Below are 71,690 nucleotides of genomic sequence, written 5' to 3'. Positions count from 1 at the left end.
GAAAGTGACTCCCTCGTTATCTTATTACTCTTCTTAATCTTCTTCTCCTTCTCTTCTTCCTCCTCCTTTTTATTCCATTAGGATGTCAGCTGGAGTTACATTAAATTTGCTGATTTGTGTAGGAAGCCACCTATTTTAGGTCATGTTACCTTTTACCAAGGCAACAAGTTCCTAAAACTAAACCACGAGTAGCCTTAATATCTGATAAACAGACAATTTGTGACTTTGCTAATTGTTCCACTCTTACAGACAAGAGCAAATACCTCTCACCTTAACTTATATATACTACTTAGTCATTTCCCTTGTGTGCAAGCCACCAAGACCAAGGTGGGCCAAATTCCTCTGGGTCACGTGAGCACAACTGCATGAAACCTGTGGACAGAGGATCCAGAAAAGCATAGGTGATCCTCAGAACCACCACTAATTGTTCTCAAGTGTAGTCCATCCTCTTTAGAATCTCCCCATTCTGACACATAGTTCAGCGTAAATCATGGGGAAAATGCACCCCATTAGGATGCTGGAATTTCCAGGTGGGAAGAGTCCTGCAGAACTCCCCACGCTCCTTGCTTGGAGACAAGATTACATTTGAGGCACAAGGAACATACATTCTCTGACTTCCTTCAGTAGTTACTTCCAATAGGTATCAACCCTTACCATCTGTGTCTAAAGCAAAACTTTTGTTTTCAACACATTTCCTCCTAGCCTTTCCTTGAAACGACAGTAGTAAACTCTTGCAAAACTAGAACTACTTGTTCAAAGCCAGCCCTGAGCACGGTGCTTTCATCAGGGTAGGCGATTGCAATTATGTTGTTTATCCACTTAGACGCACTGAATCTCAGCCACCTCAGGGACTTCCTTTTAATTTGTTTGTCTCTTTTTGTTAATTGGATAAGATCAGTGAAATGAAGCGTCTCTTATGGAAGTGCCTGCAAAAAGGAAGTCACTGCAAATGCACCAGTGTGGGATTCTCTGGGATTTGCCAATAATAAAGGGATATAGAGAAGAATCTACACTTCCCGTCTGCCTATGGCACTGGTGAAAGCTCGGCTGCTACTCTATGTCAGGAAAGAATCCGTTTCTTTTAAGGGCTTGCAAGGTGCTCTGACTTCCCGGTGTTTTAATCTATCCCATGGTTTTCAACCTACAGTAATGGTCAACCAACAGCATGGTTTTCAAGTAGGACATTTATTCAGTCATCTATGCTTTCATTCAAACCTTGGGTTGAATTGAGCACAGACTTTGGGTTGGAAATTAGATAGTCCTTGACGTTCAGGTTATTTATGATTGGTTAGAAACTATAGTTTGGACATTAAGAATGAAGGCTCTGAAGTGAAGCCAGGGATGGAGCCAGGCTTTGTGAGGACTACAGCAAACATATTTTGGGGGCCCTCTTTAAGAAAAAGAACACACAATTATGAACACAAAATTAGGCACAGGGCCTTACAAGGGGCCGGTAAGTGAAACATCAGCTCGTGAGTTTCTCAAAAGCCCCTTTTGAGCCAGGCACATTTAGGTTTAAACCCCAGCTGTGTGATCTTGGGTAAGTGACTAAACTGCTCTCTGCCCGCGTCCTCATTTGCAAAATGAGAAAAATGATGAGATGATAAAATACACTCCATGGTAGTGTGGGGAGGGCTCCAAAGATGGGGGCAAAAAGCGCCTAGCCCAGTGTCTGACCCGTGAGGGGTGTACAATAAATGTTAGCTATTATTAAGAGTGTCATTATCAATACGAGCTTTCACCCCAATAGGATTTCATACCCACAAAACCTAGCTTCCTGAACAGAATTTAGGAAAGAGAAAGAGAATGAAGTCCAAGTTCATATATTCTTGCTAATCCAGCTTGTAAACTGTTTGACCGTGAAGCTCAGCCCCACTGGCTACAACCACACCACACGCAGCGGACAGCAGGCATTCCTGCCTCTGGGTTCATGTCTCCTTGCATCGAGAGCTGATTCATTCTGAGGTCATAAAATGTTTATCTTCAAAAACAGTGTATTAATATCCGATTGTGCAATTTAACAGGACCTGTCTAGTTTTGCTTTCCTTGAGTGAGATATGTTCATTCAGCAGAAGTGAGAAGGATAAATACAAACAAGTCTTTTTTTTTTAATTTTTTTATTTCAATGCACAAGAAAGACCATTTGGAAACTATTAAATTACATCCTTTGTATTTGCACAGCACATTCCTCTGATTTTGATGCCGCGATGTCCCTATAAAGTAGGTGAATATATGCTTCCATATTGCCAGTTTACAGATTTTAACTTGGCGTTCTAACCACATTTTTCTTTTATTTTTCTTTTCAAGTTCCAAAACTACCCTTCCCCTCCCCCACCTCCCCACAAAAAAAGACTTAAGTATTCTCTGTCTCGAAGCCTGTCGTGGACATCAGCCCTGAGAGTCAGGTTCTCACCAATGCCTCCCTCCAAGAGAAGCAGCCAGGACAATTGGAAAATAAGTCGATAAGTTATCAGAGAAGACCACTGCTGCTTCCTCCCTTTGAAATTTTGTTTTTGAAATCTTAGTGGATTTGGGGGACTTCCCTGGTGGCGCAGTGGTTAAGAATCCACCTGCCAATGCAGGGGACACGGGTTTGAGCCCTGGTCCGGGAAGATCCCACGTGCCGCGGAGCAACTAAGCCCGTGCGCCACAACTACTGAGCCCACGTGCCTAGAGCCTGTGCTCCGTAACGAGAGAAGCCACTGCAATGAGAAGCCCGTGCACTGCAACGAAGAGTAGCCCCTGCTCGCCGCAGCTAGAGAAAGCCAGCGCGTAGCAACGAAGACCCAATGCAGCCAAAAACAAACAAAAAATAAAAATATATTTATTTAAAAAAAAAAGAAATCTTAGCGGATTTTGAAGACTGAGATAAATGAAAGTCTTATAAACAAAATACAATTATGCTTCAGTTAACTAGGATCAATGGGAGTTCCAAGAGGTGGCTGGGAGGAGGCAATGATTTAATTATCCCATAATTTTTTTGATAGCCACCTCTAGCCATGCCAAATAGTCATACAATCTGAGCAGAAACAGCATGCTTGCTGTGTGAACATGATTTCAGGACAAGCTTCCAGCCTCCCTTCCAACAGATTGCTGGCCCTTAAGCCTCTCCTGTGTAGAAGCTATGACTAGAAAAGCAGATGAGAATGTTTTAGTAATCGAAGTTAACTGAGTTATCTAACAGTAACCAGAAAAACTTATTTGCTTCAGTCTCTGTAGTAGAAACCCACGCTTATGATGTGTTCATTCAGTTCTTGCTTTAGTAGTTAGAATGGCCCTAATGTACATGTTCGTGAAATGGGGCCAAGTCTTATAGCTCAGCCCAATGGCTGGGTGCAGAGAAGGCATTCAACAAATGTTTGAGAATAGAATTACTAATAAGTCAGGGAGAGGAACAAAGACAGAGTTTAACTAGTTCACCAATTTTCCCTAGTCTTGTCTTTAATTACATAACTGACATGAAGCATAAATTACTTGAATGTGATAAAAATACATAATTTTTTTAAAAGTCCCATTGCTTGGACTCTATAAGCTTTCAAAGCATTCCTTATTATTTAGGTTCATTTAAAGTCATTCTTTTGGAAGAGACATTTTTTGTAGAAATATTTACATTCAAGTAACCTCCAAAGATGTCTCAGAGGTTTAAAAAAGACAATACATGTGAGTTAGAAAAAGAAGCGGGTGAACGATCTAATTCATCCAGTCATCAAATATTCCTTGAGCATCTGCTGTGTGCCAACCTCAGAGGGTTCATTGGTGAGCAGAACAAACACCGCCCCTGCCCCAGAGAGCTACAAATGAACATAATATAAACATAATTACAACTTAAAATTAGCTTCTAGTAGGGACATCAGTGGGGTGAGGGGGTGTTAATTTAGTTTAGGTGGATTGGAAAGTTCTCTTTAAAGAATGACATTTAAGTGAGATGACATAAGAACAGGAATTAGTTAGGCAACAAATATCAAATATCGTGGAGACTATTCCCCACAAAGGGATCAGCCTATGAGAAGATCATGAGGGAGAAAGAAATTTAGTACGTCCTGGGAACTTTACAAAGTGCAGAGAGCAAGAGCAAGGTAAGGCAGCTCATGCAGGCCTTGTGGGCCACTTGTAGGGGACTGTTCGTTGCCTCTGACGCTTCCAATCCCCTCTCTTCCTCCCCAACACGACCTTGGGCGTGCTCCCTGGAGCCTCAGGTGGAGCTGCCGTCCTCTACACTGCCAGGAACTTCAGGGGATGCTGATCCCACCCCCAACGTAAGGAGTGGCTCCTGATTGGTCCAAGCCAATCAGTAAAGGGCATTTCTCTAGTGAGTCTTACTGGGTTAGGGGTGTGCACATGATCTAAAGTGGCCCAATCAGATTGCAGAGAGAAGGTGAGATTCCACGACTAAGGGAGATAGGGAAAACCTTCACCATCTCTCTTCTGCCCTTCCAGTTGCTCAGCCAAGGGAGGAGTCCACGCTTACTTAGATGAATCCAGTGCCACGTGCAGCAGAGCAGAGAAGTGGACAGAACATGGATTCTAAATAACGTTATTGAGCTGCTGAATCAACCAACCCCAAATCCAGCCTGAAATCACCCATATTTCCTTGTTGGTTAAGATCCTTGAATTTATCAATTATTTCATATTTTTGCCAAACACCGTAACTTTTCTGTATTTGAGGATCTTTTATTATTTTATAATGAACTTATTTATTTATTTATTTATGGCTGCATTGGGTCTGTTGCTGCACATGGGCTTTCTCTAGCTGCTGCGAGCATGGGCTACTCTTTGTCGCGGTGTGCAGGCTTATCATTGTGGTGGCTTCTCTTGTTGCGGAGCGTGGGCTCTAGGCATGCGGGCTTCAGTAGTTGTGGCACGTGGGCTCAGTAGTTGTGGCTCGCAGGCTCAGTAGTTGTGGTTCAGGGGCTCTAGAGCGCAGGCTCCGTAGTTGTGGCTCATGGGCTTAGTTGCTCCACGGCATGTGGGATCTCCCCAGACCAGGGCTCAAACCTGTGTCCCCTGCATTCGCAGGCGGATTCTTAACCACTGTGCCACCAGCGAAGCCCTCTTTTATTATTTTGTAAAACTATTCTAATGTATCTCACACCTTGCCTAAAATCTAATTGGTTTAAGAGCATTTAATTGAGAATGATTGTAAGGTCAGTTTGACACGTGTTTTGTCAAGGTGTTCTTATTTTTCAAAATTGCATTGGCAATTCTTGAAACTTTTAATTAAAATTAAAATTTGAATCAGAAAGTAAATTTCCATCAAAAAAAATTCTTGAATTTACTCTTCTCTTGGATTCTTTGGACGCTACCATCCTAGCTCCCCTGACTCTCTGGTAAATCCTTCTATCTCTTTGCCTTCTATCTCTATCTTCTTAAACCTTCCAATCTCTAAATGTGGTTGTTCTGCAAGTTTCCTCTGACCTTCTCTCCACACCTTCTCTCTGGGAGATCTCACTACTCCCATGGATTCCTTCTCTACTTAAGGGTCTGCTCACCAAGTGTTGGCATTTCCTTATGACAGCTCCACATGATGGTGCATTTTGAATACCTCCAGGAAACTCACTGGCAATGCAAATAAGTTCCACGTTGACGTAGTTTCACTTTAGCATCAGCAGCCCCTCCTGGTTTCCCGACTTCAGAACTAGTTGCTTAAAATGTATATGAAGAAGCCAGAGGGTGTCTCACAGAGCCCAGGAACAGGAAGTACACGCAGAACATTGACAGCCTTCAGGGATCCAGGCAGCATCTCCCAGGCACTTTCTTGGAAGCCATATCTGCCTCTGAGACATTCTTCTCCATATTGCAGACTGGCTTCCTGTGCTCCTCGGTCCATGTAGAACAAGGCCAGTAGCAGGTCACAGACTTGCCTATCCTATCTTCAACCTCCCAGAGAGAGACAGACATCACTTTCTCAGTTCTAGTGCCAAGCTGAGGAAGGGTTCTGATAGTTCCATTTCAGGTCAGGTGCCCGTAGACAGGGCTTGTGTGTTAGCACAGTGGCCTCCACAATAACCATGGAGGGATGGTGGGGAGTGGGCAGTTCCCAGAGGAGGGAAGGGTCCATCCCCGGAAATGGGAGGAGTGCTAGGCTGCCAAAACAATGGGACTCCAGGACAAGGACCCTTCCCTGTGAGTGAGGGGACAGTTCTCAGAGAAGGGGTTAAGGATGTGGGACAGATACTCCAAAATTTTAACCAGGTCAGAGGCTGTGGGGTCATTTTTGACTCCTCCCTCTGCCACCACCCACCCACTTCCCTAATGTCTAATGAGACACTCCTATTACTTCTTTCGAAACACTTCCTAGTTGCCTCCCTCTTTCCTTTTTGACTCTAATTTCCTGGTTTCCTCATTGTCTAACCTCCTGCACTCTCTACTGACCCCACTGGTTTGCCAGGCTTTCCCCTCCTCCTAACCATTCTACAGTCAGACTAACCTTCCTAAAATGCCACTTGGAAGAGGTTACATCTCAGCTCTGAAAAACTCCAGTGTCACCTGACTGCCTATAGAATAAAGTCCAATCCCTTTGGCTGGCTACTGAAGACCGTCCCCAGCTGTAATAGGTATCCTTAATTGCCTTCTCAGCACCTGTGACCACCAAAGTCTTTCCAGTGAGTCTCCCAGCGTTGTACCCAGGGTATGATTTCACCTACCCCCAGCCTCAGGAGCAGGGTTTGAATGGCTTAAGCCCCCCAGCAATGCCCTATCACCCCAGTCCTAGTGACTGGTTCAGGAAAAGCTGTGGAGATAGGTCCACACCAGCCAGCATATTTTCCAGGCCAATGTCATTGGCTCAGGGAATGGTCTTTGAGCCCAGATGACCCACCAGAGTGAACCACGGGATTTCTGCTTGTCAGGCTGAGACACAAAGGCCCTTTTTTTCCCTCTTGGACATAAACAGAGAAGTTAATATAATTCTAAGGGCTGCTACCAGCTATCTTCATTCTCAGGAATAGCTGAAAGCAGGGCAATTTGCCTAAAAACAATTTCCCGAGAACCAATTACTGAATCAAATTAAAAATATACGCATTTTCATTGATGGTTTTAAAAAAGAATATTCCTTCAATTATGTTTTTGGCAAATTGGTTGCTCGGCAGATTGACTTAGAGCCAGGCCGGTGGGATTAGGATGACGCCTCCTTCAGAAGAAGAATGGAAAGGCACAGATGCAAGCTCATTGTTGTGGCCTTTGAACTCTGGATTGGGCCTTGCCTGAAGCCTGCCTCACATGCTGACTTTTCCCAAACATGAGCCAGTCCATTCCTGTTAGAGTTTAACCAGGGTTTAGTGGGGTTTTCTTTATGAGCAACTGGAAGCATCCTAACTGACACAACAATGTATCTTTCTGAATGTTTCCAAATTCTGATCTATGAGCCTTCTGGATCCTTGGCTCCACTCCCGGGTCCCCAGTGACACTCCCCTGTGGGAGGTGACTGTGCCCCCCTCCCTGACTCTCTGCCAGGGCCAGTGAAGCAGCAGGCAGTTTAAGGGCCACGCGAACACTCCCAACCGCCCCCTAAGGCAGGAAGGGGCAGGTTTGTCCACTTTAAAGATGGAGAAGTGAAGGCAGAAGACTTCTTTGGAGCTACGCAGGTCTTGCTGGTGGCTGGGAGTTGTGGAAGCGCCCACGTATTCTGCCAAGGTCCCTTCCAGCTCCAAGGCTCCCCTCCCTCTGCCTGTCTTCCCACTACCCCCATCCCAATAAACCAAGCTTCTGTTCATTACCCAGACCCCCTTCCCATCACTTTCATTCCTCCACTGAGTCCTCCTGTCGCTGGAGCCCGCTGAATCTTGACTTGAATAAAGAGGCGCTGGAGGAAAAGGGAAGAGCTGTGGGCCAGAGAGGGGTGGAAGAGGAAGCCTAAATTCAGCTGACAGCGCCTGAAGGCAGAAGGCATGCCTCAGGCCCAGAAAAGCCACACGCTGGACTGTTTGCCAGCACGGGAATGCATCTGCCAGCGAGGTGCAGCAAGAGAGGGCGAGGCCTGCGTGCCTAGAGCCCGTGCTCTGCAACAAGAGAAGCCACGACAGTGAGAAGCCCGCGCACCGCAATGAAGAGTAGCCCCCGCTAGCCGCAACTAGAGAAAGCCCGCGCGCAGCAATGAAGACCCAACACAGCCAAAAAAAAAAAAATTTTAATAAATAAATAAATAATTAAAAAAAAAAAAAAAGAGAGAGGGCGAGGCTTTCTTGTGAAAAGGGATGGAGAAGGCTTCCGAGGGAAAGAGAGAACCTCCAACCCTTCCCTCTTTGTCCCTCGCTTAGTCCGCCAGTACATCTCCTGACCCACTTGGCTGTGCCTCTCTCTTCTCAGAGCTACTTTTTCTGAGTAGGCACATAACACGAAGTAGGAAGGTCAGGTCTGCGAGAGACCTTGGAACTCATCTTGTCCAACACTATCTTTTTATAGTTGAAGAAAGTGAGGCCCAGAGAGGGATCACGTCTTGACCAAGGTCACACAGCTAACGAGCAATAAAGCTGAGCCCCGCAAAACCGTGCTCTGGGCTGCCCAGGGCTGCCTCTTATTCAGCCACCCATGCAAAAGGCCCCCATGGAGAACATGCCAGCCACTTCCCAGTACGGTGTCCAAGAAGCTGGACCTCTTCTTAGCTCTTCAAGCCTGCCTGAGGACCTCAGTTTGTCCTGTCCCAAATTCTGTTCCCTCCAGTTACATCCTCCCCTGCAGCGGATGAGGTGCCCCAGGCGGGCTGCTCTGTGTGGCTCTGGTCAGGGAGGCAGCAGCCAGCATCACGGCCCCCATGCCACACACAGTGCAGGTGCTTTCTGGGCTCCGCGACCCGTTTGCCAAGCAGGGTTCTGGCTGCGCCCTGGAGTGGGCAGAAGCCCAGGGCCCACAGAGCCCCTCCCCACACAAACCCCGCCGTGCTGGCTGGCCCTGCTGCTTTCTGCCTCCCAGGCTTGCTGCCCTCTGCCGGGCCTCGGGACATTTCCGAGGGTGTGTTCTGCACCCTCCTGCTCACCTGCTACAGCCTCGCATGCAGTGGCTGAGTGGGGATCCTCGTGGAGCCCTCTGTCCACACTAGAGGAGGATGGCCCCCATGCCTTAGCTCTCTGGCCAGAAGTAACAGGCCACCATTTTGAAATCCCAACAAATCTAGACACGACAGAACGGAAGATCCAGAGCCTGCTGGGCCATCCCCGGCACCTAGAACTGTTGCTTCTCATCTCTGAGGTGCATGCTGGTGGGATGGGGGCGAGAAGGAGGGGTAGGGCATCAGGGCTTGCATTCAAACTGTCTTAGAAATAGCCAGGATGAGTGTCCCAGGAAAAGGCTATTAATAGGCCTCCTTCCACACACTCAACTTTCCGGGGCTTGAGCTGTGTGAGAATGAGTCAGCAGATGGAAAGGCTAATGATGAACTTGGAGAAGCAGAACCATCTCTCCAGCAGAGGAAGTGGAGCTGTGAGAGTGCACTTTTCACCAACCTCTGGTGCATCCCACCCCGCCCTCCTTCGAGTATGTGATCTGTTCAGCTGGTGCGTTACAGGTGTTGTCAGTTCCCATTCTGAAACCAGAATTTAAATCGGCAAAAACATCCAGAAAGTCCGTCTTCCCACTTACCCTCCCTTACTTTCTCTTCATGTACTAAGCCGGTGGCCAGGGAAGAGTGCCCGTCCCCTGGGGCGTGGAGGGCTGCGTGGGCAGTGTTTATGCCCCTCTGCACACCTGTCTACCTGCTGACTCACTCTAGGACGAGCTCCCATTGTAGATTAGACACATCTTGTTGCACCCCAGGCCCCGTGACAGGCGATTTTACAGATATCTTCCCATGCCCCATGAGTCCAGGATATTGATATCTTGCTTTCACAGATGGAGAATCAAACCTGAGAGAGATTAAGCTATTTGCTGAAGGAGCCATGGCCAATATCACTTATTAAGTGGCTAACATATGCCAGGGACCTACAGTTTTTTAAGATAGGTAAAGATCCTTATTCTACAGATGAGGAAACTGAGGCTCAGAGAAACAGAGACAACCCAGTAAGTAGTGCCATGACTTGATCCTGGGTCTGCCTGATTCCCAAGTTCGTGCCCCCTCTGAGCCACAGGGCAGCAGGGACTCCAGCCACAACTCTGCCTCTAAATCCACCACACCCACTGCCTCTCCAGGAAAGCACTGTGCCTTGATTGAACGCCCTGATTGAACGCCCATTAGTCTGGGGGTGACCACCATCAGCACTGGCTGACTGGCCTCCGGGCAGACCTTCTCTTATCCCAGATTACACTTTGCCTTTCCACCCTCCTGAAAGCTGGGGACCAGGCAGGGCTGATCCCAAAGTGTCCGTTCAGGAGAGCAAATGTTAAGAGAGTGGCCTAAAGCCCATGGTGATATGAGCAGAGCTTACTCTCAGCCCCAGGTTTGAATGAAGTGGCCTTAAATGTAACAGATACAATATCAGCCTGCCAGCTTTGATCACATCCTAAAAGTTCTGTGGCTTATGGTTGGTGAATTTAGATACAGGAATATTTGATTCTCAGGAAAGTTTTGTACAAAAGGGGTAGTCAGGGAACAAAGAAGGGGTCTCAATGGGTACTTTAACCTCTGATTTCTAAGAACTTCAGGTGGTGGGGACAATGGCAGAGTCCAGAATATTTTAACACCAGGAAAAAAAAGGTGTAATAAGTCAACCCTTCTTGAGCCTCTTTCCCCAACTACCCTGTCAAAAATAGCCCTTCTCCTCTGTCTTTACTCTGCCTTAATTTTTTCATAGCCCTTTTCTCTAACTCACATTACATTATGTATTAACTTGTTTGTTTATTTCTTCCCTCCCCTCTCGCCCATAGGAATGTAAACTCCGAAAGAACAGGACTCTGTCGCTTGTCCACTGCTGTTCCCCAGAGGCTGGAATGTGTAAGAAGCCCTCAGTAAATGTGTGTCGAATGAATGAGTGAATGAGTGAGTGTACCTTGCGGGGTCGTTTAACCACACAGAGATATCCTCCATGTTGGTTTCTCTGGGGAATGGGGGTCAGAGTCCTCTAAACCTGGCCTCCCCTCTCCTCAGCATCAACCAGAATGAATGTCTCCTTGGGCTCTGCTCTTTGGGGGAAGAGACAGGGAGCTGGTGCTTATGAAGAGTCCCCTGTTGAGACCTATTAAGCCCTGAACAGAGAATGAAAAAGACGCAGTTTCCACCCCATCTAAGGGAATTCCCATTCTTGAGAGTCTCCCCCACTGGAATGTGGCAGTGTCTGAAGCCAGTTGTGGAGAGCAGGGACACTTTCTGGAAAGCACCCCATCCCAGATGATTGTGGGCCCTCCAGCCTAGGCACCCGCCTCCCCCCATCCGCTTTTGTCCATCAATTCCCAGAGCCACAGCCAAACGGCATGTATACAGAGGGTGTGTGTTGCCTCTGTTCCCAAGCCTCGTGGATAACAAGACCCTTGACAGGCTCAGATGAAAGGGGGTTCTCCTTGCAAAGGCCCAGGTTGCACAATTCCACTGAGATCCCTGGAGAGGGAAGCTCGTCCCTCTGAACTCGAGATTACCGTGGAGATTAAAGGCTTCCTGTCGGAGACAGCCATCCCCCGGAGCCAAACAACACTGGAGGCTGGCTGGCGGCCATTTGTCAGGGCCACTCTTGGCTGCGGGCTGGATGACTGGCTCCCTCACTGGCCAACCTGCCTGGGGCAAAGTCAAGGTGCCCAGGACAAAATCATCCCTTGGTGAGAGCAGAGCTGCGGCCCAAGCGCTTTCTCGGCCTCCTCAGCTCCAGCCTGGGCCCCTTTGGCAACAGCAGCTGCCTTGACACATCCAACAGGAGCAGACTGAAGGTCGTGACTTGCTCACTTTTCCCAAGGCCCCCTGAGAATTTCTGATGTGTGTTAGAGGGGGAAGGAAGGGCACGCTGGGGAAACCAGCTCAGGGGACTGTGAGGGCTGGGAAATGTCACTGCCCCGAGCTTGCCGTGTTCACTCCACCATGTCGGACCCTGTTCTCCTGGCCTAGTGCCCCCAAACTGGCTAAATAGCAAAAGCATCTGGAGCTCTTGGAGAGAAAGCGAAACTCCGGCCCCGCCCCGTGAGTACTGACTCCATACATGTGAGGTAGGCCTAGAAATCTGGGTTTTGACAAAACCACCAGACAATTCTGACATTGCTCCAAGGCTCTGTGGGCCAGCCCTCCTCACCACCCCGTCCCCTGAAGCCCAAACATACCTTCCATGGGGCTGGGAGAGGCAGAGGCCCCGGGGACCAGGGCAGTGGACTCGTTTCCCAAGGGGGCCACAGAGCTCCTGACAAAGGCTCAAAGGCCGTGTCCAGAATCCTCGCGGGATGAGAACATCTTCATCCAGAGAGGCAGAAACCGCCCCTGCGCAGTGAGACGTGTGCACCTGGGGTCGGCTCCATGAACCCCCGGAGTCCCACGTGCAGTGAACCCACGGTATGCTGTGGGCAGCTACACAACGCGCATACTCATGGGATGCGGCCTGAGGGGGGAAGACAAAGGCTGGGAGCTGTCAGTCCTTTTAACCAGAAAGGATTCTCTCTCTAGGGAACCTGAAGCCCAATGCTGGACCCGCTGGAAACATGATCTCTCTGTCTCATCAGCCCTCATCACTCCAGGACGGCATCAGGATCAACTCAAAAGGGCCCTTGTGGGGAATGCAGGGCCCGACAGGCTGGGGAGCCTCCTTACACATTCACACCCACCACACTTGCACAGTACACGTACACACAGGCTCACACCCTCACACCCTTGTTCACATGCTGCCTTGCACACACATCACACACACTGACACACAGGCACTCACACCCATACACTCACTCTCACACCCACACACACACCACACTTACACACTCACAGACTCAACATGGGGGCGGGTGTCTAGAGCTGAGGCAGGACCTTGTCCCTAGCTGTTTCCAAATGGCCTCCCCTGCTGCTCCCTGGTTCTCCCCTGGGGCTCAGGTTCAGGCGGGCACCACTGCACTCCTCGGTCTGCAAGGTCAGGGCTGTGTGGGGCTGCCAGGGAGGGAGAGATGGAGCTAGGGAAGGGGGAAAGCTGATTTCTCAGGAAAAACACGCAAGTGGAAGGCACTCCCCAGCTCACTGCTTTCTTCTTGAAGATAGTTCTCTTTTCATCACAAGGACAGAGGGTCTGGGTCTCTGGGGACCAATATCCCCATGTCTCCACTGTGGTCAGTGCTTCATGCCCTCCCCCACCAACCATGAGCCAGGCAGAACTTTGCAGCTTGATTAGCTAGAGACCCAGATCTTCCAGGTGTTTTGCAAACAAGCCCCTCCAAGCTTTTCAACCGGCCCCAGGAAACCTACACACCCACCCTCCTGGGTCCTCCCAAGAGCTTACGGAGCTTTGTAACCTTTGTTACCGCTGGGCCTCCGGTCCCGGCCTCCACCCCCAGACTCCTCGCCCAGGCCGCTCATCCACCCCAGGACCAGGCCTTCCTCCTGGCACGCCCCTTGACCCGGGCCACACTGCATAGGCCCAGCAGCCTTGGCCCTACTAACAGAACCCCGGTATCTTAACCATTCCCTGGATGCCCGCAGGGCTGGAGTCCCAGCCTCCGACTCCTCCGCAACGGGGCCTGCACATTCTTCCGTCCTCCCATTGTCCTGCCCGCCTGTGTTCTTGCCAAGAGCCGCCCTGGGGAGATGGCAGGGAAGGCTTCTGCTAGCAGGCTCACTCGGCCCTCAGATTCTGCCCTCCACTCCCAGAGCCCCCTGCAGTCCACGGTTTCCTGCAGCGTTTTCATGCATCCTGGACGAAGAAGGTCCGTCTTCTGGGTTCCCGGCCTGAGCTCCCAGCCTGCACCACAGCCACCTCAGCGAACTCGGGGTCCACAGCTCCAGCCCAACCCCACTGCACCAGAGCGTGGGTAAGAGAAGATTTCTCAGAGCAAGGGCATCCCCACTCCCTGGGAAGCAGAGGGAGGGTCCTGTGCTCTGACCGAGAAGGGCGGGCCACTTGCTTCTAACTGGGGAAGCCGGGAAAGTGGGGAATTCCAACGTCACTGACCGGTGACTTCACAGCTCAGTTTGGCTCTGGGACCATACCTGGCAGAACGCCCCGAGGAAGCCTGGGCCTCCTCCTCTACGGTTACCGCAGCCCTGGCTTCAGAACAGGCATCCCAGAGGGCCCTAGCCCTAACGTCAACACGTATATTTCTTCCTTTAACCCTGACGCTTACTAGCAGCAACTCCCAGCACCCTAGAGCCTCCTGGGCCCCGCCTTGGCCTGGCTGGCTGGTCCCTCTGTTAACGAGACTCTGCGTTCCTCTTTCTCTCTTTGATCCAGATTTTAACTGGCTCAGCCCTCCCCAGCCAGGTGCCTGGGCCACGAGAGTCAACCCCTCCCCCAGGGTGGGTGCTGCTAGGAAGTTGGAGGCTGCAGAGTTTTGGTCTCCGCTCATCCTGGGTCTCAAACTCTCATTGGGATTCCGTGATACTCTGGGAGTCAGCATTGCGTCCTCCCAGGGTGAAGAAGCCGGGCATTTCCCCACCAAGCCAGGCATTGCTACTCATTCATTCATTCATGCATTTGATGTGTATGTACTGAGTACCTACTTAAGGAGGCAGCAGCGTGGCAGGGAGACAGGAGCAAAGATTAAACTCAGTGGAAGCACAGGGTCGGGACAGGCAAGGAAAGCAGGGTCACGCTGCTCACTCCTGGACAAATGTCAAATGCTTTAGTCTCCTAGACTGTAAATTCCTGAAAGCTGTAAGGAGGGTACCATATACATTTTATTTTTATTTTGGCTGCACCGGGTCTTAGTGGCAGCATGCAGGATCTTCGTTGTGGCACGTTTATTTGTGGCATGCGGGATCTTTAGCTGCAGCATGCGGACTTCTTAGTTGTGGCATGCAGACTTCTTAATTGCGGCATGCGGACTTCTTAGTTGCGGCATGTGGACTCTTAGTTGCGGCATGCATGTGGGATCTAGTTCTCCGACCAGGGATCAAACCTGTCCCCCAGCACTGGGAGCATGGAGTCTTTTTTTTTTTTTTTTTAAACTTTTTCTGAGCTTTATTGAGGTATAATTTATACACAATAAAATTCTAAAATGTCAATGACAAATGTATCTAGTCATGTAACCACCACCATCACGATAGTTAATATAGAACATTTCCATCACTCCAGAGCGTTTCCTTTTAGCCTCTGGTACTCAGTATTCTGCCCCCACCTCAGACCCTGGCAACCGCTAATCTGCTTTCTGTCATTGTAGTTTTGCCTTTTCTTGAATGTCATATAAATTGAACTGTACAGTATGCAGTCTTCAGTGTCTGGCTTCTTTCACTTAGCATAATACTTTTGAGAATCATCCACCTTGTGTGTATCAGTAGTTTGTTCATTTTTATTCCGGAGTAGTTTTCCATTTTATGAATGTACCACAGTTTGTTTATCCATTCGCCTATTAAAGGACACGAGTTGAATCTAGGTTTTGACTCTTGTTAATAAATCCCCATAAACATTCAACTACAGATCATTGTATAGATAAATGCTTTCAGTTCACCAGGGAGCATGGAGTCTTACCCACTGGACCACCAGGGAAGTCCCACCATATATATTTTTTCAAGTTTCTAGAGCATAGCACTTAGTCTAATACATAAGGGTTCCTTAATAAAGAATTACTGGGGCTTCCCTGGTGGCGCAGTGGTTGAGAATCTGCCTGCCAATGCAGGGGACACGGGTTCGAGCCCTGGTCTGGGAGGATCCCACATGCCGCGGAGCAACTAGGCCCGTGCGCCACAACTACTGAGCCTGCGCGTCTGGAGCCTGTGCTCTGCAACAAGAGAGGCCGCGACAGTGAGAGGCCCGCGCACCGCGATGAAGAGTGGCCCCCGCTCGCCACAACTAGAGAAAGCCCTCGCACAGAAACGAAGACCCAACGCAGCCAAAAATAAATTAATTAATTAATAAATTTAAAAAAAATCCTAATGTGATTTATTTATTAAAAAAAAAAAAAGGATTACTGGCTGAATGAATGAAGACATGCATAAATAAATGAATGAATTGAGGTTCTGATCCCGTGGCCCATTGTCCTCTAGAAGGAGACCTCCAGCTCTGGGAGAGCAGTAGAGAGCACCTGGTCAGTGCATTCCTGCCCCTCCACACTCCCCCACCCCCTGCACACACACACACACACACACACACACACACACACACACACACGCCCCCTACTATCCTTTAATGACTATGCTTATAGAACCGCAGGTTTTCAGGCTTTATGAGGCAGAAGGTCGGATGCTGAGATACTGCAGGCAAAAATGACAGTTGTATCCGCTAGAGAGAGAAGAGACAATGGTGGCCTTGGTGTTTGTTTAGAAAGTGAGTGCTGGCAGTGGGCTTGGGGTTACACTGTTTCTCACGCCTCTACAAAAGCTTCCAGAGGAATGCCATTTGGTTCTGGTCTCTCCCACCCTTCCAGAAGCACACCTCTATAGCATCAGCGTGTGTGGGTGTGAGTGTGTGTAAATATATCAACAGTCAAGGGCCTCCTTAGAATAAACATAGAAAATGTGAGCCCCTGCTCAATCTAGTGGAGCTGGCAGACAAGAAACCAAAGTGTGAAATACAGTGTGGAGAATACAAAACACAGGGTGGGCCAATGCTTAGTGAATCTGATCTATCATGATAGTCTGTTGTGAAATGGAGGCTCCATGAGGACAGGGACTTGTCATCCTCGTATTCCCAGCCCCAGGAATTGTGCCTCACAGAGAGACACAGAGTAGGGGCTCAGTGAATGTAGCTGGGACAAATGAATGCTGAATGTGAGTTGGCTTCAAAGAACAGAAAAATCAGGATGTAGAAAACTCAAGGTAAGAAATCAGAACCACCAGCCCCCAAGGAGATGGAGCAAAGTCAGGGAACTCTAAGATAATTCTAATTTGTGACCTCAGAGCGATCCAAGGAGATGTGGATAGCTTCTATAAACCCAAACCAGGTGATGTGAGAAAGGAATGATTAAAGAAAAAAGGTTCTTGGAAATTAAAACTGTGATTGCTAAAATAAAATATTGACTATAAGGCCTAGAAGAAAAAGGTGAACCAATCTCCCAGAATGTGAGCCCAAAAGAAATTGACAGAGAACCGATCTAAGAAGCCAAACATCCAAGAGAGAAAATAAAGGGAGAGAAATTATCAAATAAATAAAAAAGTTTCCCAAATCTGAAAAAAGGTTCAAACCTTACAGTTTGAAAGGGCCCACCAAGTGCCATACAGGATGAATCGGTGGGAAGAACAGCCCTCATCAGTAGACACATCTTCATGGAATTACCTGGGTCTTCACATGCAAGTGTAAATGGTATTTTGACCACAGACCATCAGCGACTCCCTCCTGCCATATTTCTAATGGCCGGCAGGGCCCTGAGCCATTCCAGCCCAACCTACCCGAGAGGGCAGGGGCAGGCTTGCGGAGACATTATCCTTCCCCTGGTTTGCTTACTGTAGGGCAATAAAAGCAAATAGGTTCCAGCTTGCTGATATATGTATTTTCCTTTGTTCATTCCCCATGCAACTGTCCCCCCCCATGCTAAGTAACTTTATATGACCTTTCCCGAGTGGTTTAAAAGCATGGGCTCTGGAGCCACCCTGTCTGGATCTGAATCCCGTCTCTGCCTTTTACTAGTAGCTTGGGCAAGTTATTTAACCTCTCTGTGCCTCAGTTTTCTCATCTATAAAATGGGAATGAAAATACAACCTCCCTCAGAGGGCTGTGAGGATTCAATCATTAATATGCATCAGGTAGGTCTAACAGCACCTGTCCTGAGAACAAACACTAGATGAGTGCTGCTATGATTATTTAAAGACGTAAAGGTAACCAATTGAATTGTAAAGTATCGTCAAAATAACCAAGGGGGGGGGGTGGGTGTGGCCAGGAGTGGAAGGTGCTAGAGATGAGCTGGGTTCCTAGTCTGTCAAGCCATGGCATTGGTGGACACTGAGGAGGGTGGACCAGTACCTGCCAGGTTACCCTCACCACTGGCAGCTGTGAAGGGACCATCAGTAGAACTGAAACCAGGAACCATGGCAGGCGATTCCCTCTGGAAGTAGGACTGAAGGTGACAAGGAGGTTTCTCATTTAAAGTCCTCTGTGCTGTTTGATTTTCCCCATACATATATAGTATTTATATACCTTTAAAAGAAGTGTACAGTCTCTTAGTTTTAAACAAGTGTCTAGGACCAGCGGTGTGTGGGAGCCCATTGCATGTATCCATGGGCCGGGGTGAAAGTATTTACATCATGGGAATCTCAAATGCTGCAGACCAGGGCCCCTTACTCAGAGAGCTGTGTTATCAGCACACCACTAGATAGGCCAGTTATGCCTGTGGTAATTTTTAACCCTTTTGATACCTCCTGCTTAAAACTCCAAAGGTTGGAAGCATGGTGAGCCCTTTCGTGGTCTGTGTTCACCCTGAGACTTAAGCAGAAGTAAAATTTCACCCACTGCTCTTCAGGGTGCGTCTGGCCTGCCTGAACCCCTGAGGATCCTGGCATGGCAGTCCGGCCAAGGTGTCATCCTGGTGACAATCCCCTTCTGTCGCGGTGACAGAAGTGTGAACCCTGGGTAGCAGCTATTCATTATCCAAAATTCATCTATTATGTACCTAGCGTGTGCCAGGCACTAGGCCCAGTGAGCCCTAGTCCCAGCCACCAGCCCCTTCGGGCAGCTTCCTGCCTCGTCAATAGAGCAAAGGCCCTAGAGCTTTGGCAGCATCTGGAAAGTGTAAGCCCTTTTAGAATAGTGGTTCTCAGACGTGAGGCAGCAACAGAATCACCGGAGGACTTGCTGCACACAAGTGGCTGAGCCCCGGAGTTTCTGATTCAGTGGCAGTCACGGTGGAGCCAGAAAATGTGCATTTCTAACAAGTTCCCAGGTGCTGGGGTGCTGATGCCGCTGGTCTGGGGACCACACTTTAAGAACTACTGCCCTAGAGATTCCAAACCAGACAGTGACCCTCCAGGCAGGAAAGAACAATGAAGGAAGGTTTGTATCTCCACCCTATAGATAATTTACTTAAAGTCTCCCGGCTCAGTTACTGCCCTTAGCCAGTGAAAGCTTTGGCTGAGACCAGTTCCCTGGTGTGGATGCAAACACACTTGTGGAAATGTACAAACATTTGCGTTTACTCGTGGGCAATTCCAGACCTCAGTGCACAGACCATCCCTCCAGGTCTTTAGATTTGTGGTTATATCTGGGAGGTCTGCAGTCTTGAAGCCCCGACTTCAGACCTGGCTCTGCCTCTTGCCAGCTGTCGGACCCTGGGCATATTACCCACCCTCTCTGGGCTGTCATTTCTTTAGCTGCCAAGAGGGGCCAATAATAGCATCGACCTCACAGGACTGTTCCGGGGCAGATGCTACGTGGCACGATGCATGAGAAGTGCTCAGAGCACGTACGGTACATGCCTGACACTTGGAGGTCCTCATTAGCCTTGACGGAAATAACGGTCCTATTGTTACCGATTTGTGTTTCTAACTAAATTTTTATATTAGAGGTGGTTTGGGATTGGGGAGTGGGGGGGTGCTTGTTTGTCATATGCACTCTGTGTCCCACATCAGACTAGCATTTGGGGTCTGGGACAGTCACCTTCCTCCTGTACCTTTTAACAGTGTCCTGCTCCCAGGGCACGAGACGAATGACAGAGAGAATTCTGAGGACTCAGTTGTTCCAGCTCCACGTTGGAAATGCAGAAGGAGTTAAGATTTCCAGGAGAGGCCTCTGGCTCAGAAGTTTCCTTTCTCTGAAATAGCTATTAAAAAAAAAAAAAAAAGAGGATAGGAGAAATTGTGTTTGTACATGTTTTTATATGTACATTTTGACTGCCTACTCCCACTCATCCCATATACTGTCAAAAGAGGTTTTAAAAAGTATACATTGTAAATTCCATGTGGCCAAGGGCTCTGTCTGTTCTTTGTGCCCCGTATCCCCAGTGCCAGGCACAGTGCCTGGTGCAGGACTGGTATTCAGTAGATGTATGCTGAATAGCTTGACTGACCACTGACCCAAGGGAAGGGGCTGGATGCAGAAGCTTGGGAAAGAAAAAGAGAAATCAGATACTGGGTTTCTCCAGCTGGTAATGAGGTAGTCCCAGAAGAAAGAGCTGGTGCAGCAGCTAAGAGCAACGGCCCAAGTGTTGGCACTCGCTGGCAGGTGGTCTGTGATCCTGAGCTAAGTCAGGACCTGTGGGTAAAATCAATCATGGCTGCTGAGGCCTTGAGGCCTGTGGCTCCGACTAGGCTGATCATCACTTGTCCTTCCCACGAGTGCTCCTTCCATCTTTGCTCCCGCTGGTTCCTGAACTAGGGTTGCCACATTTAGCGGGTCAAAATTCAGGATGTCGAGTCAAATTTAAATTTCAGATAAATAACAAACCCCGTTTTAGTATAAGCCTGTCTCGAGCAGTATTTGGGACATGTACTAAAATTTTGTACTGTCTATCTGAAGTTTAAATGCCACTGGATGCTTTGCATTTTTCCTGGCAACCCTACCTGGGCCCAGAGACCCTCTTGAGCTCGTCCACCTGAGGAACCTCTCATCCTTTGAGGCCCAGTCCAGATGTCATGTCTCAGAAGCTTTCTCCAGTGCTACACTCCACCCTAGGCAGATTTCATTGTTCTAGCCCTGTGGTTCCATCTCACATCTGACTCTCAAGTACAGGTTGGCCCAACTCCTTCCTCTGCCCCCTGCATCCCCTGCTTGTGGGCAAACCTGTCATTTAACACCCCTGGCCCCTGGGGGGACCCAGAACATAGAAGGACGAGTGTTAAGAAAAGGGATGGGGAAAAGTCAGAACCACAGACAGAGGGTAGAGAGAAGAGAACAAGTCTCGGACTGTAGTTATGTGATGCCTCTGACTGGCTACTGTATTAGAACTTTGTCTCCTTACCTGATTCTTTGTAGATTCTCTGAATGGTGAAAATCAACACAACTTTCTTTCCTAGCAACTCGGGCCATCACTCAAGGGGCCCTTTATAGGTATTCTCTTCCCTATGGATGATCTCAATCCCCTGAGTAATTTGATTGAACAAAAGTACACTCTATGGGAGCAGAAAGGAAGCCAAGGACATAGATCGCAAGTGATTTTGCCATAAGAGAACTTGGACCAATAGTGGAGCGCCTGAAAGGCGGGGCACAGGCTGCCCCCATCTTCACATCTCAGACTCTCGGCGGAGTCACGTGGCTCTCTGGGCTGCCTGTCCTTCTCACCAGGCTCACAGGCCTTTCCTGGGCTGCGGAGATTCCTAGCATGTGTTCCTACAGAGAGACGGAACTGCAGGGTCCCTCCCTACCCTGCCTCTCTCATGAGTCATCACCTCCAGCAGGAGAAGAAGGCAACTGGTATCTCTACTGCAGGGCCTCTTAGTGGAGAGGCTTTATCTTATCTCAGCAGCCCTGGTGCCGCTCACTGCATCCACAACAAATGGCCAAGAAGCCAACTGGTAACCAGAACACCTTCCTTCCCCACTGGCCAACTCCTAGAAGAACGTGCAGCCAGACTTCCCTGCCAAGGCAGGTCACAGGGCCCTCTCAGTACCTGGCAACATTCCTGACTCTGCCCTCCTCAGCACCCCCTGGAGGACTGTGGAGCCAGAGGGACTCTCCAGAAGGGAGGCCCAGTCAGAGGACCGACTGCAAGACCCCCTGCACGCCCAGATCCCTGTACCTCCTCCGCCCTCTGCCGCATTGACTCGGGTCCTGTGGCTGCGGTCCTCTGCAGAGACCACCCCGTCCCCCCACCCAGAGGCCCCGCAGGAGACAGAATCCAGAGCGAAGCCCTCCCAGACCAGTGGCCTCAGCTCTGGGGGTTCCACCCACAGGGGGCTGCTGAGTTTGGACTCAGAGGAGGCCGCAGCTAAAAGTAGGGCCTTCCGGAGGCAGTGAGGAGTGGGAAGGGAGACAAAATGATCTCACTGGCCCCAAGGCAGAGAAGTCCCATAAATGTCTGTGGGGATGGGGCACAGCTCCCGCTGAGCTGGACGGGCAGATCGGAGAGAAGGGAAGGCAGTGGGGTGGTATGTCCAGGATGCACTTACAAGCCTAATTTTCTCGCAGCGCCAGGGTGCGAGGCTTTGCTTCGGCAGCTGCTATAATTATATCTCAAATGGAATAATAATAATTCCTTTCTACATGTTGCCACTAGAGCAGGGCTGTTGAAAGGGTGGGAAGGGAAGCAGCGTCCTTTCTTCCAGACCAGCCTGTCACACTCCCAGAGAGTTAGTCCTGGGCCCTCTCAGGCCCAGCTGTTTTCATTCTGCTTCCTTCACTCCAACAGGGGAGGCTTTGGTGGGCTGTCGACACTACGGCCTAGGCACTCACTGCTCGGCTCCAGGGGAGGGAAGGCCAGGCTCTCCGGCCCCATCAGTAGAGGGAACTGTGAGTCTTAAGCCCTCCGCACTCTTTCCTGGTCTTCCTGGGGAACCAGGGCTGGCTGGGCTGGTGGCTACTGTCTGTGGTTCCAGATCAGAGGACAGGTAACTATTGCATGTGAACCTGGGAACCCCAGCTTCCCCTGTGACAGCCTTTTGCCTCACCTCACCCCTGACAGTTAGCAACTGCCTAACCTCACAGCCTTTTGCCTCACCTCACCCCTGACAGTTAGCAACTGCCAAGAAGGGGAGCAGAGGAGATGCAGGAGAGAGGGGACAGTTAGCCCCTAGTCCCGGTGCTCTAGTAATCATCCTTACTCCTGGGCTGGGAGAGGGAGGCAGCCGTGGAGCCTGGGCCTTGGTGCCACTCGTGAGATCAGGTAATTCACACTCTTAAACTGGAGGTCAGCCTTAAACCCTTGATGTTTGGCCCATCTCGCACGGCTAAGGCTCCTTGTATCTGAAATGTCACCCCTGGAGAAGAGACAAGATGGATTAACAGGAGAGAGGTGATGCCAGAGCCTCAGGTCTTGGGATGACAATAACAATAGAAGCTCCTATCTTGAGAGCACAGAACCCATGCCCTGTACTGAGCCCTTCCCGACGCGATCTCATTCATCTTCACCACAGCCGATAACGCGAAGGCCCACTGTCACGATGAAGACAGTGAGACTTAGGGCGGTAAATAACTTGCCCAAACTGCTACAGCCGGCAGTGAACTAAGAGCTGACTGGCTTCAAGTCCACCCTCTGAGGGTCTGCACTGCGTCCCCTTCTGGGGATAGCAGGCTCAGCCAAGGGGCTCTGTGGTTCCAGACCCTCTGTGGTTCCTGGAGCCTCAAGGGTGCAGGCTCATTCTCAGAGCACTGAGACGGCTGTCCCTGGGCTGGGGGGGTGGGGGATGCCACTGGCCAGAGGTAGAATCCACGATACTCCTTTTGTGCCATGTGACTTTAGGAAATTACCTAAACCTGAGCCTCGGTTTCTTCAGTTGTCAAACTAGCATGATGATGCATGTGCCTTAGAGACACAGGAGCTAGTGTATATAATCTAGCGCCTGGGTCAGGCTTTCAGTTTTGCTCTTCAGTAAGGCATCCTACCGTTCAGCCTCCACTTCCCCGTTTGTAAATGAAAAGAATGATTTCCAGCCCCCTTCATGGCTTCTCCCTCTTCAGGCTCATGTCTTAGCCCATCCTTCCTCCAGGCTGGGGAGATGGGGAAGGCAGCAGAGTGAAGACCACTGAGGTTCCTCTGCCAAGTTCATGAGTGATTTTTGACCTTGACCTTGAGAGGCAGACCCACCGGGGGCGGTGGGGCCTGTGGCCTAGGAAGGCAGAACAACAGTTTATAGCTTTGTTTTACGGGAAGCAGCAGCTCCGCCCAGTCCCTGGAGACTGTCCAGTGACCTAATAGCTCGGGAATGGACCCTAGGAACGTTTCTGGCTCCGGGGGGGAAAGCATAATGGGAGGTTTCTGCGAGGACCTACCGCAGAAACAAACGGTGGTGCCCAGATGTATGCCTCTGAGGCCACACCCCCCTCCCAAACTCCACACGTACCCCTTCCACTCATCGCGGCCAAGCAACGCATCCAACCCCCACATATTTCTGAGAGGCGGATGTCGGAGCACTCTTAATGGTAGCACCTCTGCCACCCCCAGCCAGCCCTGGGGCCCACCAGACTAGTGTGGAGGCTGCAGTAAGGCTGATGGAGAGCCCAGGGTTGGGGGAGCTGCTCCAGGCTGTCTCGGGATCAAAGCGGCCATAGCCCGGGACTTCCCTGGCGGTCCAGTGGGTAAGACTCTGCACTTCTACTGCAGGGGGCATGGTTTCCATCCCAGGTCAGGGAACTAAGATCCCACATGGCGCGCAGCACGGCCAAAAAGAAAAAGAAAAAGAAAAGGGAAAGTGGCCGTAGCCCTCCGTCCCCCAAGCTCCACCCCCAACCTCAACCTGGCTGGTGGTCAGTAGAAAGCAAAGCAGGCTGCCTAACCCCGCCTTCCCGTGGAATTCCCCTCGGCGGGGGGCCGAACCAGATGCCTCCGTGTGCCTCTGTCTCAGGGTCCATGCGGGCCACAGCCCTGCGTGGGAGGCAGCTGGCCAAGAGGAGGGCCTGGAAGCCAGGGGAAGGGGATGGGCGGGTCGGGAGTGACCTCAGCAGGCTGGCGTAGTGCAGCCCCTGCCAGAACTCATGGCTCCCGTGGCTAAACACCCACACACTGGCATGGGATGCAGCCTGGTGCCAGCCAGAGAGGGAGAAGGAGTGTGCCAGCCTTCCAGGATGCCCATCCCGGGAGTGACGTTCATCCTCCTCCTCGCCCCGGAGCTGGGGCACCAGGAGGTGTGAAGCAAGCAGAGATCTCAGCATGGGATGAGAAGGGCTTGGAGGGGGCCATCCCACCCCGTCACCGCCCCCTCCCCATGAAGGGCTCTGTCCTGGGCACGCTCAGAGGGAGCCAAGACGAGTAAACAGAGTTTTGAGAATTCTGTAGTTTCAAAATATCACAGGAACATCATGAAAGAGGTGAGTGGGGCTTTATGGATAGGCTTCTGGGCTCATCTCCCCTTCACAAGCCTGCCAAGATTAGTCATCAAGCTTCAAAAAAATTCCTCAGACCCTGAAGAACGTGCCACCCCCTATCCCCACACCCACTTCAGCCATGTTGTTAACTCCAAACGTTTCTGTGGTGTCCAAGGACCCAAGTTTGACTTAATGACTTAATGGCTTGCTTGCTGTGTATCCTTGGAAAAGTTACCTAACCTTTCTGGACTTTCGTCTCCTCAGCTATAAAGTGAGAGCAATAGCTACCACGCAGGGTTGTTATAGCAATGAAATGAAAAAAAAAAGTTCCTGAAAGTGTCTAAACATACAGGTAGCATGTTTATTCCCTCCAGCAATGCTGACAATAGATACAGCTGTATAATTTCCACACATACACATGTTCCCTTATTACGTTATCAGGTAAGCCCTAGCACCTTAAGACCGATTTGGAGCAATGTGCAGGGCTGACCAAGCCACCCATCCCCGACCCTGCCGTCTGCTGCAGCCTGGGCTCAGGTTATCATCTGGCCTTGTGGAAACAGCAGGGAGCAAAAAAGCCCCACCCACACGCTCACCCACCACGAACCTGACACAGCCTCTTCCCGCAAGCCCAGCAGTCAATGCCCCCTACGTGGGTGGCAGTGCAATGGGGTGCGCTGGGGACTAAGAAGGGAGAGAAGGACTTTGAATTTCCCCTACAGGCTAACAACCCCCGCCCATGAGCAAAGTCAAGGTGATGAGGAGGAGGATGGCAGGTTCGGGAAGAACAGAGAAACTCATCGACCTCATAGGAGGGCTCATGTTCCAGCAGAGAAGCTGATGGGTCTGCATGGCTAAGGCATGAGCTTCAAGGGTTCAGGCCAAGGAACCAGAGCTCCTTTTTGGAAAGAGAGGGTGGGGTCACTGAATGAGCAGAGGAATTACATGATAATCATTGGACTAATAATAATGATAGCAGCTAACATGTACTGAATGTTCAATGTGTGCTCGGCACTGTAAGCTTTAATGCATCGTCCCATTTAACCTCACAATAAACTTGTAAGGTGGAGATTACTGACTGCGTTTTATACATGATGACTCAGAGAAGTTAAGAACTTGCCCAAAGACACACAGTGAGCAACTGGCAGAACCAGGATTTGAACCCCCATTGTCTCTATAGCCCATGCTTATGAGCAGGAAGACATCCAGGGATGATCACTCAGGGTGAAGAGGTGAGGGCCCCAAGATACGGGAGAAACACTGACCCAACTGTGTGACTGATGGGACGGAGTTAAAGATGACTCCAAGCTGTCCAGCACTTAGCTCAGGGCCTCGTGCCTGCGAGAGTCTCCAGAACTGTTTGCTGAATGAATGAATAAATGAACAAATGGATTAGCGATGCCTGGCATAGTCACTATAGAGACTCAGAAATCGGGGTTTGAGAGACTTCACGAACCTAACTGAGAACTGAGGGGTTTCACGGGGGTGAAGCGGAGCTAGCACTTTGGAGAGAGGTAACACCCAGAGAAAGAAACAGATGAGTGAGTGTCTGCCTAGAAGAGAGAGAAGGCTTTATGAGCAAGAAGGGAACTTTGAGGGTTGCCCATAGTCAGGTGGATTGGAGAAGAAAGGAGAACAAGAGAATGAGAGGGCAAAGAAGGGGTCAGAAAGAAGTAGAAGGAAAAACAGTGTCCCTGGTTGTCACACATGATAAAGAAGAAAGGTTTGGGAACAAAAAGAGACCTTCCAGAAGCTCCCACCTCCTCATTTTCCAGAGGCCTCCCTCCATGTATGAGACAAACTGTCATGGCTCCTGGCTAATACACGACAGCCCACCCCTCTCACCTACCCGAGGACGTGGCTCCTCCTCTCCTAGACTATTATCTCCCCTCTTGGCTGGATCACTCTACTGTCTTAAAAAATATATTCTTTTTAAACCTCTCCATCCAGCTACCACTCTATCTTTCCCTATTTACAACAAAACTTCTCCCTAAAGGAAATAAAAACCAATGTCTATACACAAAAGTCCACAGCAGAACCATTCGTAATAGCCACAAGGTGGAAGCAACACATGTCCATGCATGGAAGAGAGGATAAACAAAATGTGGTAAATACACACAATGGAATATCATTCAGCCATAAAAAGGAATAAAGTACCGACATATGTTACAACATGGCTGAACCTTGAAAGCATTATGCTAAGTGAAAGAAGCAGTCACAAAAGACTACACATTATATGATTCCATTTATGCAAAATGTCCAGACTAGACACATCCATAGAGACCAAAAGTAGATCAGTGGTTGCCTGGGGAAGAATGGATTGGGGATTGACAGCTAAAAGGTAAAGGGTTTCTTTGGGGAGCAGGTTGAAGATGTTTTAAAATTAGGTTATGGTGATGGTTGCACAATTTTGTGAATATATCAGAAGTCACTGAACTGTGTACATTAAGTGGGTGCTGTGAGAAGTATATCTCAATAAAGCTGTTTTTTTCAGCCGCATGGATGGACCTAGAGATTATCAGGCTAAGTAAGGTAAGTCAGACAGAGAAAGACAAGTGTCATATGATATCACTTATATGTGGAATCTAAAATATGACACAAATGAACTTATTTAAAAAACAGAAACAGACTCACAGACGTAGAAAACAAACTTATGTTTACCAGAGGAGAAAGGGGGTAGGGGAAGGATAAATTAGGAGTTTGGGATTGGCAGATGCAAACTACAATATATAAAATAGATAAACAACAAGGTCCTACTGTATAGCATAGGGAAATATATTCAATATCTTGTAATAACCTATAATGGAAAAGAATCTGAAAAGTGTGTGTGTGTGTGTGTGTGTGTGTGTGTGTGTATATATATATATATATATATATATATGTATATCTATGAATCGCTTTGCTGTATACCTGAAACTAACACAACATTGTAAATCAACTATACTTCAATAAACATCTTTTTAAAAAATAAAGCTGTTTTTTTGAAAAAGTTCCTCAATCGTTGTCTGCACCCACTGTCTCTGGGTCTTCTCCCATCCCTCAACCCCAGTCTAGTCAGGCTTTTGCCCACTGCTGAAATGAAACTGCTGCTGTCAGGGTCATCAGAAACTTCCATGTAGCCCCTAATGCAGTGGTCAGGTCTTACCCTTGTCTTCCTCATCAGCAGCATCTGACTTGGCTTGTCCCCTCCATCCTCCCAGAAGGACTTTCCTTTCTTGGCCTCCTTGATCTCCCGAGCCTGCTCCTACCTCTCCCATGGCCCCCTGTCGTTTTCCTTGGCCGGTTCCTCCTCATCTTGCCAACCTCTGGCTGTTGGGCCCACACTCACTCCTTAGTTCCATCACGCAGTGTCAGAACCTTAACCACCATCTCTACACTGATGACCTTAAAGTCTTCAGCCCAGTGTCTCCCTGAACTCCACACTGGCTCGACATCACCACCCGGACATCCAATGGGCATCTCACACTGACCTGCCCAAGGATGTGGAGAAATCAGAACCATCATCCTCTGCTGGTGGGAATGGAAAACAGGTCCTCAAACTGTCAAACATCGAGCTACCATATGACCCAGCAATTCCACTCCTAGGTACATACCCAAGACATAAAAACAGATGTCCACACAAAAATATGTACCTGAAGACGTTACCAGAAATACAGTATCAATGTTCATGAATTACTTACTTTCAAAAATCAGTCCAAGGAAAATCAAGGTGATGTATCAAACAGCACCACCTGTCTTGCATTCAGATATTCACAGGAGACAAGGGCTTGTTTCTTGCCCTTGGGCTGGGAATTCCTCAAGGTCATGGGGGGAGGGAGGTGAGACCCAGTGATCAAAATAGCGAAGAAGGTGTGGTAGGTGAATGGGATAGGGGTGGGAGGATGGGGCAGGGGTGGGGTGGGGTGGAGGAGGGCTGAGAAAGGACTCCTGAATTTTCTCTAAATTTTGCTTCTCTGTGGATGTTCCCTACCTCCCTCATTAGATCAGAATTTTCTCTAGGAGGCTTCTCAAACCCTGCGAGCCTTGAGGGAAGGGGGTATGTCTCTCGCATCAGATTGGGAGCTTCTCTGGGGTAAAAACACATGTCTCTGCATCATGCTGGGAGTTTGCTGAGGGCAGAGCTAGAAGCCCTCTTCCTCACTATTCACTGCCACACCCTCCCCCCTCGCCAGCGTTCCCATCACAGGGCCACCAACAGCACAGCCACCTGGTCCAGGGGTTATAGACAGACAGACAGAAGCGCTAACGGCCATAAGAAGGTGCTGCCAGTGGAGCCTTGTGCCAACATAGGTATTGGCGGCCAAGGTACTCCCGGGCCACACCCTGTGTGGTGGAGATTGGAGGTTTTGCCATCCTGAGCTGAGTCTTCTGTGGTTTTCCCCAAGAAACCACAGACTGTGTTACTGGCCTGAGATTTTCCCCTCCTGCTGCATAATCTTGGGTCAGAGGGGGTCCCCTGAAACACCCCCCTACCCCCCAGGCTGAACCACATGTCCTGGTGCCTGAGGAAGACAGTGAGGGATGGCAGGCGTCACGGGGCCGGGATCCCAGGAGCAGATGCGTCTTTGCAGAGGGCAAACAGGAAGATCTCTGCTGGCGGCTTACTCAGCCCCAACTGCTCTTCTCTGCTCACACCGGGAAGCAACCAAGGCCATGGGCCTGGCAGGGAACACTCAGGGCTGGCAGCAAGCTTGCTAAGCTCTGGCTCTTCCCCTCCCCTCCATCTCATGATGTTTCCAGGGGAAACTGCATCTCCAGACAGAGTAGCCACAAAAATGGCTTCTTTTCTCAGCCATTTTGGAGTTCGTGTCCCAGCTCTGCCACTTCCCGTGTGTGACCTTGGGCAAGCCAACCTGGCTTTGCGGTCTCAGCACCATCGTCTGTGAATCGAGGCTAAAACGATGTCTACTTGTGAGGATTAACTAAGATGATGCCTATAAAGCAACTCTAGCAATGTAAGGCCTTCAGGAGACCCTCCCTACATGTTATTTTAGTATTGTTGTTGTTTCTGCTATCCCCTCCCGCTGTGCTTCTGGAAGTTTCTGGTAAGCTGGTCACCACACAAGCATATGGGATCTGTGCAAACCTGGGGTATGTTTGAGGACTGCTTTATCAGAAGGGAGAACAATGAGGCCCCAAGGACACCCTCCCTGGGCCTGAAAGGGAGGGAGCTGTCAGCTGGAAGAGTCCTCACTGTGACCCAGCCACACAACCCTCCCGGTGGGCAGCACCCTGTGTGTCAGATCTATTCAGGTGAGGGGGAGAGTTGGCCTGTATCTGCCCTGAGTCTTGCAGAGAGAGGACCCCACCTCTCATGAGACCCGGGAGATGCAAGCTTTCTTAAGAAGCCATACTCCTGCCTTGGAAAGATGAAGATCTGGGTCTGCTTCTATGTTTTTCAAGGCAATCAAGGATTTGAAATGACTTATTTTATTTGATCTAGTGACAGGCTCAGTGGTTGAGAACAATGCTGTGCAATAAAACTTTCTGTGATGATGAAAATGTTCTATGTGTGCACCGCCCAGCAGGGTAACCGCTGACCATGTGTGGTTATTGGGTGGTTGAGGTGTGGTTAGTGTGCCCCAAGAACTGAATTTTTCATTCATTTCAGTGTAAGTAGCCACGTGGAGCCCGTGGCTGTGGCATTGGAGAGCACAGGTGTGGAGCAGAGGCTCTGAGCCAAGCAGATCTGAGGCAGTCTAGGCATGATGTTTCCCTTTCCTGAGCCTTTTTCTCTCTTCTGAGTCATGGAGATCATAATGGCACCTGGCTCATAGGATTGATTTGAGGATTTAAAAAGGAAGTGAGTAGAAAGCACTGACTACAGTAAGAATTCAATGAAGACCAGCTATTATCATTACTTGTGATGATCTCTAAGCTTCGGGGGCCTAACTCATTTAGTCACCAAATAGCTGAACATTTATGATGTGCCAGGCACGATTCTAGGCACTGGGGATGCAAAAATGAGCCTTTAAGATCCTGCCCTCTCCAGGAATCTCTAACCGAATGAGGGAAACTGAGGTAATCAAGGGTTGCCATGCAGTAATGGTACTAACTCTGGTGGTGTAGGGTCCCAGAGGAAACCTCCAAAATAGTCTAAGGTGGAAGAAGGAGGTCAAGGAAGACTTCCTGGAGGAAGCCACATTACTTTCTCTACATTTACTGGTTCAAATTGACCTTATAGCTTCAAAACCCACCACCACTTGACCTTGCCTTTGTAATTTTTTGTATTAGTTTCCTTTGCAGCTGTAACAAATTACCACAAGCTTATTGGTTTAAAACGACACATTATTATTGTCTTACAGCTCTGGAGATCAGAAATCTGAAATGGCTTTCACCGGGCTAAAATCAAGGTGTCCTCAGGGCTGTATTCCTTCTGGAGGCTCTAGGGAATAATCTGTTTCCTTGTCTTTTGCAGTTTCTAGAGGCCACCTTCACTCCTGGCTCATGGTCCCTTCCTCTATCTTCAAAGCCATAGCATCTTCAAATCTTTACTCTCTTTCTTTCTCTCTCTCTCTCCTGCTTCTCTCCTATAAGGACTCTTGTGATTACATTAAACCCTCCCAGAAAATCCAAGATAATCTCCCCCATCTCAAGATCCTTAATTTAATCCCCTCTGCATAAGGTAACATATTCACAAGTTCTGGAGATTAGGAGGTGGACCTCTTTTCTGTTAGTTTTTTTAACAGCTTGAGTGACATATAATTTACATACCATACAATTTGCCCATTTAAAGTGCACAAGTCAATGGTTTTTAGTATATCACAGATATGTGCAATCATCAACACAGTCAATTTTAGAACATTTTCATCACCTCAAGAAGAAAACCTATACCCTTCAGCTTTCACCCACATACCCTCCCCTACCCTGGCCCATAACCCTAAGCAACTACTAATCTACTTTCAGTCTCCATAGATTTCTCTATTCTGGACTTTCATGTGGATGGAATCATACAATATATGGTCTTTTGTGTCTAATTTTTACTTAGCACAGTGGACTCAAGGTTTATCCATGTTGGAGCATATGTCAGTATTTCATTCCTTTTTATGGCCAAATAATACTCCATTGTATGGATATACCACATTTTGTTTATCCATTCATCAGTTAATGGGTTGTTTTCATCTTTTGGCTATTGTGAATAATGCTGCATAAACATTTGTGTACAAGTTTCTCTGTGGATACCTGTTTCCATTTCTAATGGATATACATCTAGGAGTGAAATTGCTGGGTAGGACATGGACATCTTTGTGTGTGGAGGGGGGCAGGGGGGTGGTGGTTTGCATTAGTCTGGCTACCACACTCTTACTTCAAAGTCTTGACAAAATCTGATAACTGAGGCCAGCCTGTGAATTCATTCACTTGGGTTAGAACAGCAGCTACTGCTGCATGGGGAGGCAAATTCATAGGCACACACAGGGCAGTAGGTGGGATGAAGCAGTGCTGATGACAACCAGAGCAGAGATCAGTCACTGTGAGTCTGCCCACACCTCCCCTCTCAAATGTTCACAAGTCTTCCAGCTGCACGTCATTTTTCCTTGAAGTCTCTGCAATGAATCTTTTCTACAAACCTTTCCTCCTACTGGAACTTGTCTCAGTGGGTTCCCTGTATAAGACCCCAATACCACCTACCTCACAAGGTGGCTTTGAGGATTTGGTGAAGGCTCAATGAGAAAACTCATATGAAAGTGGTGAAGACAGAGTTAGGTGCTCAGCAAATACAACTCAATCTAGATCTGCTACATTATCTAGCTTTTTCAGAAATGAAAGTTGGGGGTTTGGGGAGACCCAGATTGAGCACCCTGTCCCTCGGTTTTCCCACCAAAGAGAATAGAGTGCCTGACAGGCTGCCTCCTGGAAACCACCAGAGGGGGAACACATGACATCTCCTTGCCTGCACAAGGCTCGGGGTCACAGTATGGACAGTGCCTTTCATTTCTGCTCCCCCTGAACAGCTTACAACTAAAGTCTCTCTCTGGGAGCCTCCTTAAATTAAGGGTTTGAATTCAAGAGAGTTAATATTTTTTTATAAGGAGGACAAAGGTTGGGTCAAATTGGCCAGCCTGGTTAAGTCACAGGCTAGGGGAACTCAGCAGAGGCCAGAAAGGAGAATTATCTGGGCACAGGCAGCTAAACAGTCCTTATCATGGGGCAGGCCACCAGGGGGAAGGAAGGGCACTTAGGGTGGGACAGGGGGAGGGAGATGAACTCAGACAGGTCAGGAGGGTGGAGGCGGAGACTAGAAGGAGATGTAGGAGGGACCCTCAGGAGGAGAGTGCAGTACAGAGGGCACAGGAAGTGAGGCAGGGTGGGGAGATCACTCACAGCCACCAACATTCATTCATTCACTCATTTAACAAACATCGACTGAGCGCCTGCTGTGTGCCAGGCCATCTGGCAGCCAAGGTGATGGAGGAGGCATACCTGCTTTTACAGCCAAGGCTCCATAAGTCTGCGGCACCCCGAGAAGGTGGGCAGCTCGCTCTTCTGGTTCCCTTTCCCCGCGACGCATGGTCTTACCTCCAGGGGAGTCTTCTATCTTAGGGACCAATAAATGGAGAATTATTTCGCTGAAAAACTATCATGGGCCCAACCTCTTCAGTGTCAATGTTTATTCCTAGAGGCAGCTCCAAAGGCAGGGCAAGAGTGAGGAATAAGAACGCAGAGCCGCGGTCTGTGAGCTGACACGTGTCCCGGGAACCCCATGTCTCTACCCTGAGGATCTGCTCTCCTCCAAGATGCCTCCCACCAACCAACACCATATCCAGGATCATAGCCCAGTAGCAGAGGGAAGGAACCTTCAGAGGCCTAGGGACATGGTAGGAGAAGGGTCCAGGGTTTGGAGACAAGAGCAACAGGGAATCGCAGGGCAAGCTCCAGAGACCAAGACAGGCTCTGAGTTCAAATCTGGACTCTGCCACTCATGAGCTGTGTGACAATGGGGATGTAAACCCTCTGAGCCTCCGTTGCTTTGCCTCTCAGATGAGGATAGTATCCCCCAGGGTAGTTGTAGCAGCTTAAATTGGACAACATGTGTGAATGTGACCAGCCCCAGTGTCAGGACCCACCTGCTCAGGAGGGGAACCCAGGGCCAGGAGCCCATCTCCTCCTCCCTGGGAGACACGTGATCATCGGCTGCCACAAGCTTTCTGGCTGCTGGGTTCCCATACTGTAGTCTAAAGGGCAGTCCTGGCTGTTTGTAAGAGGGATTACGGCCCCACCCTCAGGCTGCTGAACTTTGCACAGAAGATGGGTTCCTACATTTCCCCCTGGAACCATAAATGTGCACAGCACTTATCAGTTTCACTACCAACTCTGTAGGGTAGATAAGAAAGATATCAAGAAACCCATTTTACAGATGAGGAAACAGAGGCCCGGAGAAGTTAGATTTTCCCAGGGTCACTCAGCTGGGAAAGACCCATGGGTGGCCAGTGAGTTCAGGGCATTTTCCACAAATGGTGCCACTGCTCAGAGGGGACCTCCAAGCCCCAACCCTCCAGCTTCTTCCATAGTTGAGGCAGATGGGGACGTGAGAGCCCTAGGCAGGCTCATAATCTGGTTCCCCTCCTCTAAATATTCACACAGCGTTTATTCAGCCAACGTATAAGAAAACCCGATTCTTCCTTTCAATAAAAGTCTTCTATTTTTTAAGGTCAAAATAAGGTATTTATGACATACGCTGTATATAACCAAACATTTTCACCTAACTGGATTTGTCTTTTCAGTTTTCCCATCATTCATACCATTAGTCATTCCCACTCATCAGGAGAGAAGTAACTAGCAAAGATATAGTTACCAAATCTTTTTTTAAACGTGCCTCAAAATTTTTTTCCTGGCATTCATGTCAACAAAACATTTCTCCTTTTCTGTGGTTCTGCTTGTTTTGGGGTTCCTTTTCCAGTTGTGAAACTAGGCAACTCCTTGAGAGATGCATCAGTTAAAGCTGTAAGGAACCTAAAACTCAATTCAATCAGAAGAAATTCATCATTTCACGGATCCGCTAATCCAGAGGTAGGGCAGCCCTCGGGATTAGCTAGGGCCAGTAGCTCAGCCCAGGCCCTGTGATTCCTTTAGCTGTGTTTTCCTCCAAGCCTTGGCTTCATGCACAAGCTGACTCAGGTCCTAGTAGCAAAATGGCTGCAGTGAATGACCAAAAGGTGGAAACAACTCAAGTCTCCATTCACAGATGAATGGATAAGCAAATGTGATCTATACATACAACGGGATATTATTCACCTTATGAAAGAAGGAAATTCTCACATGTGCTATGACAGGGATGAACCTTGAAGATATGCAGAGTGAAATAAGCCAGTCACAAAAGGACAAATACAGCATGATTCCACTTACGTAGGTATCTAGAGTAGTCACATTCATAGAGACAGAAAGTAGAATGATGGCTACCAGGGGCTGAAGAGAGTAGGGGATTGGGGAGTTATTGTTCAAAGGGTAGAGAGTTCCAGTTTGGGAAGATGAAAAAAGTTCTGGAGATGGATGGTGGTGATGTTTGCACAACAATGTGAATGTACTTAATGTCACTGAGCTGTACATTTAAAAATAGTTGAAATGATAAATTTTATGTTATGTATATTTTACCACAATTTTTAAAAAATAGCTACAGTGACCTCAGGATTCACACCACTTTGAAGAGAAGGACTCTCTTTTAAGGGAAAGAAGGCTTCTTTTCCAGATGGCCCTAATAAATCAAGCCTCTCATTAGGGTCACGTTCTCTCTTTCCTAAATCATCCCTGTGGCCAGGAAAAATGCTCTGCACTGATTGGCTAAAGTCTAGGTCCATGACCCAATCGCTGTGTGGAAAGGTTTGGGATTATCCTTAGACCAGTCAGGCCAACCTCTGAGGTAGGGGTGGAGTCAACTTCCCCTGAGCCTTATTGGGCAGGGGTTGTGGGGGGAAGACGGACACATGATCAAAACAATGGAGGAGGTGGTGAGAAGAAGGCGAAGGGAAAATGAGGCTGGTTGGATATAGCAGAGACTGTTGGCCATCCTCCAACATCCTTCTCCCTTCTTCCTGGACACAGAACTAGACTACATTTCCCAGCTTCCTTTGCTCCTATGTGGGGCCGGAGGACTAAGTATTGGCCAGGGGAACGTGATTAGGCCTAGTTTCATCTCTAAGCCTTAAGGCAGTGGGCCTGCCTCCTCCATGCTCTTTTTACTTTTCCCTAAACCTTCCACTATGCAGAGGAGGACATGGCCTCTGGAGGATGGAAGATGGCAGAACAAGTCAATGGAAGGAGCCTGGATCCCTAAACAACTGCCCCCCAAACTAGAACCGCTCACTGCACCATTGTTACATGCAAGAGAAAGAAACTTCTATCATCTTTCAGCTACAGCAGAGGTAGGCAAACAGTGGCCTATTGTCTGTTTTTATAAATAAAGTTTTATTGGAACACATCCATACTCATTCACTTATGTATTGTCTGATGGCTATTTCACGGTCCAATGGCAGAGTTGAGTAGCTGCAACAGAGTCTGTATGACTTAAAATATTTACTCTCTGGCCCTTTACAGAAAAAATTTACTGATCTCTACCCTATATCATTATTGGACGTCTTTGTTACAGCAGTCTAACCGGCCCTTGGCTCATGCAGTACAACCAAAACTGCTCACTACAGGAGACACATTAACGTGCTTTAAATTCTGATGATAAATAACTTATTCCCAGTAAATAGCACCTGCCACATGGTACCACTCACTTCAGGTGACTGTCAACCTCAGGCTTGCTGATTCAGCAACATTGCACAAGGCAGACTGTGGAAAACTTTTCAGTAGAGGTTAGTAGAACGGGGACAAATATATATTTTATTCCTACTCAATGGTTTGTTTTCTTTGGCAGAAGCTGGATCAGCTCTCATGTCTTAGTTCTGAGCAGAGATAGAAACCGGTCCCATACTTATGCTCAGCACCCCAGGAAGCGGCCCTCTGATCCACCCCTAATAGGCCTGTGGACACTGTTTTGGGTGCTTCTCTCAGGCTGGTTTCTGCCTGCCCACCCCTGGCTATAGCTGACCAGGGCCCTGGAGCCAGAGCAGAGGTGCCTGCTGGTCCTGGGGATTCTCAAAAGACAGGGCTCTTGACATTCTCCTTTGGGGACAGTTCTGACCCATCAGTAAATGTGAGACTCCATGAGTCTTGAAGTCATCTCTGGAGGGAAATGCCCCAGTAGTGCTGAAGACCTGAAGGGTCGGTGTTGACGTAGGCTCTGAGGTGAGGGAGGGAAATTCCTTAGGCCAACTTTAGCCAACAGCTCAAGGGTGGAGCCCAAGCACTGGGGAGTCTGATGTGTGGATTTGAATCTCAGCCTGGCCGCTAGCTAACGATGTGATCTTAGGCAAGTTACTTAACTTTCGTGTGCTTCCAATTGGGCTGATAACCGTAGCACCTCTCTCACTGGGCTGTTACGAACTTGACAGATCTTGCTCAGCAAATGTTGGCACTTGGCTCCAGACTTTTAAACTCCCTATCACTACAAGCTTTAAAAGACTAGATAAAATAGTTTGGATGTGCAAGTGCAAGGAGGCCTTTGTGAGAAACAAGTCTGCCAGGAGATAATTCCCAAGGTTTCTGACTGTATCAGAATTCTCGGTGTACAGGGCAGAGCAGGGCCAAGGGGAGGAGTGGGAAGGGAGGGAGAGGACTGTCCAGTAGCTTCCTTCCACTAAAAGTTACTGGTCAGAGAATGGATGCTCACCAGACCTGAAAAAGTCATCTCTGGGCCTGATCTGCACGTGAACCTTGAACCCTTGAAATGGTTTATCCTCCTAACCAAGAGTAGCATTCCAGTCCGCCTAAGCTCTTGGAAAATGCTCATTTAAGGTTGCTGAGAAGGACCTGGCCAAACCTTCCTTATCCTTGAAACCTCTCCAGGGAGGCCTGGACCGGGGAAGCCCCCATGCCTCCCCACATGGCACCTTGCGCACTCCCATCATAAGTTCATCTCTTTTTGCAATTTGTTCGACAAATATTTATTGAGGGCGTACCACGTGCAGTTCTTTGTTTATTGTCTGTCTTCCCACTGTACTCCCTGAGCGAGGGCAAGGGCTCGCCACCACCGGCTGGTCCTCAGATCTTCTGAACAACAGTCACGACTATTCATGACTATTGGTCAGTGAATGACGGAGGCCCTCAGTGCTCTGTGACTCTAAAGTATAAACACAGCTAACATAAATTCACTGCTGTCGGTGTTCCAGGAGTGATGTAAGTGCTGTCTATGTATTCAGCGGCTCTGTGAAATAGAGGTTCCCATCCCACTTGGACAGACAAGGAAATGGAAGCTCCCAGCTCTCGCCCCGCCTGACCTCACACAGCTGGTGACTGAGATCCGTGTGGCTCCGCGTCCCTGGCGTCCATCATACGGCTAACCAGCCATGTGCTACCCATGCTGGCTGCCCCTCGCTGGCTGGAGACATAGATATTACTTCAGATCTTTGATTAGAAAACTAACGCAGTGGACTCCGAGCTCCTGTGTTTTCAAGGTACGGTTGTGCAAGCGGATCCTGGGCCAGCCTCCACCTCCCAGGTCAAGGAGGGTCGGGAGTTGTTTACACTAACATAACAGACTATGAAGAAGAGCAGCCCAGCTGGCATTCCTGCCTCTGGAAGACCAGATATGAGATGATGTCAACCTCCATGGGGAGGCCATGTGGCTAGATGATGGGGACCCCGAGAAGTCTCCTTCAGATGACAGCCTCCCTACTTTGAGGCTCTACAAGTTGGGCCTGTGGGACTCCACTCGCCTCCCTTCTGATGAGGCAGAGGTGAGCTTAGGCCTCCAAACATTCACAGCATTTGCAGGGCCCCCTGCCTGAGTGTCAGCCGGCTGGCTGCGGCCCCTCCCAGAAGCCCAGGGCCTTCGAACCAGCCCCTGGTAAGGCATCCTGCTGTGACCCACTGGGAAAAGGAATGCAAAACACTGAAACTGGTCTCCGTTTTCTGCAAGTCACAAGTTAGCCTTAGCCCCGGGGAAGGGAGTGGCGGGATGGACTAGAAAATCACAGAGAAGCAAACAGTCCACCCGAGAAAGGGAGAGCCGTCCTGCCTTCATCACCTCTGGAGACCAGGGGGAGGATGGGGAAAGTGCAGAGGCAGGGTTGGGCAGGGAGTTTAATCAACTCAACTCTACTTGAGTTTCTCGTTACCTTCTCAGAGGAAGTCAGGGACTACCAACCAGGGCAAGAGTGGGGCGGGGTGCGGGGGTGGAGGGGGGGAAGTATGAGAGCTCAGTTCGGTTCTAAAACTTTGCAGCTTCATGCTTGCTATTTTGATGATCCCTTGCCTGATTTCCCAGAGGAAAACCAGCCCAGGGAAGGAGGTAGAAAGTAGTCAGCATTCCACTACCCAGCTCTGTCCTGGGCCAGACAGGGTGGGGGGGGGGGTGTTGCGGGGGGGCACGGGTGACAGCTTTCCTGGAGAGACAGGATATTCAGCAAGTTCCCTGGGACTTGATCAGGGAAAGAAGGCAGGAGTCACTAGTGGGGCCTGTGGGCCTGAGAGGGGGCCTGGAGTGGTGCAGTGGCAGGTCCATGGCCAGGGCTGGGGCCTGAGGGGTGGGTTCCATAATGACATAGAGCCCAGGACAGTAGAAACAGCCTGACTCAGAAATCTCCATCTGCATATGAATCCCTCCCCCTCCAGCTAGTGATCCACTAGCTGTGTGGCCTCCTTCCACCCCCATCCATCGTGTCCAAGCCTCAGTTTCCCCAGCTGTAAAATGGAGATAGTCTAGTAATTGTGATGAAAAATGTGAACTATGACATGTTATAGCCAATACAGAGTCTAATGGAGAGTAAAGGCTCAATAAATGCTCATTGTCCTGTGGCCTCCCCCCCTTCTCCCCACCTCCTTCACTCCAGACCCCTCACATACCAAGCCAAGGTTAAGGCTGCAGCCCACAGTGAGAGCAGGGTCACATCTGTGGGACGTTCACTGCCCCACACGCCCCTGAATCTTCGAGGCTGCTCTCCTTGGCTTGGGCTGATGTCCATGCACTCGGTGGCCCAGAAAGCATGGGCTACACCGAGGCTTGGCAACTGGGTGTCTGCCCCCCCTCCCCGGCGCCCTCCGGCAGCCTGAGCTGTCCCCACGGTCATCGTCCTAGACCTTGGCATTGTATGGGCAGATGATGTGAGCCCAAGCTTCCCTCCTGCACAGAGTTTGCCAGCCTCACGGCACTCCTGCCAGCCTGCCCCTGCCCCTGGTCCCAGCCAAGTTTCACCTGGGCAGGCTGTGTTCCCACTTCTGCACCTCATCCTGCCCAGAGGGGACGGCTGCTGAGGGAGGGGGAGATGCTTGGGCCAGAGCTGCCCCGACAGGCTGGTGTGGTGGGAACCCTAGGTCTCCTCTGGGCTCTCGCCGCCCCAAGCCTGGCATCCAGCCCCAAGCTGGCTGCCTGCCAGCTTCCTGCGTCTTGTTTGCTTATCGCTATTTGTTTTGGAGGCTTCTAGGAGGTGAGTCTCCACCTGAGGGAAATCTTTGACTCTGGGGATTTGTGATGGCTGAGACTTTGAACTCTCAAGAAAGCCCAGCACACAGCTGGCCACCTCAGGCCTGGGGGTGGGGACACACTTGACCTCAGGGCCGTGGCTATGACAGCAGGTTCCTTGCACGCTTCTCCAAAGTAGCCCATGAGCTGAAGGAGCTGAGCCCTCCCAAGAGCTCATCCGTGGGACCTGCCCGAAGCAGCTCCGTCCAGGCACCAGTGTTGCGTGCGTCTCTTTCTGAAAAGAGAAATTATAAGCATTTTGTATTCCTCCCACAATTCATTTGGATTTGTTTTACTATAAAAGGAGCACCTAGAGGAAGGTAATTCAAGGAAATTGTGGACATGTTCCTGTGATGACCAATTAGCAGAAACCCCAAACCTACCCCAGTTTGAGAGGCAAGGGTGAAGAAGTATCTTTCATAAAATCTCTGCTCAATAAATAACTTTTAAAAGCACAAATCAACCATTAAAAAGAGTGAAATAATGCCATTTGCAGCAACATGGATGGACCTAGAGATTGTCATATTGAGTGAAGTCAGACAGAGAAAGACAGATATGGTATGGTACAGCTTATATGTGGAATCTAAAAAAAAAAGAAAAAAAATGATACAAATGAACTTGTTTACAAAACAGAAACAGACTAACAGACTTAGAGAACGAACTAATGGTTACCAGGAAGGAAGGGTGGGAGGAGAGGGAGAGTTAGGATGTTTGGGATTGACACGTACACACTGCTGTATTTAAAACGGATAACCAGCAAGGACCTGCTATATAGCACAGGGAACTCTGCTCAATATTATATAACAATCTAAATGGGAAAAGAATTTGAAAAAGAATAGATACATGTATATGTGTAAATGAATCACTTTGCTGTACACCTGGAACTAACACAACAGTGTTAATCAACTACACTCCAATATAAAACAAAAAGTTTTTTAAAATGTGGTAGAATCATAAAAGAAGCAGGTTTAACATAGAGAATTTGCAAAGAATAAAGAAAAAAAAAAAAACCCAAGTTATTCCCTTCACAGAGATAACTGTTTTGGTGTATATTTTGCTAGGTTCAAGCTATCATACTATATACACTATTGAATACTTTGGGTCACGGTTAGCATTCTAACCTAAGCATTTCCCCAAATCAATCAATTAATGTTCACTGAGATAATTTTAAAAATTTTAATGGCTGCATAGAGTCCACCACGTGGTTGAACAAGTTTTTTTAACCATTCCCTTTTTGACATTTAGGTTGCTTCTACTTTTTGCTCCTATAAAAAAATGTTTAATAACCGTCTTCGCACATTGATCTGAGAACATACTTAGGATTAACATCCTAGTGGTGGAATTGCTGAGTCACAGGGCAAGAACCTTCTAAGGCTCCTGGCACATCCTGCCTTTGCCGGTTTCTTCCTTTGCTTCTGTGAAAACCATTCCCACCCTGAGATCAGGGAAGTTATACCTGAAATTTCAGTAATGTTATGAATTTGTCATTACATGTTTGGATTATAATCCATCTGGAGTAATCATAACACCAATAATAATACTAGGAAATATTTATCAGGTGTGTTCTATACTAAGAACTTTACATGCATTATCTCACATACACCTACAATTATGCTACAAGGCGGGAACTATGGCCCTTCTTACTATAAAGAAACAGAGATTTTGAATTTAATCTGGTACATGGGATGAGGTAGGGATTTAGCTTTATTTCCCCACATGACTTGAACATCATTTACTAAACAGCCAATCTTTCCCACACTGATTTGAACGCCACATTCCTCATATACTACTAATTTTCTCTAATACGTAGGGTCTGTTCCCGGGCTTTCTCTTCTTTTCCATTGAGCTGCCTGTCCTGATTCCATTCCTCTCTGTATTCATCTCTGAAGCTTTATAATGCGTTTTAATATCTGGGAATATAAATCCACACTGTTCTTTTCTTCCCCCAAATTTCATGACTCCATTTATATGCTTATTTTTCCAAGCGAATTGTTCCATGTAAATTCATGTGTCAGATTTAAAAAACAAACAAAAAACCTTAGATATTTTTATTAGAATTGCATAAAACTTATAAATTTGAGCAAATGGCATTTTACAGTAATGAGTTCTCAACATGGTGTGTTTTACCATTTATTTAATGTCCCTCGGTGTAGTTTGGCAGATTTTTTATTATGAGTATTGTGCATTTCCTGTAAGCTTTACACTTTGGTGTGGCTATTGTAAATGGGACCTTTTGCATTACAGGTCTTCAAGCCTGGTGTGTGCTGCCCAGACAGTCCCCGATTCAAGGGCAACTAAACACCTGGGGACAGCAAAGTTCCCGGCCTGGCCCAGCTCCTGGCCACAACTGTGCCCAGCAAACCCCAGAACCCAGCAAGAGGAGGCTTCCCTGGGTGGGTACAGCTGCATGCAGGAGCACAGAGGGGTTTTAGCTGCTTATTTTAAAGCAGTGGTTCTTACTGTCTGGGGTCAGAGAGAGTTTGGTGAAGATTATGGACTTTATCTCAGAAAGATGCCCAAATGCTGCCAATACTTTCTGAGGATTCACGGACCCCAAAGACATCCAAGGACTGTAATTAACATCCTGCATTAAAAGATTGATCCAGCTATGAATTCCTCCAGGTGGGTGGTGCTGAGGACAAAGTGCTTGAGCCTGTGTGACCTTGGGTGAGTCACTTCCCTCTCTGAATCTTTATTTTCTCCTAGAGAATCAAGTAGCTGCCCAGTCCTGTGACAGCAGTGTCTGGGAATCAACTGAGCTTGTGTTCGTAAAAGTGCTTGGAAAACTGCAGCTAAATATGAGGAAGGTGAGACAATTAATGCCAGGAAAGGGAGTATGATGAGGCCCAGCTCTGATGGGCAGTGAAGGCATCTGAGTTTCTTAGAGAGCGTTATTGGCTCCCAAGCCACCACTGCCCCCTGTGAACTTGGCCTTCGCCCCCAGGAATGGCTGATGAAGGCCTTCAAGGCTCTCCACTTCTGAGGTTACGAGACTGTTATGCTGACCCAGCTAAAAACCACAATTAAGTAGCTGGACGTTGGAGGAGAAGTGTCAGGGCTTGCGGTTCACGGATATCAGTACCTGGGTTGTTATAAAAATTAATAATTAATCCTTTCCTGCGTGCTGGAGGCCAGCAGCCAGGAGCCTTCAAGAGGCCTCGCACGGGGTGACTGGGTGCAGGACTGGCCGTCAGGTGCCTGACAGCCCTGGGCCAGCCCTCCTCTCTGACCCCGCAGGGCCCCACTGTAAAATGAAGGGCTATACCGCATGAAAGTGAATTCACAGCTGAAAAATTCTGCAAAATGTAGTAATACATTTACAATTATGCCTTACGAGAGACTTTAAAGGCCTTCCAAGCTGTTCTCCGGCTCCCAGCAGCTGATGCCACCTGACTTCATGACCCAGCTTGAAGTACGGGCCCCAGACCCATCAGCCTGCTTGTGTGTGTGTGTGTGTGTGTGTGTGTGTGTGTGTGTGTGTGTGTGTTGGGGGGGGAATGTGTGTGGGGGGGGGCGGGGGTGAGAGTGAGGGGGGTAGGGAGGGAGAGGAGGGGAAAAGAGCAGGTCATTAGGAACCTCTTTCTAAATACAAATGGCTGCTCCCTCCTCCCCAGGGTAAATCTGGATGGGGGAGGAGACATGCCGCATGGGTCTTCCATCCACGCACCTCCACAGCACCAGCATCTCCAGGGCAGAGGGCAGAGGGCAGAGGGCAGAGGGCAGGGCAGCAAGGGGATTCTCGGGAGTATTTTGAACACTCCACCTCGAACACGCCCCAAGCGCTGTCCTTCTTCCAGCCTCTCCTTGGAGAGTGAGCCACACGCAGCATGGAATGGCTCTCTGAGCTTCCAGTACCTGGCTCGGTGGCTGGCATACAGCAGGAGCTTAATAAAGGACTCTGAGACAAATGAATGAGGCTTTCTCCCACGCTTTGCTGAAACCTCCTCATATCCTTCCTCTGCTCCCTCTCTGACAATCCAGGTGTCTCCTCCCTGGATTTCTGCTCAAATTGGACAGACCTCCAACTGAAGCATCACCCCCCGCCCCAGGTTTGTGGCCCCAGCCCCGCGCCCCTGTGTCTCTGCTGAGCCCACGAAGACGCTGCCTGTGTGTGCGCTGTCTTACAAGGCAGCAAGGACTCTATCGATCAGCATTACAGATCATCTTTGTTATGCCTGCTTAAAAAAAAATGCTTACACTTGGCCCAGATGAGCAAAGTTGTGGCCTCTGTTTCCTGTAACGAATCTAATAAATATTGTCACAATCTCCACCTGGTAGGGAGGGTAGTGAGAGAAACATTCACTAGGCTAATTGACTTTAACTGACTGGTTTGGGGTAAATACTCAGTGAATTCGAAGTTCAACTCTAAAGAGCCATTTCGCCTCTCCCGGTGCCCTTGGTAATGAGGCGTCAGGAGGAGTAGCCCTCCTGCGTTGCTCAGGGTTCTGGTGGGGACGGATCCCCAGCTGGTCCCTCCATGGCTCTCTGCTCTGGGTGATTGTCTGGTCCATGAGCTAGGATGGCCAGTCTGTCCCTGCGGTCCCAGGGACATTTCCTGCTGGCATCCATGGCAGGTGTAACCCTTGGCCTGTTCTCTTGGCACACAGACATGTTCCCAAAAGCTCTGCTGACTCTCAAAGCACGGCTGTAACTCCTATTCAGCCCAAGACCCTTGTGTAGCCCTATGGCCCCAGCCAGATTCTTTTTTATTTTTATTAAAAAATAAATTTTTTTTGACCACGCCGCACGGCTTGTGGGATCTTAGTTCCCCAACCAGGGATTGAACCCAGGTCCTCGGCAGTGAAAGCGCAGAGTCCTAACCACTGGACCGCCAGGGAGTTCCCCCCAGCCAGATTCTTATCGGAACCCTGCCATGGGGACATGAAGCAAGCTGGGTCTCTTCCAGTCTCTTCTACATCATGTGGTGCCCAGGGCTTTGGGAATGTCAAACTGGGCACCCTCTTACCCCCGCGCTGCCACAGTTCCCAGCACAGGGCTTCCTCTACCCGAAAACCCTCCCACTACCAGAGTTCTAAATGGGAATCGGAGCCCAAAGACCCTCTGCTTTTGCCTTTCCCCTCAGTCTATTCAGCTTCCCTCCTTACTCTGGGACTTCCGCCTTGAGCAGGAAGGCCAGCACATCCCCGACCTCGGCCCATCTTCTTCCCACAATTCCCTGGCCAGGCGGGGAGGGCTCTTCTTGCTTCACTTTTCGCCTTGCTATCCCTCACACCCTTGCTGCCAGCGTGGTCCATAAACAAGCAGCATCGGTATCACCTGGGACCCTGGTGGAAATGCAGATTCTCAGGCCCCACCCAGACTTACTGAATTGGAATTTGCATTTCAACAAGATGCCCAGGTGATTCGTGTGCACATTATAGTCTGAGAAGCACAACTGCTCACATTACATCATGGGTGCTTTCTGTCTTGTTTGATGTCAGACCTCTATAATTTGGTCCTCTTGGCCTGGTTCTTAACATATTAATGCGAGCTCAGCAAGTTTGGGAAATCCTTTTCCTCCTTGCTGAAACCCAACTTCAGAATGCTGCAGACTCAAAAATCTTGCATCAGTGCCTTGGAAGTCACAAGCTGAACAGCGACTTTTTCTTTCCCTCAACATTTTTTTTTTTTAATTTTTGAATTTTATTTTATTTATTTTCTTATACAGCAGATTCTTACTAGTTATCCATTTTATACATATTAGTGTATACATGTCAATCCCAATCTCCCAAATCATCACACCACCATCACCAGCCCCCCTGCCACTTTCCCCCTGTGGTGTCCATATGTTTGTTCTCTACATCTGTGTCTCAATTTCTGCCCTGTAAACCAGTTCATCTGTACCATTTTTCTAGGTTCCACATATATGTATTAATATACGATATTTGTTTTTCTCTTTCTGACTTACTTCACTCTGTATGACAGTCTCTAGATCCATCCACGTCTCTACAAATGACCCAATTTCGTTCCTTTTTATGGCTGAGTAATATTCCATTGTATATATGTACCACATCTTCTTTATCCATTTGTCTGTAGATGGGCACTTAGGTTGCTTCCATGTCCTGGCTATTGTAAATAGTGCTGCAATGAACATTGGGGTGCATGTGTCTTTCTGAATTATGTCTTTCTCTGGGTATATGCCCAGTAGTGGGATTGCTGGGTCATATGGTAGTTCTATTTTTAGTTTTTTAAGGAACCTCCATACTGTTCTCCATAGTGGCTGTATCAATTTACATTCCCACCAACAGTGCAAGAGGGTTCCCTTTTCTCCACACCCTCTCCAGCATTTATTGTTTGTAGATTTTCTGATGATGCCCATTCTAACCGGAATGAGGTGATGCCTCACTGTAGTTTTGATTTGCATTTCTCTATTAATTAGTGATGTTGAGCAGCTTTTCATGTGCTTCTTGGCCATCTGTATGTCTTCTTTGGAGAAATGTCTGTTTAGGTCTTCTGCTCATTTTTGGATTGGGTTGTTTTTTTAGTATTGAGCTGCATGAGCTGTTTATATATTTTGGAGATTAATCCTTTGTCTGTTGATTCATTTGCAAATATTTTCTCCCATTCTGAGGGTTGTCTTTTCGTCTTGTTTATGGTTTCCTTTGCTATGCAAAAGCTTTTAAGCTTCATTAGGTCCCATTTGTTTATTTTGGTTTTTATTTCCATTACTCTAAGAGGTGGATCAAAAACGATCTTGCTGTGATTTATGTCAAAGAGTGTTCTTCCTATGTTTTCCTCTAAGAGTTTTATAGTTTCCGGTCTTATATTTAGGTCTTTAATCCATTTTGAATTTATTTTTGTGTATGGTGTTAGGAAGTGTTCTAATTTCATTCTTTTACATGTAGCTGTCCAGTTTTCTCAGCACCACTTATTGAAGAGACTGTCTTTTCTCGATTGTATATCTTTGCCTCCTTTGTCATAGATTAGTTGACCATAGGGGTGTGGGTTTACCTCTGGGTTTTCTATCCTGTTCCATTGATCTATATTTCTGTGTTTGTGCCAGTACCATATTGTCTTGATTACTGCAGCTTTCTAGTATACTCTGAAGTCAGGGAGTCTGATTCCTCCAGCTCCGTTTTTTTCCCTCAAGACTACTTTGGCTATTTGCGGCCCTTTGTGTCTCCATACAAATTTTAAGATTTTTTGTTCTAGTTCTGTAAAAAATGCCATTGGTAATTTGATAGGGACTGCACTGAATCTGTAGATTGCTTTGGGTAGTATAATCATTTTCACAATATTGATTCTTCTAATCCAACAACATGGTATATCTCTCCATCTGTTGGTATCATCTTTAATTTCTTTCATCAGTGTCTTATAGTTTTCTGCATACAGGTCTTTTGTCTCCCTAGGTAGGTTTATTCCTAGGTATTTTATTCTTTTTGTTGCAATGGTGAATGGGAGTGTTTCCTTAATTTCTCTTTCAGATTTTTCATCATTAGTGTATAAGAATGCAAGAGATTTCTGTGCATTAATTTTGTATCCTGCAACTTTACCAAATTCATTGATTAGCTCTAGTAGTTTTCTGGTGGCATCTTTAGGATTCTCTATGTATAGTATCATGTCATCTGCAAACAGTGAGAGTTTTACTTCTTTTCCAATTTGTATTCCTTTTATTTCTTTTCTTCTCTGGCTGTGGCTAGGACTTCCAAAACTATGTAGAATAATAGTGGTGAGAGTTGACATCCTTGTCTTGTTCCTGATCTTAAAGGAAATGCTTTCAGTTTTTCACCATTGAGAATGATGTTTGCTGTGGGTTTCTTGTATATGGCCTTTATTATGTTGAGGTAGGTTCCCTCTATGCCCACTTTCTGGAGAGTTTTTATCAGAAATGGGTGTTGAATTTTGTCAAAAGCTTTTTCTGCATCTATTGAGATGATCATATGGTTTTTATTCTTCAATTTGTTAATATGGTGTATCACATTGATTGATTTGCCTATATTGAAGAATCCTTGCATCCCTGGGATAAATCCCACTTGATCATGCTGTATGATCCTTTTAATGTGTTGTTGGATTCTGTTTGCTAGTATTTTGTTGAGGATTTTTGCATCTATATTCATCAGTGATATTGGTCTGTAATTTTCTTTTTTTGTAGTATCTTTGTCTGGTTTTGGTATCAGGGTGATGGTGGCCTCATAGAATGAGTTTGGGAGTGTTCCTTCCTCTGTAATTTTTTGGAAGAGTTTGAGAAGGATGGGTGTTAGCTCTTCTCTAAATGTTTGATAGAATTCACCTGTGAAGCCATCTTGTCCTGAACTTTTGTTTGTTGGAAGATTTTTAATCACAGTTTCAATTCCATTGCTTGTGATTGGTCTGTTCATATTTTCTATTTCTTCCTGGTTCAGTCTTGGAAGGTTATAACTTTCTAAGAATTTGTCCATTTCTTCCAGGTTGTCCATTTTATTGGCATAGAGTTGCTTGTAGTAGGCTCTTAGGATGCTTTGTATTTCTGTGGTGCCTGTTGTAACTTCTCCTCTTTCATTTCTAATTTTATTGATTTGAGTCCTCTCCCTCTTTTTCTTGATGAGTCTGGCTAATGGCTTATCCATTTTGTTTATCTTCTCAAAGAACCAGCTTTTAGTTTTATTGATCTTTGCTATTGTTTTCTTTGTTTCTATTTCATTTATTTCTGCTCTGATCTTTATGGTTTCTTTCCTTCTGCTAATTTTGCGCTTTGTTTGTTCTTCTTTCTCTAGTTCCTTTAGGTGTAAGGTTAGATTGTTTATTTGAGATTTTTCTTGTTTCTTGAGGTAGGCTTGTATTGCTATAAACTTCCCTCTTAGGACTGCTTTTGCTGCATCCCATAGGTTTTGGATCGTCGTGTTTTCATTGTCATTTGTCTCTAGGTATTTTTTGATTTCCTCTTTGACTTCTTCAGTGATCTCTTGGTTATTTAGTAACATATTGTTTAACCTCCATGTGTTTGTATTTTTTACATTTTTTCCCCTGTAATTGATTTCTAATCTCATAACATTGTGGTCAGAAAAGATGCTTGATATGATTTCAATTTTCTTAAATTTACTGAGGCTTGATTTGTGACCCAAGATGTGATCTATCCTGGAGAATGTTCCATGTGCACTTGAGAAGAAAGTGTAATCTGCTGTTTTTGTATGGAATGTCCTATAAATATCAATTAAATCTACCTGGTCTATTGTGTCATTTAAAGCTTTTGTTTCCTTATTAAGTTTCTGTGTGGATGATCGGTCCATTGGTGTAAGTGAGCTGTTAACGTCCCCCACTATTATTGTGTTACTGTTGATTTCCTCCTTTATAGCTGTCAGCAGTGCCTTATGTATTGTGGTGCCTCCTATGTTGGGTGCATATATGTTTATAATTGTTATTTCTTCTTCTCAGATTGTTCCCTTGATCATTATGTAGTGTCCTTCCTTGTCTCTTGTAGCATTCTTTATTTTAAAGTCTATTTTATCTGATATGAGTATTACTACTCCAGCTTTCTTTTGATTTCCTTTTGCATGGAATATCTTTTTTCATCCCCTCACTTTCAGTCTGTATGTGTCCCTATGTCTGAAGTGGGTCACTTGTAGACAGCATATATATGGATCTTGTTTTTGTATCCATTCAACAAGCCTGTGTCTTTTGGTTGGAGCATTTAATCCATTCACGTTTAAGGTAATTATCGATATGTATGTTCCTATTACCATTTTCTTAATTGTTTTGGGTTTGTTTTTGTAGGTCCTTTTCTTCTCTTGTGTTTCCCACTTAGAGAAGTTCCTTTAGCATTTGTTGTAGAGCTGGTTTGGTAATGCTGAATTCTCTTAGCTTTTGCTTGTCTGTAAAGCTTTTGATTTCTCTGTGGAATCTGAATGAGATCCTTGCCAGGTAGTGTAATCTTGGTTGTAGGTTCTTCTCTTTCATCGCTTTAAATATGTCATGCCACTCCCTTCTGGCTTGTAGAGTTTCTGCTGAGAAATCAGCTGTTAGCCTTATGGGAGTTCCCTTGTATGTTATTTGTCATTTTTCCCTTGCTGCTTTCCATAATTTTTCTTTGTCTTTAATTTTTGCCACTTTGATTACTATGTGTCTCAGTGTGTTTCTCCTTGAGTTTATCCTGTATGGCACTCTCTGCTCTTCCTGGACTTGGGTGGCTATTTCCTTTCCCATGTTAGGGAAGTTTTCAACTCTAATCGCTTCAAATATTTTCCCAGGTCCTTTCTCTCTCTTCTCCTTCTGGGACCTCTATAATGCGAATGTTATTGCATTTAATGTTGTCCCAGAGGTCTCTTAGGCTGTCTTCATTTCTTTTCATTCTTTTTTCTTTATTCTGTTCTGCAGCAAGAATTCCACCATTCTGTCTTCCAAGTCACTTATCCATTCTTCTGCCTCAGTTATTCTGCTATTGATTCCTTCTAGTGTATTTTTCATTTCAGTTATTGTATTGTTCATCTCTGTTTGTTTGTTCTTTAATTCTTCTAGGTCTTTGTTAAACATTTCTTGCACCTTCTCGATCTTTGCCGCCATTCTTTTTCTAAGGTCCTGGGTCATCTTCACTATCATTATTCTGAATTCTTTTTCTGGAATTTGCCTATCTCCACTTCATTTAGTTGTTTTTCTGGGGGTTTATCTTGTTCCTTCATCTGGTACATAGCCCTCTGCTTTTCATCTTGTCTATCTTTCTGTGAATGTGGTTTTTGTTCCACGGGCTGCAGGATTGTAGTTCTTCTTGCTTCTGCTGTCTGCTCTCTGGTGGATGAGGCTACCTAAGAGGCTTGTGCAAGCTTCCTGATGGGAGGGACTAGTGGTCTCTCTCAACATTCTTACTGTAACAGTCCTGATCCTCCCCAAGGCATGCTTCTTGAAAATAGGGGTGAGGAAAGAGGCAATGTTACAAGACTGTGAAAGAGAAAAACATAGTATTTCAAAAACTGCTCTCCCAGTTATCACAGCTTTCACTGACTCAAGCTTGGGTGATGCCAGCATCCCACATGGGGGGTAGAGGGTCCTCTTCACAAGGGTGCAAAGGGGGGACCCTCTCACCTTAGCACCCCGATGGCCCCACATTTCCTGAGCAAGCAGACTGCCTTTATGTTCTAGGCCAATAGGGGATAACCAAGCCTTTTCCCCCTTTTGTTTTGGCTGCTAGGAAGTTTAAAGTCAAATTTGTGGCCCCAAAATGGTAAGTGTTTAGTTATGTGCAATCCTCACACTGAACCCATTCCTGGCTCCATCCTTCTTTAATTTTAATGTATGCATTTTATTTTCTTATAAGCCACTTTAAAATCTTTCCTGAAGTCAGGGGAAATAAATTCACGGGCAGGTACAATTCTAGGTCCCTGACTACAGTTTGTCCCACTTAATCTTTTTTTTTTTTTTAACGAGATGCTGGTGTTTTTATTTTTATTTATTTATTTATTTATTTTTTGCTGTGTTGGGTCTTTGTTGCTGCGTGCAGGCTTTCTCTATTTGCATTGAGCGGGGGCTACTCTTTGTTGCGGTGTACGGGTTTCTCATTGCATTGGCTTCTCCTGTTGCGGAGCACGGGCTCTAGGCACGTGGGCTTCAGTAGTTGTGGCATGTGGGCTCAGTACTTGTGGCTCGCAGGATCTAAAGCACAGGCTCAGTAGTTGTGGCACACGGGCTTTGTTGCTCTGCAGCGTGTGGGAACTTCCCGGACCAGGGCTCAAACCCATGTCCCCTACATGGGCAGCCAGCTTCTTAACCACTGCACCACCAAGGAAGACCCTGTCCCACTTAATCTTTTTTCCAGATGAGGAAACTGAAGCTCAGAGAGGTTAAACAAACAGGCCAAAGGCAGGGCCCTTGCTGAGTGTCTAAGTGAGGCTCTCAGCTCTCTGTGTTCAGAGTTGACCCCCAGTAGGAAGCCCTTGGATATGGTTCTCTTGGCAGGTGGGCCAACATTGTGCTGAGAAGGAGCAGAGGGGAGATTCATGTCAGATTTGTTCCAAACCCTGGGACTCTCCATCAAGCATCATGGGGATTTGCCCAGCATGCTCTGGGGCAGCCAGCCCTGCTTGAGAGGATTCCTTTTGCTGGGTCCACCATTTCCCCAGTCAACTGACCAAGGAGGTTCTCAAGGGCCAAGCTGTGGCCAGTGATTCTGTGACTGGAGCAGGTGAACTGCCGTGTGGGAATAAGTATTTCAAAGGTGTGTGCCAGCCTCATCCCCGAGGCCCCGAGTACTTGAGACGGGGCTGTGTTCTCCAGATGCTGGGTACTCCAGGTATGCTGTTTTCCTCGACTCGATATAAGGCTGCCTTCCTAGAAAGAATTTGAGATAAATGCAAAAGCTGACACAAAGGAGCTATTCAGAAAAGAATGAAGAGAGTTTATATGCACCAAAAGGAAAGGATTATTGCTAACTGAAAAAAGCAAATAAAAGAGCAGTACATGTATTAAGATCCTATGTGTGAGTGTGTCTTAAACACACATACTCAGATAGATACATATATGTAGACGCACACACACCACAGACCTCCATACACAGAGACTCCCCCCTCGAAAGCCCCTCCCAACCCTGCCACACACAGGAAGTTTAGAAGGAAACACCAAACACCAAACTGTTAACAGCTGCTTCTGGAAAGAGAGACAGAAAGTGGGATCATGGATGAGAGAACTTCTACTTTTTAATTTTTACTATATATATTTCCATATTGTTAGAATCTTTTTTTTTACTGTTGATTTCTCCACTTTAAAGAAATGCAAGTTAACAGAATGCTCTTGAAAAATTTGTTGGAAACCAATGATATAATTAAGCTAGGAACTACTTACATATATAATTAGGAACTGCTTATATGCTCCAAAAACTATAAATCATAAATGCAGAGAAAATGTAGTTTATCAAAGGGCTGAAAACAGAAATAACAAGAAAACATTTTTTAATGGATTAGAATACCACAGAAGGACAAAGACCAAATTTACAATTTACAAAAATAAATCTAAGTTAGATGAATTCCTCCATTAAAGGACAGAGACGTTTAGACTGTGTTTAAAAAACGAAAAACCTAATTATATGCTGTTTATCAGAAACTTATTTAGCAAAATTGCAATAAAATGTATAAGTAAACATAACAGAAGTATTTTATGCAAATGCAACTAACAAGAAACAATACCAATATCAGTGACAGTATACTGATTGTGAACAATATCAATGTCAGACAAAACAATTTTTACAAACATCTTTACACAAAGAGAACCATTTTACTAACAGGGATATAATTCTCAAAGCTGAAACTCTCATAAACCTTTAAGTGACAAATAACACTATCTCAATGTATTGAAGGGAAAGGTGTTAGAAATAGGAGAAGAAACAGAAAAACAATAGCAGTGAAAGATTTTGACACATTTTGAGTTTTTAACAAACTAAGCAGATGAATAATAAGCAAGGACATAATTAAATATGCATATCAAAAGATATACATTCTGTATCAGTCAGGGTTGTCCAGAGAAAACTAACCATCATGTCTTACAAAAGAACATAGATTTTTTTTTTTGTCTCCTGTAATTCATAGAATGTTTCATTGGTCACATATTAAGCTGCAAAGAAAAATCACATTCTAAAATCTGGTCACAATCTCTGAGCAAAATGCAATGGACATACTGTTAGGATTTTTTACATTGATGCTATCACTTCATAATTCAAGGACTTTAAAAACAAATGTATTGAATAAAATCAACCGCTGTGAACATTTCCTGTGAATGTGTGGCTACTATTAAGGAGCACCCAGTGGCATCAAGAGGGCCAGCACGTTGTCTCAAGAGAAAGTCGGGGCAGGTGGGAGGAGGGGGGGTTTCCTTCCTGGCTGGGTGTCAAGTGATGCGCAGCCTTGGATGTCTAGGGTTTCAGTAGCTCCAGCAGAGCTGCGGAGCCTCAGAGCCCTGGCTGTGGCCATGGTGTCAGAAATGTAGGAGGAGCCTTGGTGGAGGTAAGCAAGGGTGCCCCTACCGGCCCCTCTGAGTACGGTGTTGAACGCAGCCTTTCAGATGTGGGAGGTTCTCAGGTCACTTACCTCTGCCCTTCCAGTGTGGGGTGAGCCGGGGTTACGGGGAAGGCGGGCCCTCACACGCCCATGGATTCCATCAGCTTTCATCATCCTGCTCGCTGTGCAATCCATCCATCCAATATGGATCCATATTTTCCCAGCCACCAAGTCCAATGAATGATAATCTTTTCTTGCTGGAACGTAGACATTCTCTCCATTCTTTTCTAATCAGCTTCCTTGCATCATCTTTTGCTTTCATCCTCAGTTCATTCTGGGAGGGCAGCCTTACCTGGAGTCTTTGAGGGATATGGGCTTTATCCTGGAAGGAAAGTCACCTGGAAACAAAATATCTCCAGGGAGGACAGGCCTGAGGAAGGTGGCCCTGGAGAAGATGCTGAGGAAAGAGGGGAAGGTCTGGGGTCCTGTGAGGGTCACTGGAGAACCACCTCTTGGGCACCCCCTCCCCGAACAGTAACCTGTCTCCCCAAGCAAGCAGGTCTGAAAGGCCCCTGGACCCTAACCATGCCGGCTCAGCATCAGTCAAGTGTCTTGGGTAAGGCTAATCACCCTTAACTCATCATTAGGGGAAACTAGATGGTTTGGGGACAAAGGTAAACTTCTGCTGTCTTGCGGAGGCAGGCAGTAGAGGGTTATAGTCAAGAGCCTGAGCTTTGGAGTCAGAAATATTTCAGAAGCCAACCGTGCTTCTTCCCAGCTGTGATCTCTGAGCCTCAGTTCCCCCGTGTAGAATGTGACACTGATGATGTCAACTTCTCAGGGGGTGTTGTGAGGACTGAATGAAATAATGAGAATAAGGCATTTAATCAAGGCCCACGTGCAATCTCTCAGTAGCAAACCAATTGCACGGGCTGTGCGGACAAGGTGGGCTTTCCGGTCTAACAGGCCCATGGTGCCACCTTGTGGCTGCTGTCTCTCAGAGCATCTGGTTAATCTTTCTCAAATCCAATGACCCTTTTTCAAATGCCTATGAGCAGGCTGTGCTTGGTGAAACATTATTGTTTAAACAATAAAAGACTGTAATGGTAAGTATGGTGTTGATGTCATGCAACGCACCTTAGAAATATCTTAGAAAGTGATGCTGAAGAAACATCATTTGGGAGGACTCTCCCGTCTCCCCCGTCAAAGAAATCCTCTTCTTAGATTACGGCCATCATTACCCAAATACCCTCAGATGTTCCGAGCTTTAGGGGTGGAGATGCATAAGCAAATAAAAACATCTCTCCTCAGTTTCCAAGCTTCTGCCCGCTTTCAAGTCCTGCCCTATCACAGCTCCCAGTCATGTTCGACTTTCCCCTCCCCTACTGATATCTCTTCCCCGACCACATGCCCCACTCAAACCTCCCTTTTCCTTTTCTCCTCCACCCCACTTCAACACTAATGACCACCTCTTCTAAAATTGCATCCCCCGAATCCCTCCGCCCCTTTCCTGCTTCATTCCTCTCGGTGGCACTCAGCACCGACTCCCCCTACTTGTTTCTTCTTTGTTTACTATCTTGCCCCATTTGAACGGCACCTCCCTGAGGGCAGGGATTTTAGTCTTTCTTCCTTGCTGTAACTTCAGCACCTTAAACAGTGCCTCGCTGTAGTAGGTGCTCAGTAATTGTTGGTTGGTTGATTGAAGGAAGGAACGAAAGCAAAGGTGGAGTCTGAGATAGGGGAAACTAGAGAAGCTCTGCATGCCACAGGATTAAAAAAGGAAAGAAACCTTATTTCCTAAGGTAGGAAAGGAGTTTCCTAAAGAAAGGGCTGGTTTCACGAGTGTGGGTCCAGTGCAGTCACATAGGCCTCACATGTAGAAGGAGCTGGCATTCAGAAGGGTCCACCTGGAGTCTAATGCTCTGTGCTTGCAGTCTTGAAATTCATACTGTGTTGCCGAATTCATTTTGTAAGTCAAGTCCAATGGGGCAGGGGCGCAGGTATGGGCTCAGGGCCTCAGCTCACATGGTCCTGCCTCCTGCCCGCTGCCAGTTCCCCCACCCCTGGGGCACCGGGCCCCACCCAGCCTCCCACACTCTGTTCCCAGAGGGGCGTCAGCATGGGCAGGGGAAGGGTGCCAGAAGTAACTTGGGACAGGGGATGGCGGCAGCTGCCTCCCAATGCCTTTCCCCCCTCCTGGGCTGGCAGCCCCATAGCATGGCTGGTGGGCAGCCAGCTAGGGGCCTTATCTTGGCAGGGGCGATCCAGGCACCTCGATCAAGGTACAAAGAAAGTCCCAGCTTGGAGGTGTAAGATCCTTGGGGGGACCTATCTGCTGCAGTGGAGGCTGTGGGCTCGACTTCTCCAAACTGGCAGTGTGTAGGGCAGGCGCCAGAGTCACGCGTCCCCAGGCACCTGTCACAGGCACGTGTGTGTGTCTCTTCTGGCCAGCTTGAGTCGCAAAATATGAATTACATAATTTCAGTGATTCCACAGATGAGCTAAATGTGCTGCTACTTGCATTTAAAACTGGCATCCCACTACATAAAAGATGAATAGTAAAGTTCATGCTAATAATTTAAAATTTCAATTTCTGTTTACTTATAAAATTAAATACCAAATAACACCACAATAAGCAGAGAGACCTTGGAAGAAAGGACAAGGCTTTATATATACCTTTATTTTTATCTATTTATTTATAAACTTTATTTTTGGCTGCATCGTGTCTTCGTTGCTGTTCGCGGGCTTTCTCTAGTTACAGCGAGTGGGGGCTACTCTTTGCTGCGGTGCACGGGCTTCTCATGGCAGTGGCTTCTCTTGTTGCGGAGCATGGGCTCTAGGCGCACGGGCTTCAGTAGTTGTGACACTCAGGCTCAGTAGTTGTGGCTCGTGGGCTCTAGAGCACAGACTCAGTAGTTGTGGCGCACGGGCTTAGCTGCTCCGCGGCATGTGGGATCTTCCCGGACCAGGGCTCAAATCCGTGTCCCGTGCATTGGCAGGCGGATTCTTAACCACTGCGCCACCAGGGAAGTGCCATATGTACCTTTAATGGTACTTGTTTCCTGCTTTTTGAACCACATTTTTATTTTGCACTGGGCCCTGCAAGTTATACTCAACATTTACATCAAAGTGGTTCTGTTAGGATTAATCTGTGGGTATACCATAAAGGCCTGGTAATCAGTTTCTGATTGTATTTCAATAATATTATACCTCTGATAGAACTACGTTATCAACTGTGTAATAAACCTATAATAAAATAGCTAATAAAGGAGCTATTTCTTCCCATTTATGACATTATAACCCTTCATAACTTGGTCTTATTTCATTAAGCTAAAAGGATTAGCATTGCCAGGAAAACATCACATGAAAAAATGTGATGGGCACAGCAAGGACTGCTAATTCATATTAAAAGTCAGACATGTAAAAAAAAAAATCCATCAAAACCAAAATAAGTTTCCTTCAAGGGTGGGGTATATTCCAACAGGTTTCAGCGGAGATCAGGTTTCTCAGGCGTGGTACTCTGACGTTTAGCTGTGAGGGCCGTCCTGTGCACTATAGGATGTTTAGCAGAATCCCTGGCCTCTGCCCACTAGATGCCAGTAGCACCCTCCCTCCGATCATAACAGTTAAAAATATCTCCAGACATTGCAAATATACCCTGGGGGGCAAAACTGCCCCCGTAAGAACCACTGGCTTAGATGGACAAATGAGATGGGTAGTAAAGTGACGTATGGCTCTTGCAAGCATCACATTCTCTTCCCTACCCTCCAACGCCTAAATATCATAAACACACAGACTCCCTCCAACTAAGATCAACAAATACAAGCGACATGAATACAGGAAAACTAAAGAATTCTTTTATTTAGTGAAAAAAGAGTAGGCAAATGACAGACAGCTCACATACTGTTAAACAGAATAAAAAGGGAAAAAAAAGAGTTAGAGACATCATAGTGATGGAGTTTCACAGAAGGTGACATTTAAACTACAGAGCAAGGGGATATTTATAAGAGAGATGTCAAGGTATTAGTGACCAATCTATATCCAATTAGGTTTTCTCTAAGCTCAAGAACATTTAAAACCTCAGACTTAAATTTTAACTCTAGACGTGACAATTGTAAGCACACCATTTCAGTCCCTTAAAACTTGTCAGTAAGTGCTGCTCCTGGGTAAATATCTTTTTCTAATATTATTTCCCCACCCCAACATATAGAACATAACATTTCATGTTCCAGTAGTAATCACACACAGGATTAAAAACCCAACCGGCCAAGAAAGTGTTATTCTTTCTATGAAGCGTTCTTTACAAAAGAAAGAAAAATGAAAGGGGTGGACATTGGTACAATTCTTGCTGAAGAACAGCAAGAGTAATACCAAACCACCCTGCTTACTATAGAAAAGGCACGGCTCGCGGAACCAAGTATACAGGCTACAGCAGTCGAATACCCATCTCGAAAGGGCTGGCAACATTAAATACTGTACGCAGGTCTGTGTCTCTGCGTCAGGCTAGCGCATGCCCAGGATCTGTCTGCTTTTCAGTTGGTAAGTTTGTTCAATGTCTGACAGGGCTTGAGCGCGAAGCTGAGCAGCATGAAGCCTTTTTTTCAGGTCCTTGCACTTGGATTTGGAGGTGAGCTGATTCTCAGAATTCTCACTCCTCATGACATTCTCCTTACTCTCCCCACTGAAATGAACTTTCTTCTTCATTATCGAGGATGTAAGATCAAAAAGTTCTTTAGAAAGAAAAAAGAAAAAGGTTTTTGAGTTTCATGAACAGGAGATGAACTCCTCCATACTTACCAAACTTACTGAAATATTTATTGTCAGTTTGCATGTGAAATCTGGGTACCTGTTTATTCTCTCTGGGATAGGAGTGTTAAACAAAATTCAACTGAGCAAATATTAAAGATCTCACTGGCTTTATTCAATGATTCATAAATTGGGCAGCATCCCATCCAGAAGACAGAAAGGAGTTCCAAGGAGCTGTACAAAAGGAAAGGCTTTTATAGGTAGAAGGGGGCGGGACAAGGAAGTTACACCAGCAAAGAGGGGATTGTCTGTGGCAAGGTCACCTTCCTTCAGGGGACAGCAGGGGTCTATCAGGCAGATGACCTCTCTAGTGCTGACCAGGTAATTCCTGATTGACTGGTTTAAGATTCCATTCCTGAGAGAGGCTGAAACTGCCATTAAGTTAGGTATTAAGTCCTGATTTGGTGATGTTTGGTGACCAGTGACTCCATTTTGGACCTGTTCTCTCTTTTTTTAACAGGTTAGGGGCATGAGGTTGGCAGAAATCAATCAGCCTTTTAATCTATAGCCCAAAATCAAGGAACCTATGTTTTATTCTCGCGACAATCAACATTCCTCTTAAGGTTAAATGCACTGAAGATTATGGGCCACAATATAAAACTTCTGGAAATCAATGTTATTTATCTCTATTCTTGAAAGCGAGTGCCATTCTACCTAGAACACATTACTTCCAGAAAAGTATGGAAGCAGAAGCTCTTTCTCATAGCGAGCACCTACAGTTTTGGCTAAATACTTAAAAACACATTTTAAAGCGGCTTAACTGACCACAAACTTGTTCCAAAAAGAACCTACGCAAGATTCAGCATGGTAAAAGTAAATTGAGTGAACTGTACTTTTAGCATGAAAAAAATAATAATTTACTTAAAGTGGCTACACTGTTAGGAACTGACAACTATTTGGGGGTTGGGGACTTGAAGGTCTGAATTCTAGAACCTTTTTGTTTTTCCTTTGTGTTCATTTAAAGGAAATATGTTCAAATATTTACTGAGCTCATTGTATGGGCCGTTGTGGACCAAACAAAGGCCCTACTGTGGTAGGAGGAGATAGACCATAAACAAATAAACAAGCCCATATGAGGAATACTTGAGGATGGTATGTGCTGTGAAGGAAATTAACATGGAGAGAGGGAGACAGAGGTGCCATGGGTGTTTGCAGTGATGAAGCCGCATAACAAGGTGACTTCTGAGCAGAGACCTGATGAGAGTGAGGAAGTAAGAAGTCACATGACTATCTAGAGCCGAATGTTCCAGTCCAAAGAAACGGAGACGCCCTGAGGGAGGAGCAGCTGCACAGAGAAACGCTGCCCTCCGACTGTCCCAACTTCCTACTTCATACACTGCTCCTCTGCAAAGCATTTTAGGAGATTGCTTTTAGGCCTCAACTCCATTGTTTCAAATAGATCCACATTTATTACCACAAACACCTATATGTTTGTAAACAGACAGTGTAAACCGTAAACCCTACTAATAAGACAGTTTTATAAGAAAGTGTTTAAAAAAAGGATTAGTATTTCATTAAATAGACTAACTAGAGCTTTTAAAAAGATGCTGATGCTTACTGTGGTGATCTCAATTTATTTGTTTTCCTCATGTCTGAATTTTATAGCCCAAGGATGGGGAGAGGATATTTCCAGCTGTCTTGAGTTCACAAGGGCACCCCCTCTCCACTGCTTTGTTGTTTTTCTTAGGGCTCTAACGTGCTCAGTACTTTAAAATATCTCCTACCCACACTGGACACCATTCCCACAGCTCATTTTAAGTAAGTCTTTGCCGTGATTCGCATACCGGTAGATTCTTCTACCTACGTATCCTACGAAGTGAAACACATCATCCTTCACCAGCTCTTCTCACCCTTTGCTCAAAGACTCTCAGGGCAAGATGTAAATAAACTCTTTAACTGGGAGAGCCGTCCCCAACAGGGCCTTCAATATAATTCTCGGCAACGGGCTTGATGCATGACACTTACCCAGATAAAAATTCCTCCTCACTCTATCACAGTAATCATGATTTAAGTCTAGTTTACCTTTATGGATGGCAGTGTGGGATCTAAGAAAAGCTGAAATAAATATTATAAAAATACTGAAATGGTAGATAGCAGTATTGAGAAAAAAGATATTTACTTCCATCACTAGTTTCATTTGTTTCCATCACTTATTACAGAGCATATGTAGATAGATATTAAGCAATCACATTTTGACATACACGTTTCAATTGGAACGGGTCTTAGCAAAGATCCAAAAGTGATGGCCTATTCTACAGTTGGTTTATCACACCTTTTAAGCCATACTTTCTATGAAGGATGTGGCAAATATGAGTTGGTCGTGTGGTAATAGTAAAATGCTAGCATTTTCACTTGAAAATGGAGAGAAATGTAGTTTTGAAAATATACCCAGAGAAAAATCTGAAAGGCACAGCATTTTTTTAAAATGACCTAGTTTTTAAAAGTAAATATCAAATACTGAACACACAGTCTGATAAAGCTAATAAAACCGAAGATGAAATCATCCTGACTCATTGCCTCATGTCTCTGATCACAGTTAAGTCAGTCATTGCTAAAACAGAATTCTTATCTCCACTGAAACGCATATATTCAGTTAACTCCATCATAAAATTCAAGACTCCGAAAATTTAAAGGGCTGCCAAAGCCACCTTCGGGGCAACACGGGTGCCCATTTCCTCATTTGTGGCACCAACTTCTGTTCTCTGAGCTGGTTCACATACCTGGACCACCCGCCAAAGACAGGAACTTCTGGTCCTTCAGCAGGCTGTAATTCTTCAACAGACTTTCTGCTCTGGCCAGCTTGTTCTCTGCCAGTCTCTCACGAACACAAAGCTCACGTTCCTTCTCTTTGAGAAGGGAATGGAACGAGAAAGAAAGAAATTAACAAGTGGCTCTGGGTATAAACAATTCACATTTGGTAATCTTACCGCTTTTCCTTATCGCTAAGGCTAACAGCCTGACCTCCGATGAGTCATGTTTTGTGAAGGGTTTCCTACTGTATACTCCAGCCAACCAGACTGTTCCCGTTTCATAATGCAGTGTGGTTAGTATGTTGTATGTTGTCTTAGGTTTTCTCCTAAGGACCAGCTTAAGCACAAGGACAAAGTCAGCTTCACCCTTTGGTTGTGATGTGTGGGAATAACTCACGGGGGAAAACAAAGAGCTACTGCCATCCCCGCTCTCCGCGGAGAAGGGGCAACAGTTCATTTTCCGGGCGTTACCCGGCTGCACGGTACAAACCCTTCTCCCTCTGGGTGAATGACAGCACCCAAACAGAAGGGAAAAATCCACAGCTCAGTTAGGTGGTACTTCTTTAGATCAGTAACGAAGTCTATTATTTATTCATGGCCCAGCATTCAGAGAGTTCAGATTTCAGCTGCTATGTGAAATTACAAAACACTGGGGAAAGTTTTAATGAAATGTTTTTGGTTGTTTGTTTTTTGTGGGTTTTGTTTTTTTTTTTAAAGAATTCTTTTGACAGAAGAGACAAAGATTTTCAGGTAAGCACAGGCTGTACCTCCCACAGAGAGCATATCTCACAGTACTAGACAATTATCATTAAGAAGTAAAACATTAACAAACGCATTTAGATGCTTTATAAGTACGTTTAAATAGAAAAACACTTATGAAGTCTGCATTGGCATAGAGCTGCAGAAGCGAGATCGGGTGAGCCACGAGGGGGGAAGAAGACAGTCGCAGCCCGTCTCTTATCCCTCGATGTCAAAATGCAGAGCTGCACTGCTTCTGCTGCCTTGCAGAATCCTAAAACCTGGGTAGCAGCTCTCACTTTAGTGGAGTAGACAGAGTTTCAACATCAAAAACTCATTAGCACCCAGTCCGTCAATACCCATCAGAGTATTTAAATATCTTGTACCCACATCCTCTGTGGAACTGCCCAAATACATCTAGTCTTACACACTGTAGGATTTCAGACCCGGGCTGTGTTGGAGCAGCGTATCAGAAGGGAGAAGTGCTGGCAAATTCTAAGACCTTCTCTACAATGGGAAACCTCAGGGTCCGTATATTAAGAAAGATAAAGAAAAGAGTGACTCTACAGTACAGTGTGATGGCTACTGTGCTGGGCTGTCACAGTTAGGGCCCGACAATGTGACGACCACAGCTGATCTCAGAGAAAGAGGCTCAACACGAAGGTGCAGCAAGCTTGATGTGCATATCTTGGTTTCGCAAGTATTTATAAAAACATTCTAATAGAGCATAGACATGAGATCCTCTATTCAGATGGATTTTCACATACATTAGAATAAGCTTCCTGGAGTTCTCTGTGCTTCACCCCCACTCAGACTTACGCTCCAGGCTTTCTTCCCTTGCTCTGAGGGCTTGCTCCCGCTCCTGTAACTGTATTTCCTTCAGTTTCAGCTCACTCAATACAGGGCTGGAGTCCTGCAACTTTCCTGGTTCTCCTAATCGCCGCCTTCTTCTCTCAGGATTTCTCCTTTGCTCTTCTGCAACCAAGTCTGCTATCAAAGGATTCTCAAGAATTTCTTCAACAGAAGGTCGATGGTAATCCTGGGAAAAAAATATTCAGTGTTACAGGCACACTTCATAATGGACTACTCATCCTGAAAGAGCAGTTACATTTAAAACAGCATATATTTCCAAGGCAATGGGTCTTTTTGTTGTTGTTGCTGTTGCACAGCATTATAGTTCTACATCTGTATACACTACAGAGTGATCACCACCACAAGCTCAGTTACCATCCATCACCATGCAACTGACCCCCTTCGCCCATATTGCCCATTCTCCCCCCGCAACACACACACACGGGTCTTAAACACCTGAAAAATAAGTTCACTGGTGGCTTTAACTCATGAGGTTCTGGGTCCACAAAATAATGCAGATTTTAACTTACCTGTGTTCCCCTTTTACCCTAAGAAAGCTCAATCCCTGTGCTGTGCTGGGTAGCATTGCTAGGGTCGGTCTGTTTCAGGGCACGTACTGCCCTTGCATCTCTAAACTACATTAAGCAGGATGCTCTCTCACCGACCTTCAATCCTGTTACTTCACCTGCATCCTTCCTTCTCTTTGAACTCCCACAGCATTTAACTCTGTTCTTACACAGCCTGATCCCTAGGACATCTCCCTCCCCATCCCACTGCCAGATTTTTTCTACATAATCTCTTTATTTCCCCTCTACCCTTTTTAGCCAGCCCTCCCCCACCATTCCCATCTCTAATGATCTCTAATCTCTCAGAGCTAGAGGCAGAGTAATAAGGTCTTATTATTCCTGGCCCCTTCCTGTACCACCTGCCACTTTGAGGTAGGCAAGGACAAGGGGAACTGAGGATTTGGATCCTTCTTGCAATCTTTCCTTGCTACCAACCATCTGTTAGCATGGCAGAGAGTGGGAGGAGACATAAAGAAAGCACAGAAGGCAGGCCAGCAATGTGCCAAGGATACATGTTTTCACTCTTGGTAACAGTAGATTTAGCTAAAGAAATATATTTAATGTTTCTTTAGACTCATTGCTCCACGAGAGCATACACTGCAAAACTTAACTGAGAGATGGAAACATACAATATATCACCTTATAAACTTTACCTTTAAATTTAACATCCTTGTAATTATGTCATTTAATTCATCAGAGTAACGATATGGAATTCGCCTGAATTTGCCTTCTCTGATCTTCCCAGCTAGTTCTTTCTGGTTGAAAGCTGTAAATGGAGGCCTGGGGAAAAAAATTTTTTTTAAATGTAAAAATGAAAATATATAATAAGAAGCAAACCAAAAGCAGAGTTTAAGGTTCAGTTTGTATTTATGTTTCTACTTCTGGGATCTTCTTCTGTAGCTAAGTTTCCCAGCCTTGGCACTACTGACGTTTGGAGCCATATGATTCTGTTATGGGGACTGTCCTGTGCATTGTTTAGTATGTTTTGCAGCATCACTGACCTCTGTCCGTTAGATGCCAGTAGCTATCCCTAGTTGTGACAACTAAAATGTCTCCAGACATTGTCAAATGTCCCCTGGGAGGCAAAACTGGGGGGCAAAACTCCCCTTCGCTGGTTGAGAACCACTGCTCTACAGAATACTTTAGAAGGGAAAAAACAGAAAGAAAAAAGGGAAAGAATCAGAGCTCTTTCCTGTGCAAACCCTAGACTGCTTCTCTAGATCTTTATTTCATTTCTTTCACAGGCTTGACCTATATGCTCTCCCCTTGAGCTAAGCTCAGTCTAACAGAGAAACATCTAACCAGGTTAGAAGCTTGAACAAGTCTAGATCCAGCCTCAGGGATTATATTATTAATTTGTAAATAATTTTTTTTAACCTGTCCATCTACCTTAATTTTAACCCATGGTATGATTCTTTCAGACTTGAATGTGCACGGATGCTCAAAAAGCTGAACCCGGTGAAAGGTGACAAATCTCTCTAAGTGTAAACCTCAGAATAAGAATCTGTCTTCATTATACTTACATTAATGCACACAATTCATACAGCAAACAACCTAGTGACCAGATATCTGACTTCTCATTGTAGGACATGTGATTCATTTGTTCCTTAAGGGGGAAAAAAAGGTAAGAAAATAGGGGTTTAAAGTTCATTTTGTTTTAAAACTTACAAAATTAGTCCTGAGACAAAAATGGAACCTTAAAGTTTGGTAATATTCACTCAAGGAAAAGAAAGGAACAGATTTTATATCTATAACAAAAATTTCAAATACAAAAGGCTGATTCCTCTTACATTAGATCTTGTATCATAACAACAAAAAGATGGTACTTTATATTTTGTATTCAAATTTATAATGGAAAAAAGGCAATGGTCTTATCCTAATACACTTTGTCATATATAATTCATTCACTTATTTTTCATTCACAAATATTTATTATGTTACTACAGGCAAGGCACTGGCAAGTTAAAGGTGAACATGAGATACCTCTACCCTCTACCCTCAAAGAATTCATAATCTAGAAACTCCATTTTAAAAGAACCAGAGAAAATTCTAGAATAACATCTAGCCCACATTTAAATGAATATAGACATAAATGGTTAATTGAATCATTCATTTATATATTTTTCCCTTAGTCCACTGTATATACCAGAATAGTAACTAATATTCTCACTTCCTGTTTTAATTGTTTGCCCTTCTTCCACACGTACAGTAACAACAGTCCACCATGGCTCTTATTCTCAACAGAAGGCACAGAGGCAAGTACTGTACTGAAATCTTCAGGGGTCTTCTTAGTAATTTAAAGTCCAACAGGGGAGTCTGGTACCACTTCCTGACAATCAATCCCATAGGGAAGGCTAAACTGATCTATTTACAAGGGCAGGAGGGAACAGGAACAAAAGAATTGTGCAGGTTTCAAATTTTCCAAGAACCACCTCTGGGTAATTTTCCTTTATAGCAAAGGCTCTCTATTTGGAATCTGATCCAGTGAGAAAATGACACTGCTCTGGCCATGTCTAATCTGAGTCAAAAACAAAGTCACTAATTTACAAAGTTTTACACTGTAGTCAGATTGGTTAACATAACTAAAAAAGATTGAGAAAATCCTGAAAATGTTTGTGAACAGCTAAAAAAATAAATCTCTCTCCATCTTTATCCGCTCATCTTTCATATACAACACATTGGTGCTATCACTTATTGATTCAAGCTTTTCAAAAGTCACTAGAGAGCCATAAACAGTTCATACCCTTCGACCCAGAAATTTCATTTCAAGAGCTAAACACCAAGGAAATAACCAAAAAGGAAGAAAGAATAATTCATACAAAGACATGCATAGCAGTGCTCCTTAGAATGGTGAGACATTTTGGAAACAAAATATTCAGCAACTGAGGAAACAGGTAAATGGGTGGACTCTGCAGCTCCACTGTAGGAAAAGGCAATAAAAAAAGAATAAGTACAAAAAGTTAACACTGCAAAAATATGTTGTCAGAAGTGAGTGAGTCTCCTGAGCCCTGAATCTCCATGCACAAGAATCATCTAGAAGGTCTGTTAAAATACAAAGTCCAAAATAAAAAGTGGTGGAGGACAAACAAAGAAAAAAAAAGTTGAGTGCAAAGACCTGTCCAGAGATCCAAATTCACTGGATTTGGGGCTCAGGACTCTGCATTTTAAACAATCACCCCAGATGAGTTCCAGCTGGTGTCCAGGACCTATGGCACTTTGGGAAGTGCTGCTCTTGAGGGCAGAGACAAAACCTATCTCATCTTTGTGATCCCAGAGCTTAGCACTTGGTAGTCATTCAATGAAAGCTTGATTTATATTGCTAATACAGGAACTTAAGGGTCTGGTGGTCCATTTGGAAAAATATAAATTTAAAATAAAACAGTATTGTTAATTCTTGCCTATTGGATGTTACTAAACAAACAAAAAGCTCAATTTCCCTGCAGTTGAGTGCTTAGCATTAAGATGTTTAAAAAGCATCTAAATTCTGAAATACTTACAGGAGACATATAATAAGGTGTGCCAACAAATGTTTTTGCAAAACTCGTATCGTGGTTTAATATCCTAGCTAACCCAAAGTCTCCAAGCTTAACGTTTTGCTTGCCATCCAGGAAAACATTGGCTGGTTTCAGATCCCGATGCAGCACAGTATGACCACCATCACTTCGTCTGTGACATTCCTTTAGGGCCAGAGTCAACTGAGTCATCACTCGAAGAACAAACTCTTCATCCAAGTATTGTCTGAAATCAAAGCAGTTATATAGCCTATAACTTCTGAATAAAACCATTACAAAGATGGGATGATGTGAATTATCTAGTTTTCAAAGTGTACACATAGGGAAATAAATTGATATGAAATATGGGTGCTGACGTACCACGGATTTTCTAAAGTACCATGCACCCACCAAACAAACACCAGAAGACTCTTCCCCATTACTAAGTACTCTGTCCCCGATCCTAATACAGGATGCTTAACAGAAGCAAAACTAGGCCCATTTAAGAGATTTTACCTTTCCTTGGTCCCCTTCGCAATTGCACTAGCCAGGTCCCCTCCTTCGCAATATTCCATTACAATGTACAGTGTTGTGTTGGTTCGGTCAATAATTCTATCATAGTATCGGACGATGTTTGGATGCTTCAGCTCACGAAGTAAATTCACTTCAGAAACAAGCATGTATTTCTCAGCTTCTGTCATGGAGCCATAGTCCAGTTCCTTCCAAACTAAGATCTGAAATAAAAATTTCCAAGGTACAAATAAACTCATTATACTCAAAACCTTTTTAAAAACTTTTTAAAATTACTTCTCTAGTAAGTAGATCATACAGTGACATCATCTAACGTAGTTCAATGAACCTAAGGACCCCTGAGTTTACTTCCATAATCTTCCCCTAATTTTTCAGGAATAAATGATGCAACACAGGGTGATGAGGTACATTAGGCCTCCCCCAACCCCCTAACCTCCATTGCTTAGTCAAAGCTGGTCAAAGCTGGGGCAGAGGTGGTCAAAGTCCTCGAGCATTCCAAGTCAAGATTTCCAAGGTAAGAGAACTTAGTAAAGGTCCTTCCGTCAGAGCCAATTTCCTCTCCATTGTTTCTTTGTGTAAAGTCTACCTACACACCTTGGGAAATCTGAATCCAACAATCTGAATAATGGGTATTTTAAACGAATTCTGACTACAAGACATAAAAGTTCGAGGTGCTGATGGTCATGACTGAGAGGGCTCCTCTTCTCTAAAAATAGCTCAGGAGTCAGCTAGCTGTCACCAACTGAAGGCCCTTAGCAGGTCAAATTGGGAAAAAGGAAGAAAATGGAAGAGAAAGGAAAAAAGATAGAAAAAAAAAATATATATATATATATAACATAAATATATAAAAATGTGCAGTCCCATGTAAATAGCAAAAGCGGTGTTATGTATTTGACAATATTCTATTTGGCACATTCTATTAACTTTATTTAAAAATTAAGGACAGATTCACAAATGAAAAATAAAAAAAAAAAAAAAGGAAAAAGGGACACAGTTTCCCATCCCTTGAGAGACCCAGGACCGACACAGACCTGGGGGGATATGGCTGACTCTTCTGAGCACCCTGCCTTCCAGACGCACAGCCCCAGGCAGCTCGCTTCCCTTCGGCGGCAGAGGGCGCGCCCCCCGCAGTTTGCAAAACCGCGGCGGGGGCGGAGACAGGCGCCGAGCCCGCGCTCACCTTGCCGTCGCTCTTCCTCCGGATTTTCTGGCAGCGGCCGTAGGAGCCCGTGCCAATGGTGTACAGCACCTCGTAGTCTTCCGCCCGAGTCGGCATGGCCGGACCCGCGCAGGACACCTGAACGTCGCACCACCGTCGCGGAGCTGCAGCCACCGAGTCGGAGACCTCAAGCCACCGCGCCAGGCCGCCCCAGTCTCCAGCCCCGTTTAACCGTCGCGGGCCCCCGCCTCGCAGTCTATTGGCCTGCGGTAAGGCCGCTTCGCCTCTCTGATTGGCTAAGAAGAACACAACACCCTGGGCATCTTGGGAAAAGAAGCTAGGCAACCGCGTCGGCGTCCCTGTCGGCGTCTGCTTCCGACCTCTCGGGAGAAAGGGGCGGAGCTAAAACTAAAGAGAGGGCGGGGGACCGAAAGCAGCAGTGTCAGGTGGTTCCCTGCCACCCTGCCACCCTATTCCTCTGGCTGAGGTCGCCAAGGCAACCGAAGTCCAGAGACCTCTCTTCAGACTTTTCTGCTCACTGCCTCAACCAGCCGCCTTTGCACTCTGACCTCTCACACAACCCATTCTCTGCACGCGCCCTCCTCTCTCAGGTTCCTGTACCCTGAGCCCGGGGCAGGGTCACGCCAAAGTCTGGGTGAGAGCTGAGTACAGAGGTGAAAAGGACTGTCTCTCCCTGAAGGGTGCGCGAATAAGTGCTGACAGTGCTGCGGAACTGTGTGAAGTGCTTGCGGGACAAGCACTTTACATGTATTGTCTCGTTTATAAGGCAGGAATTGGCGTTATTTCCGATGAGGAAATGGAAGCACAGGAAGGTTATAGTATTTGCTTAGGTCCAACATCCAGGAAGAGAAGAATAAATGCAAAAACAGTGGATACTCATAGTAATGATTTAAAGTTCACACATGACTTTAGGACGTAGTCCTCATAGAGAGACTATATCTTTGAACACCAAACTTAGAGGCCTGTTTAACATGCAGAGGATGTGTACAAAACCTCAAGGTGGAATATGGAAGTCCCTGAAGTTTTGGAACACCCAGGAGAATATGGTGGCTGTAAGGCAGAGAGAGGTTTACCTTTAAGACTCCTACAAATTTTTTTTATTAGAAAAGACTACCAAATAGGTTATCAGGGGTGCCAAACACATAGTTGACTGACAATAAATGCAGCCTTCTCTGGGCATGCACAGAGACCAACATTTTCAGCTCGCCCAGCCAGATGGAACAGTCCCACTTTTACCTGGGAGAGGGGACCTGGAGACCTCCATCCAAAGGTGGAGGAGTACTTTACAAGAAGGCAATGCATAAATAGGTCAATTTTCTTTAAATATCTGTTCAGCATGGGATTGAAAGTAACTTGATTTCCTATTAATAAGAATTACAAACCTCTTTATGTTAAAAATAAGGAATTTATTACATGCACTGAATATAACATAATTGGAATTGCCAGCCAGGAGATTTTTAAAGTAACATTCAAGGGCACTGTCTTACCTCAAGGGAATGGAACCAGTTTAGTTTTCAAAAGTTATGTAAGGAGCCACAAGTGGCTCAGTTAATTGGCTTTATATTTTTTTATTTTAGTACCTCTTAAAGATTGACATCCCTAGAGCTCTTTCGCTGGCCCGCCTCAAATCCAACCCTGCACCTTCTCTCTGGCCATTCTTATGCTCTGATGCTTTGCCCCAATTCCCCAAAACCGGCACACTTTCTCAGTTCCCTCCTACCACCACCACCTTTGCACCTGTTACTCCATTTGTCGGGAATACTGTCCATCCCACTCCCTTATCCACTCCCCTACCCCTGATCATGTCTGTCTAGAGGACACAACTTGTCTTTCAAGACTCAATGCCAACTTTCTCCCCTGTACTCTGGAAAGCCTTTCCTAGCAACCTAGAACAAGCAATTCCTCCATCTATAGTGTTCATAAATCACTTTGTACATAAGTCCACCTTAACTTGTTATTTATATTATTTGTTTATATGGATCTCACAGTGGCTCAACTTCAAATTCCTTGTAGCTAGCATAAGCCCTGTAATAAAAGAGGCATGCAAAAAATCTTTGTTAAATGAAAATATGAGAAAGCAGCTTATTAATAATCATGTAAGAATTTGGATGAGCCCTCAAGTACTCACGTTTTGATAGCCTCCAGCCCTGTGGCAGCGACTAAATACTGGGTAAAGAGCCATCCCAAGAGTATGGAGAGTGGCTCCTAGGCACATATGTTCATTCAGCAAATATTTATTGAGCACTTTTCATGTGCCAGATATAATGATAGGAATTAATATGCTGAGTGTTCATTAAAAAAGAGACAGAGATGGTAAAGAGTGACATGGGTATGGCATGACAAACCCTAAAAACATGCCAAAGTTATCCCACATCATTGGGTGGGAGTGAGGGGCAGGACAGCCTAGACACTGAGAAGAAAGAGACATTGGTGGCTGAGGAACATGTGGAGGTCCATCAGGAACACTTTAGAGGACATACCCTTCCCCCATCACTTCCTCCCTCCTTCCTTCATATTCCACCCATCCT

The 71,690-nt window shown here is 46.3% G+C and overlaps 1 protein-coding gene across 2 annotated transcripts; it reads right to left on the bottom strand.

Moving 5' to 3' along the window:
• Positions 1-58,132: 58,132 nt before the first annotated feature.
• Positions 58,133-69,368, bottom strand: NEK2 (NIMA related kinase 2). Of its 2 annotated transcripts, none has more exons than XM_068538427.1 (8): positions 69,163-69,368; positions 67,968-68,185; positions 67,458-67,698; positions 65,484-65,566; positions 64,614-64,740; positions 63,362-63,581; positions 61,775-61,900; positions 58,133-58,978 (listed from the first exon to the last, which is right to left on the bottom strand). In XM_068538427.1, the coding sequence occupies exons 1-8, from the start codon at positions 69,256-69,258 to the stop codon at positions 58,752-58,754; spliced, it is 1,338 nt and encodes a 445-aa protein (XP_068394528.1). In that variant the 5' UTR covers positions 69,259-69,368; the 3' UTR covers positions 58,133-58,751. The 2 variants fall into 2 exon arrangements, with proteins under 2 accessions (XP_068394528.1, XP_068394529.1); XM_068538428.1 differs by lacking the exon at positions 69,163-69,368 and adding an exon at positions 69,014-69,143.
• Between the last annotated feature and the right edge of the window lie 2,322 nt (positions 69,369-71,690).

Source organism: Eschrichtius robustus, chromosome 3 (genome assembly GCF_028021215.1).
Source record: "Eschrichtius robustus isolate mEscRob2 chromosome 3, mEscRob2.pri, whole genome shotgun sequence".
NCBI classification, from domain to species: Eukaryota; Metazoa; Chordata; class Mammalia; order Artiodactyla; family Eschrichtiidae; genus Eschrichtius; species Eschrichtius robustus.
The sequence above is the reverse complement of the archived record's forward strand: the minus strand, read 5'-3'. Positions and strand labels throughout refer to the sequence as shown.

Coding starts and splice junctions, on each gene's coding strand:
- NEK2 (XM_068538427.1), bottom strand. CDS start 69,258: ATGCCGACTCGGGCGGAAGACTACGAGGTGCTGTACACCATTGGCACG. Junction 65,567..67,457: donor CACCTTATTATATGTCTCCT/GTAAGTATTTCA, acceptor TTCCCCCTTAAG/GAACAAATGAATCACATGTC. Junction 64,741..65,483: donor TATGAATTGTGTGCATTAAT/GTAAGTATAATG, acceptor TTTTTTCCCCAG/GCCTCCATTTACAGCTTTCA.